Source organism: Adiantum capillus-veneris, chromosome 18 (assembly GCF_014529385.1).
Source record: "Adiantum capillus-veneris isolate H3 chromosome 18, ASM1452938v2, whole genome shotgun sequence".
Taxonomy (NCBI): Eukaryota; Viridiplantae; Streptophyta; class Polypodiopsida; order Polypodiales; family Pteridaceae; genus Adiantum; species Adiantum capillus-veneris.
Window position 1 is genome coordinate 49,543,426 of NC_140948.1, and position 72,089 is coordinate 49,615,514.

Here is a 72,089-nt window from a genome sequence, read left to right on the forward strand (position 1 = left end):
ACCTTTTGCCAATAATATATGCAACAAAATTTTAATGCTGAAGATAACTGTCACAAGCCTTACTTTTGCTTGGAGTGCCTAAAGTGCGCTCATCTTCGTTGCAAGATAAAACTATGCAGCACATTTGCCAAATAAACTGAAGATTTATACGTACCTTGAATGTTTTCGGATGCACCTTGAAGCCTCTCTAATAGGCTAAACAATCCCCAACATCAGCAAAGTTGAAGGTTTCTGCTTTGAGTCAGCCATGCTGAGCATCTTTGCTACCAGGCCAACCTATGAAAAGATCTTAAAATTCCATGCTTCAAAGTCTGCAAATTTTGAGACTCCCTTTTTGAAAAGCCTTGCCGGTTTGGTTATGGAAGTACTTGCTGACTTGCTGCTGCAGAGGAGAATGTGCTTGCATGTCGCATGCGATAATCATGCCAGCGTATCAATTCTGCTTGTGTGAACTAACCCCTATAAAAATTTGGGGAGAGGGGGCCCAAAATAGGGCACCCTAAATTTGCAAAAAGAAGAGCTTTCATGGCTGATAGCGCACAGACGTCGCAGGGAAAGGAGAGTTGCTTACACAGGCCGTTGTAGGCCGTATCTGCTCGGCATGCAGTAACAAAAAACGAGCCTTTCCCCATGGTGATTCCAAAGAGTGTCTCTTTGACCGATTCTGCAACGCCCGATAGAAAGCATGGTTCTTATGCAAGGGATTGGTCCTACGACCCCCATGTCCTTTGTCGACTTCCATATGGTTCTCATGCAAGGGCTCGGTCTCGTGATCCCTGTCCTCTGTAGACTTCCATAACATCGGTTGAGAAAAACAAGCTTTAGCATCGATTGAGAGAAGCATGAAAGCTTGCATACAATACCTCTGGCCATCTTCTTTCCTCAAGGCTAGAGAGAGAGAGAGAGAGAGAGAGAGAGAGAGAGAGAGAGAGAGAGAGAGAGAGAGAGAGAGAGAGAGAGAGAGAGAGAGAGAGAGAGAGAGAGAGAGAGAGAGATAAGCAAGCTCCTCCATGCCTCCTTCTTCTAGAGAGAGAGAGAGAGAGAGAGAGATAAGCAAGCTCCTCCATGCCTCCTTCTTCTTCCTCCCCCTTCTCTCCTGAGCTCTGATACCAATGTAAGAACAAAAGGGACTGGATCATGCTCATCACCACCCAGCCATGCCCTATATAGACCCTCGGCCTACTAATATAGGGACCCCCTTGACTGCATGTCCATCCTGGCCCTTGGCACACAATCCATTAACGAATTTGACCAACTCGCACATGCACATATGAACACAAACAAGCGCATGAGGGGAGATTTATTTGCAAGATAATGTTATTGTGATGCACATGTGGTATCCATTGCAACAAGAATCGATCCAATGCTTCCATGGCGGCCTGCATCTTTGCCTGTTTGGAAAGGGAAGTAGGATTGTGTGATGAGCTAGCTAGTAGAAGCTAAGACCAATGCTACGAGGGAAGTTTTACCTCTGCTATGGATAGAGAAGTAGCCATGGCTGTCAATTCTTAAAGCTGTTGATGAAGTTCAAGATGGTTCAAACAAATGCATAGGGCAGGAAGTCTAAGGCACTTCGTGCATTCACACCAGGTGGCCATTCTATCATCTTGTTATTTTTTGGGACCAAAAAAGTATTCCATTTTTGTCACCTTAACCACAAAACAATCATGCTTGGTTGTCCTTTTCATGGTATTGTATAGTAGTATTGAAATTTATGCCATGTAAAATCATAACTAACCGTACTGTGTGCATTGTCTAATCCCAGCTTGCATAAAAAGTTTAACTTTTTATTTGCAACAATAGGTTACTTATATAGTTTATAACCTTCAAAATTTTCATTGACAGGGCAATATTAAAGATTATGCTCCTCCTCTTCCCAGAGAGCCAGAGCCAGAGAGAGAGAGAGAGAGAGAGAGAGAGAGAGAGAGAGAGAGAGAGAGAGAGAGAGAGAGAGAGAGAGAGAACGCATGCTAGTCAAACTCTCAAAACCACCTAGTATGAGCATCTTCAGCCCTCATTTTCTTCGATTAGGAGAAATGTTTTTGGCAAGATAAAACACAATTTTTTGCCTAGTGATGCTTTGTTTTAGATTTGTGACAATGCCTTCAAAAGTATGATTTTGATATGCTTCATGTGCGGGGATACCACCCATATATCATCTCTTCAATTGTTGTTATTGTAGGATACCCAACAAGGACACACGTGCTTCATCAAGTGCTCCAAAATTGTTTTATGAGATTCTTTTCACCTATGAGTAGTTACAATGAAGCCCCCTTGGGATTTAAGGCTAGGAAAACATCAACAATTTCTATGGATACATATCCATAAAAACATAGCCTTGGTTTGACAATTTTTAGGGAATTTTGAAAATTTGGGTTAAAATTTGCCAAATAGGTATTCGGCCAATTTCTAAGATTTGTAGGTTTCTATCTCCCCCTCCCCCCTTCCTCCTCCTCTGAACCCCCACCCCCTCTCTACCTACAATAGATATCAAGAAATAAGTGGGGTTACCCCAAATGTAAACGCTTATGGCATCCCTACTTAAAACCTTTCATCCTTACACTCATGTGATACCATATGAAACTACATAGTGAATCCCTTGGGTCGTCTTCACTCGTGTCTTGAAGTAGTACACCTTCCATCATCAATGCTCACCCAAGTAAGGATACATGCTTCACCTACGTCTCCTTATCTCGCTTTTTGGGAATTTTAGAGAATTTGAAGGGATTTTGGGAATTCATGACAAATTATTGGGGTATTTTGGTAATTATTTTCTACTTTTAACTTTCTCTCTCGAAGTGCATAATTTACACGGTACCGTGTTGGTCGGGTCAAACAATCCAACGATGATTTAACTGTGTTGCTCTCTCGGCCGGCTGTTAAACAAGCTCACAAGACATGGACGATGTGAAGAACCAGTTCAAAGGTCTTGTGAAGAAATTCACATCTCCTTCTTCTTCTTCCAGGTTCAAAGGGGAAGGCCACAAGTTGGGCAGTGGGCAGGAAAGCTCGCAACAGCCAGCAAAAGCGCAGCCCCCTGCGCAGCAGCAAGCAGACTGGCGGAAGCTTCAACAAGAACGTTGGGGGAGAGAGCGCTCACCTCACCCAACACCTCGCCAGGATGGATCTAACGCCTCTACATCTCAACCTCAGACTTCCAATGTGCACAATAGCAGTCCTAGCATACCCAGCTCGGTGGGCTCTTCTAGCAAACATCCTAACGGATCCTCCGTTGATGGTCTCACAGCTGTAAAGGTTGGTCTTCCAGACGGCGCTGAAGATCTACAAACGGGCGATGGATCTGAACAGCCCATTGGGGCCCTTGAAGTGGGGAATCTTGATCAGGTGAGCAATCAAGAGTGCAAGGATGCTGCGAAGTTATCCAAAGTAGCCGCTTTGTGCTCACATGGTGATCATGAGGGAATTGTGAGCTCTTCAGATTTGGTTAGGGTGGCCTCACATGATTCACATGATGCTCAAAGTACAAGCATACCTGGGTTTGATCCATTCTCTTCACAAATTGATTCACTTTCTATTGGCAAAAGCATGAGTGAATTGCAAATGTATCAGTGTCCAGTTTGTGGACGCTGGTGGAAAAGTGAAAAAGAAGTTAATGCTCATATAGATGAGTGCTTGAGCCAGAGTACAAGCACTTCAATAGACAACGTATCAGAAAGTGACACAAAACCAGATGACAATCTAATTAAGGATTTGCTTGGTGTCTTTCTGTCAGGGGGTCCTTGTAGTGAGACCATAGATGTATTTTTGCGAATACTCCGCAACATTGTAAGAAGCCCAGAATTAGAAAAATATAGAAAAATTCGGCTCAGTAATCCCAAAATACATGACACTGTTGGGATGGCCCTTGGCGGAGTGGAGCTTTTGGAGGCTGTGGGGTTTACTTATCAAACTGAAGAAGAAGAGATTTGGGCAGTTATGGATCCTCCATCAATGGATAAAATTAATGCTATGCAAGTGGTTATTACACAGCTAGAGAAATGTGGTAGTGGCTCTTCGAAAGAAAAAATCAGCTCAAATGAAAAGGCACCAGTGCAAAGGAAAGTGGACAGACAAGTAAGTGTTTTGTTCTCTGTGAGCTCCTCAAAGATTCTGGCACTTGGTTTGTATGCACATATGCATTGGCAAGGGTTGCGTGCAAATAATTCACAATCTTACTTATCTGTCTACATTGAGGTGTTGCAGGTACGAGTTTTTTATGCTTCTCCGGAGAACTTAGCTGCCAAGATGGAGCTTCCTGACTCATTTTTTCAACTCTCAGCTTCTGAGTTGAGACAAGAAGCAGCAGCAAGAAAAAAAAAGTTGGAGGACTCTCAACTTCTGATTTCAAAAGTTTCAAGGGATAGGATTGCAACAGCAAACAAGCGGAAGTACAAGGCTGCAATCATACGCATCCAATTTCCTGATGGAGTGGTTCTACAAGGCATGTTCTTGCCATGGGAACCAACTACTGCAATCTACGAGGTTGGTGCATTTATGACTTTAGTAGGCACATGCAGGTTATGGCTTCATATCTTCAGGCCTATCTTACTCGGGAAGTTAATTTATCACTTTTTGTGCTTTCTAGAACAACAAGCTATAAGTTATTTTTGTAGATATCAGGTTTGCTTAGGTGCGTAAACTGCAATCTATGAGGTTGGTACATTTATGACTTTAGTAGGCACATGCAGGTTATGGCTTCATATCTTCAGGCTCATCTTACTCAGGTAGTTAATTTATCAGTTTTGCGCTTTTCTTTTTCCTAGAACTACAAGCCATAGGTTATTTTTGTAGATATCAGTTTTGCTAAAGTGTGGAACATCCTTAAGTCTGTTGTCAAATCCCTTGAGCTTGCACAAGCGTGGTGGTGTAAGCATTTGTTGTAAGGTGCAGCGGAAGTGAATGTTGAACTTTGCTCAAGATGAGTGCTCCGAACTGTGCTCAAGGGTTCCTTTTACTTACAAAAGGGAGAGCCTTCCGTTCCTTTATTGAGAGAGTGCAAATGATCACAAACAAAGTGGAAAAACACTCTGAATGAAGGTGCTGAGACTGAGAGATAGAGAGAGAAGAATACGACATCAGAATGTTGTCAAACCCTCCTCCAAGGGCCCCACGAGAGAGGTCTATGCTATTGATTGCACAAATCTCGTACAATGGTCTAAATGAAATGGACTTGCCGACGATGTCGTCATCGATGACGACGACGACAAGACGGGTTGAAAACTGAAAACGCTAGGGGCCAAAATGTGCAAATCTTGTATTTGCTGAATTTTGACTCTACGTTGGTGACGATGGTGATGACAACGATGCGACGACGATGCACTGAAAATGCAGATGTTGAAATCTGCGAATAGCGGGCTGAATCTGCAAACATTGGCTGATTTGACCGTGCGGCGAGGATCTGCTGCGAGAAGGTGAGATCTGCGAGGATTGGGAGCTGCGGTGCGGAGTTTGACTGCTGAAAATGCAAAACGCTGATGCTATGGGCTGAACTGTCGCCGGGAATCTGCAAAACGCTAGACTAAGCTGCAATCTGCAAAAATGTCAGGTTGTCTTGTGATCTACAAAAACGCTAGTGCTGATCTGTTGTTGTTGAAAATGCCAGGCTGATCTGCAAGGAAAACGTTGGCTGGTCCTTGTGGTCGAAAACGCTAGGTTCCCTTGTCGGTCTGCTGAGAAGGTGCATTGCCAGATGCTATCTGTTGCCTCTTCCGCTAGAAAGTCCTAGCGCTAGCTTTCTTATATATTAACTTAGCCAATTTGCCCTATCCAACTTTTCAACAAAGTCACTTATTAATAATAAGTGAAAAATGGCTAAAATAGGGAAAATGGGTTCTGTGCACTGTAAAATGCTCATGATGGCTACTGATTGTAATGCTGATGATCATGCTGTGTGCAACCAGAGGATATGCAACTACTCTAAATGCTTGGACATGCACGGCCTGTGAACAGACTCACAAAAGTGCCAGAACACTTCTTAGGCTTACTGAACCCTTGTCATGAAGTAGCTTATCCACATGCACATAGGGTTAGATGTGCACGTGACATCCCCTCCTTTTTAAAGTGAGGTACTGGTACCGAACTGCATGGCCTCGAGGGAGATCACCAACAATGTCTAGAATCGTGGGAAGGACTCTTCGCCGGCCCACTCTGATGCATGGCTCGTGCGATACTTGAACTTCATAAAGGTCTACAATGCTTGCTTCTTTGAGCCGCGCCGAAAGCGACAGTGATTTATGGCTGCTTCAATGGTCCAACTGCGTCTATGGACATAGATCCACCTTCTTCAAGAATCTCCGAGGAGGAAAATTCCTGAAACCACTTCCAACACAAAAACATAAACATATCCATTCTATGTAGAGTGACTGGAAAACGACTTTTCTTCTGAAAAGACTATGCATGCAATACAGATGAACAAAGTGACGGAGTGTCAAACCGTTCACCAAAAACACGAAAAAATGGAATCGGAACTTGTCTTTTTGATCTAAATCTGTCAACCGTGGCAAATCACAATGAAAATGCCGATGTTTGATGGAAAAATTTTCTTGTGCTCTTTCTGAGTGTAAGGTGCAGCGGAAGTGAATGTTGAACTTTGCTCAAGATGAGTGCTCCAAACTGTGCTTAAGGTTCCTTTTACTTACGGAAGGGAGAGCCTTCTGGTCCTTTAGTAAGAGAGTGCAAATGATCACAAACAAAGTGGATAAACACTGTGAATGAAGGTGCTGAGAGAGAGAGAGAGAGAGAGAGAGAGAGAGAGAGAGAGAGAGAGAGAGAGAGAGAAGAATACGACACCAGAATGTTGTCAAACCCTCCTCCGAAGGCCCCACTCCCTATGGCGAGAGCGGTCTACTATTAATTTCACAAATCTCTACAATGCTTTGGACTTGCCGACGATGTCCACGATGATGAGGACGACAACGAGACGGGCTGAAATGTGAAAAGACTAAGGGCTGAAATCTGCAAATCTTTATCTGCTGAATCCTGACTCTATGTCGGTGACGATGTCAATGACGGTGATGCAACGACGACGCGCTGAAAACGCAGATGCTGAAATTTGCGTTTTCCGGGTTGAAAGAGTAAACGCTCGTTGATCCGACCGTGCGGCGAGGATCTGCTGCGGGAAGGTGAGATTTGCGAGGTTCGGAATTTCTTCTGCGATGTAATGTGCAGCGGAATGAATGATGAACTTTGCTCAAGATGAGTGCTCCGAACTGTGCTCAAGGTTCCTTTTACTTATGGAAGGGAGAGCCTTCCGTTCTTAATGAGAGAGTGCAAGTGATCACAAACAAAGTGGATGAACACGGTGAATGGAAGTGGATGAGACTGAGAGATAGAGAGAGAAGAGAATACGGCACCAGAGATGTTGTCAAACCCTCCTCCAAGGGCCCCACTCTCTATGGCGAGAGCGGTCTACTTATGATTGCACAATCTGGTACAAGTGCTGATGCAAGTCTAAGTGCTGCGATGTCGATGTCGACGGTGTGGACGACGAGGACGAGGTTAATGCTGAAAACTGGGTGCTTCGAATCGCTGAATTGATGCTGTTGCAAAAACGCTGACTTTGCTGAATTCCTGCTGCTTCAAAAAAGTTGTGCTATTGGTCTCTTAAGCGTTGAATTTCTGCTCTTTGAAGCGCTGTTTTGCTGGATCTGAAAACGCTGATCATAGGCTGCTGAAAACGCTAAGTTGGCTGTTCTTTAACTGCTGCAGAAACGTTGCTATGTTGTCCCTTTGCTGGCTGAAATCTCCTGCTGGAAAACGCTGGAATCCCTGCTGAAAAACGCTGGCAGAAATGCTCATGGAAGTGCCAAGTGCATGCTGAATTCGCTGATGCAAAAGCGTTGGTATGGCTGAAAAACTCCAGGCTGAATGGCTGAATCTGCAAGCTGTAAAAAGGCTGATCTGGTTGATAAAAAACGCTGGTCTTAGGGGGTTCTTGTTCTTGCTGAGAATTGGCTTGTTGAGCAATGCTCCTGCTGCCTCTTCTGCCAGAAAGTGCTAACTCTGGTTCGCTTATATATTATCTTAGCAAAATTGCCTTACCTAGTTCCCGACAAAAGTCACTTAATAAATAAGTGAAAAATATCAAAAATAGGAAAATTAGGTTTAATGTACTGGAAAATTCCTCTGATGGAATTTGATGGATTTGATGGGAATACTAATGATCATGCTGTGTGCAATCGGAGGATATGCATCTACTCTACGTGTCTGGGCATGCACGGTCTGCGAACAGACTCACAAAAGTACTTCTTATTCTAGACCGACTTGATTGAACTGAACCCTGGTCATGCTGTAGCTTGTCCACGGACACATAGGTTTGGATGTGTCACGTGACATCCCCTCCTTTTCAAAGTGAGGTATTGGAACCGAACTGTATGGCGTCGAGGGAGATCGCCAATAGCATCGGGAATCCTGGAAAGGACTCTTCGCCGGCCCACTTTGATGCTTGAACTTCATAAAGGTCTGCAACGCTTGCTTCATTGGGCCGCGCCGAAAGCGACACAAAGTCTCCTGTGGCTCCTTCAATGCTTCAACTTCGTCTAGAGTCATGCTTCTTCCTTCTTCAAGAATCTCCATGGCTAAAAATTCCTGAAACCACTTCCAACACAAAAACATGAACATACCCATTCCTTGTAAAGTGACTGGAAAAAATCTTGTCTTCTCTAAAGACTGTGCATGCAATGTACATGAACAAATAGACAGAGTGCCAACCCGTTCACCACACACAGGCAAACAGTGAGATCAAATCTTGTGTTTCTGATCTAAATCAATCAACTGTGGCAAAACACAATGGAAATGCCTAGGTTTGATGCTCAATCTTTCTTGTGCTCTATCTACGACTGTGTCGTGCCAAGGAAGAGACATTGAATGTGACCTCCTAGAATGCAAACATTTCATCTTTTCGTGAGAAATTGGCGTATATCCGTGCTCATCCATGAGTGGATCGTGCTCAACGTACAATATGTCATGCGTAGGAAAAGGATCACATAAAGACGCTGACTAAAATACAGGAAACGATTATGAATGAAACACTTGTACAATGCGTGCTGACTAACCACTCGAACACATAATACTACTTGTGGGGGTTCTTTGGACCTAGGCTCGAGAGCCAAGATCGGTTCTTCGTGATCGATCGAATCTTTTTGTGGGGGTTCTGTGGACCTTGACTCGAGAGCCAAGGTCGGTTCTTCGTGATTGATCGAATCTGCAATGAGGTTAGCTTCACTAGAAAAAGTATCAACTAAACCATCATCTTTGTGAACAATCCATCATCTTCATGCAAATTTTCATGCTTGTGAGAAATCACATCTTCATGCAAATCATCATGCTTGTCATTGTCATTCAAATCATCATGCAAATCCTGTGTGTCATGCTTTAAAGAAGAAGAGACTAAGAGAGTCTCCTTTTTCCGAATCTCTTCAATCTTCGCCTGCACATTAGAAATGAGAGAGGAAGAATGAACAACGTTCTTGCGATCCAATTTTGTTTTTCTTTTTGCGTACTTGCGATCAAATTCTTTGGCCTCCAAGCGTAATTGCTCGCGCTCATGCTCCATGGTTGCCATTCTTGCTTCGTGCCACGTTGTCATCATGTCCATCATCGTCTTGCACCAAGCCTCCATAGGATCTGGTGCAATCCTTGGCGTAGATGGGGAAGGGTGAGGGTCAGAAAAACCTCCAGGTGGTGACAATTCTTCTTCACTACTCCCATGCTCACCACCTCCAAGCGAAGTATCCATTCCGCTTCCAGTGATGACCATCCACTGAAGTCGTGGGTTCTTGTGGTCTTGGGTTCTTAAGTTCACGAGGAACTTGAGTTCTTGGGGGTCTTGGTTCTTGGGTTCTTGAGGGTCTTGAGGTTCTTGAGTTCTTGCGGTTCTTGAGGTTCTTGCGGTTCTTCTTTCGCTTGCAATCTGCGTTAGAGAAGGATCTTCTCTTCACCCGAGTACTCTTCTTTTCCGTGGGCGCACCCCTTGGCAGCCTTGTGCTCACACCAAGGTTGCTTTTTCCCACCTCACGTCGATTGGCCGGCCGCTAAGTGCACTGTGCGCTCTCAATGAGTGAAAAGAGGCACAAGGGGAGGCTGGACAAGCCCTTCTTTCTTGGGTTTCCTATCACTCTTCAAGAACATGATTAGGAATCGACACGCCCAAGAGGACTTGGGTTACGTGCGACCGCAAGAAGCAAAAAAAATTCTTTGATTCTTTCCTTGAGTGATACAGAACACTGCCAAAGCTCTGATACCAATGTAAGGTGCAACGGAATGAATGATGAACTTTGCTCAAGATGAGTGCTCCGAAGTGTGCTCAAGGTTCCTTTTACTTATGGAAGGGAGAGCCTTTCGTTCTTAATGAGAGTGCAAGTGATCACAAACAAAGTGGATGAACACTGTGAATGGAAGTGCATGAGACTGAGAGATAGAGAGAGAAGAGAATACGACACCTGAAATGTTGTCAAACCCTCAAGGGTCCCACTCTCTATGGCGAGAGCGGTCTACTTATGATTGCACAATCTGGTACAAGTGCTGATGCAAGTCTAAGTGCTGCGATGTCGATGTCGACGGTGTGGACGACGAGGACGAGGCTAATGCTGAAAACTGAGTGCTTCGAATTGCTGAATTGATGCTGTTGCAAAAACGCTGACTTTGCTGAATTCCTGCTGCTTCAAAAACGTTGTGTTGTTGGTCTCTTAAGCGTTGAATTTCTGCTCTTTGAAGCGCTGGTTTGCTGGATCTGAAAACGCTGATCATAGGCTGCTGAAAACGCTAAGTTGGCTGTTCTTTAACTGCTGCAGAAACGTTGCTATGTTGTCCCTTTGCTGGCTGAAATCTCTTGCTGGAAAAGGCTGGAATCCCTGCTGAAAAACGTTGGCAGAAATGCTCATGGAAGCGCCAAGTGCAGGCTGAATTCCATGATGCAAAACGCTGGTATGGCTGAAAAACGCCAGGCTGAATGGCTGAATCTGCAAGCTGTAAAAAGGCTGATCTGGTTGATCAAAAACGCTGGTCTTAGGGGGTTCTTGTTCTTGTTGAGAATTGGCTTGTTGAGCAATGCTCCTGCTGCCTCTTCTGCCAGAAAGTGCTAACTCTGGTTTGCTTATATATTATCTTAGCAAAATTGCCTTACCTAGTTCCCAACAAAAGTCACTTAATAAATAAGTGAAAAATATCAAAAATAGGAAAAAAAGGTTTAATGCATTGGAAAATTCTCCCGATGGAATTTGATGGATTCTGATGGGAATACTGATAATCATGCTGTGTGCAACCAGAGGATATGCATCTACTCAACGTGTCTGGGCATGCATGGTCTGCGAACAGACTCACAAAAGTGCCAGATCACTTCTTATTCTAGACCGACTTGATTGAATTGAACCCTGGTCATGCTATAGCTTGTCCATGGACACATAGGGTTGGATGTGTCACGTGACATCCGGTGTCTAGGTGCTGAAAACTGAAAACGTCGGTGCTTTGATGGGTTCTGTCGTGATGAAACTGCAAAACGCTAGTCTGCTATGCTGCTCCAAAAACGCCAAGGTTGAATTGGGGGTCTGCTGCAAAAACGCTAGGCTTCTGTTGGTCCTGTTGTCGCCGGGCTGATCTGCAATGCAAAAACGCCAGGACTTGGTGATGGCTGAAAACGCTGGTCTTTTGCTGATGAAAAACGCCCGGCTTGCTGCCGGGAGGGTCTTGCTGAGAAGGTGCCTGTTGAAGAAGGTGTTCCTGCTGCCTCTTCTGCCGGAAAGTGCTAGAGCTAGTTTGCTTATATAGTAACTTACTTAATTTTCCCTACCCAGTTCCCAACAAAGTTAAAAAATAATAAGTGAAAAATGGCTAAAATAAGGAAAATAGGTTTTCTGCACTGTAAAATGCTCCTGATGGAATCTGATGGTAATGTTGATGATCATGCTGTGTGCAACCAGAGGATATTCATCTACTCTAAGTGTTTGGACATGCACGGTTTGCGAACAGACTCAGAAAAGTGCGAGAACACTTCGTAAGCTAGGTTCGCTGAACCCCTGTCATGAAGTAGCTTGTCCACGTACACATAGGGTTAGATGTGCACGTGACATCGCCTCCTTTTGAAAGTGAGGTACTGGTACCGAAATGGCGTCGAGGGAGATCGCCAACAGTGTCTGGAATCCTGGGAAGGACTCTTCGCCAGCCCACTCTGATGTGTGGTTCGTGCGATACTTGAATTTCATAAAGGTGTGCAATGCTTGCTTCTTTGGGCCGCGCCGAAAGCGACACGCTCCTTTAATGCTTCAACTTCGTCTATAGTCATGCGTCTACTTTCTTCAAGAATCTATGAGGATGAAAATTCCTGAAACCACTTCCAACACAAAAACATGAACATACCCATTCCATGTAAAGTGACTGGAAAAATTCTAGTCTTCCTAAAAGACTGTGCATGCAATGTAGATGAACATATAGACGGAGTGTCAAACCGTTCATCAAACACACGCAAACAATGGAATTGAAACTTGTCTTTTTGATTTAAATCTATCAATTGTGGCAAATCATAATGGAAATGCCGATGCTTGATGCTCAATCCTTCTTGTGCTCTTTCGGATATTGTGTCATGCCAAGGAAGAGACATGGAATGTGAATTTCTTGGGTGCAAACATTTCATCTTTTCATGAGTAATCCGCATACATCCGTGCTCATTCATGAGTGAATCGTGTTCATCGTGCAATATGGCATGCCTGTGGAGGATCACATAAGGACGGTGACTAAAATACAGGAAAGCATCACGAATGAAACACTCGAACATGCATACTGACAAATCATTCAAACACTTCTTTGGACCTCGACTCGAGAGCCAAGATCGGTTCGTCGTGATTGATCGAATCTGCAATGAAGTTAGCTTCACTAGATAAAGTATCAACTAAACCATCATCCTTATGAACAATCACATCCTTATCATGCAAATCATCATGCTCGTGAATAATCACATCTTGATCATGCAAATCATCATGCTCGTGAATAATCACATCTTGATCATGCAATTCATCATGCTTATCATTATCATGCAAATCATGCGTGTCGTGCTTTGGAGAAGACAAGACTGAGAGAGTCTCCTTCTCCCGATTCTTTTCAATCTGCTCCTGCACATTAGAAAATAGTAGGAACAACTCTTGCATGTGTTGGGCTCTTTGTTCGGCCGCCAAGCGCGCTTGCTCACACTCACCCTCAAAGGCTAACCGGCTTTCTTCGCGCTGGCGAGCCAACTCTGTTTTTCTTTCTTGGTGCTCTCGATCCATTTCTGCTTTTCTCGCTTCGCGTTCACGATCAAATTCTACCTTTCTTTCTACTTTTCTTGCTTCGCGTTCTAACTTCCTGTCCATCATCATCTTGTCGAAAGCCTCCATAGGAGTTGGTGCAATCCTTGGTGTAGATTGGGAAGGGGGAGGGTCGGAAAAACCTCTTGGTGGGGAAAATTCTTCTTCGCCACTGCCATGCTCATCACCTCCATGCGAAGTATCCATTCCGCTTCGGGTGATGACCATACACTGAAGTCTTGGGTTCTTAAGTTCACTAGGAACTTGGGTTCTTGTGGTTCTTGGGTTCTTGAGGTTCTTGAGTCCTTGAGGTTCTTGAGTTTTGGAGTCTTGAGGTTCTTGCGGTTCTTGAGGTTCTTCTTTAGCTTGCAATCTATGTTAGAGAAGGATCTTCTCTTACCCAAGCTCTTCTCTTTCCCGCGAGCGCACCCCTTGGCAGCCTTGCGCTCACACCAAGGTTGCTTTTTCCCACCTCACGTCGATTGGCCGGCCGCTAAGTGCACGGTCCGCTCTCAATGAGTGACAAGGTTGTCCACGTTTGACGTACGGGACGTCCCGTACGTTCCGTACCGTACCGTACGACTCGTACGTTCCGTACATGAGTCGTCCGGGTTTTTTTTTTGTTTTGTTTTGTTTTTGGGTGGGGCGATTTTTGGTGTGGGAATGTTTTGCATCTCGAGTGCATTTGAACAAGAGCCCAATGGCTGCATTGGCTCAAACCACCATGACCTATGTGCGACGAGGCTTGGGTAGCGGATCTACTATGGCCGCCACCACTTTGGAGATCATGATTCTTCTTTCTTCGGACATTGCCGTTTCCAATGTCCATGGACAGATCTTTCATGTTCTAACTTGTAAGACTTAAGTTACAAGTATTTAGTACTAAGCAGTGTTAGAAAAAAGCCGGGGTCTAGTGTATTTTAACCGGTTGAAATTATAAAATCCCGGTTAGATTTTGAGCTTGCCTAAGAAAACCGGCAAATTTACACAAGTTTTAGTGTAATTACCGGCAAAAGCTTCAAATTTTGACCTGAAAACTCAAGTTTTCCCTTATTTTGATCGGTTAGGAAAAATGTTTGTTTCTAGCCCTGGTACTAAGTACTAAGGTCGATGTCATGACTCATATGATCTATCATGTGTAAGACGCATGATTTTTTTTTTGCATCGTACGTTACGTCACCGTACGTCTAATTTTTTTTAGTTCGATTAGTACCGCACGTCTTCGTACGTGTACCCGTCGTACGTGACCGTACGTGTCAACTATGATGAGTGAAAAGAGAAAGGGAGTTTGAACAAGCCCTTCTTTCTTGGGTTTCCTGTCACTCTTCAAAAACACGATTAGGAATCGACACGCCCAAGAAGACTTGGGTTACGTGCGACCGCAACAAGCAAAAAATAATTCTTGTGGTTCTTTCTTTGAGTGATACAGAACACTGCCAAAGCTCTGATACCAATGTTAGGTGCAACGGAAGTGAATGTTGAACTTTGCTCAAGATGAGTGCTCCGAACTGTGCTCAAGGTTCTGTTTACTTACGGAAGGGAGAGCCTTCCGTTCCTTTAGTGAGAAAGTGCAAATGATCACAAACAAAGTGGATAAACACTGGGAATGAAGGTGTTGAGATTGAGAGATAGAGAGAGAAGAATACGACACGAGAATGTTGTCAAACCCTCCTCCGAAGGCCCCACTCCCTATGGCGAGAGTGGTCTACTATTGATTGCACAAATCTCTACAGTGCTTTGGACTTGCTGACGATGTCGACGACGATGAGGATGACGACGAGATGGGCTGAAATCTGAAAACGCTAAGGGCTGAAATCTGCAAATCTTTATCTGCTGAATTCTGACTCTATGTCGGTGACGACGGCGATGACGATGCGCTGAAAATGCAGATGCTGAAATTTGCGTTTTCCGGGCTGAAATTGTAAATGCTCGTTGATCCGACCGTGCGGCGAGAATCTGCTGCGGGAAGGTGAGATCTGCGAGGTTCGGGACTTCTTCTGTGGTCTAGGTACTGAAAATTGAAAACGCCGGTGCTCTTCTGGGTTCTGTCACGATGGAACTGCAAAACACTGGTCTGCTATGCTGCTCCAAAAACGCTAGGGCTGAATTGGAGGTCTGCTGCAAAAACGCTAGGCTTCTGCTGGTCCTGTTGTCGCTGGGCTGATCTGCAATGCAAAAACACCGGGCTTGGTGATGCTGAAAACATTGGGCTTTTGCTGATGAAAAACGCCAAGCTTGCTGTCGGGAGGATCTTGTTGAGAAGGTGCCGCTTCTGCCAGAAAGTGCTAGCGCTAGTTTGCTTATATAGTGACTTACTCAATTTGCCCTACCCAGTTCCCAACAAAACTCATTTAAAAATAATAAGTGAAAAATGGCTAAAATAGGGAAAATAGGTTTTCTGCACTGTAAAATGCTCCTAATGGAATCTGATGGTAATGCTGATGATCATGCTGTATGCAACCAGAGGATATGCATCTACTCTAGTCTCTAAGTGTCTGGACATGCACGGTCTGCGAATAGACTCAGAAAAGTGCGAGAACACTTCCTAAGCTAGGCTGACTGAACCCTTGTCATGAAGTAGCTTGTCCACATACACATAGGGTTAGATGTGCACGTGGCACTGAGACACTGTCATGCAAACTTTTGTTCTTTTCGATAGAAATCCGCATACATCCGTGCTCATTCATAAGTAAATCGAGTTCATCGTACAATATGGCATGCCTATGAAAAGGGAACACATAAAGACGGTGACGAAAATACAAGAAACCGTCACGAATGAAACACTTGAACAATGCGTGCTGACTAATCATGCGAACACATATACTTCCTGAGTGATTTCCTTGGACCTCGGCTCGAGAGCCAAGATCGGTTTTTCATGACTGATTGTATCTGTAACGAGGTTAGCTTCATTAGAAAAAGCATCAACTAAACCATCATCCTGATGAACAATCACGTCTCTATCATGCAAATCATCATCATTGTGAATAATCACATCTTTATCATGCAAATCATGTGTGTCATGCTGTGGAAAAGAAGAGATCAAGAGAGTCTCCTTCTCCTGTTTCTTTTCAATCTTCGCCTGCACATTAGAAATGAGAGATGCACATTAGAAATGAGAGATGCAGAATGAACAACTTTCTCCCCACGAATGACAATGGGAGAGTCACTTTTGGCATTGAAAGCGGCTGCACATTAGAAATGAGTGGTGAAGAATGAACAACCTCCTCACGACGAATGATGATGGGAGAGTCACTTTTGGCATTTAGAGTGAGAGTATTCTCCGCCCAATCAATGAGAGGGTTATGCTCACGAAACCATCTAATGTCCAAAATCATATCACATCCTGAAAGAGGAGACACTACAAATTTTTGGTAGAAGGATGCTTGTTGAATAGTGAATAACACATCAAGGCACTCTCGTGTAATGAGAGAGTCCATACCGGGAGCGAAGCCCGACACCTCCAGAGGAGATGTCTTGCTAACCTCCAAGGGGGCTCTTTCGATAAGAGAGTCACCAATCACATCATGCATACTACCAGAATCAAACAAGACCACCATGTGTTGACTATTCACATGACCATAACACTTCATGAGAGACTCATCAACGAGAGGATCATGAGAAACTTGGGACTGTCACGTGACACATCCAACCCTATGTGTCCGTGGACAAGCTACATCATGATCAGGGTTCATTCAGTCCAGTCAAGTCTAGATTAGAAGTGATCTGGCACTTTTGTGAGTCTATTCGTAGACCGTGCATACCAGTCACTTAGTGTAGATGCATATCCTCTAGTTGCACATAGCATGATCATCAGAATTCCCATCAGAATCCATTAGAATCAGTTAGGGGAATTTTCCAGTGCATTTAGCCTATTTTCCCTATTTTTGGTATTTTTCACTTATTATTTTTAAGCGACTTTTTAACAAAAGTAGGTAGGGCAATTTTGCTAAGTTTGTATATAAGCAAACCCAAGTTAGCACTCAATGGTAGAAGAGGCAGCAGGAGCACCGCTCAACAGGCACCTTCTCAGCAGGACCCCAAAGGCTTCTAGCGTTTTTGCTCCACAGCAACTTGGCTAGCGTTTTTGGACAAGACACAGCAGATCAGCCAGCGTTTTGCCCTTGCAGATCCCTGGCGACAAGACCACAGCAGATCAGCCTAGCGTTTTTGCATTTGCAGAACCTTGGCGACAGAAACACCATTTTCAGCCCGAGCGTTTTTGCATCTGCTAGCAACCTCAGCGTTTTGCAGATCTATCGCGACAGAATCAGCCCTAGGACCAGCGTTTTCAGTTTTCAGCAGTTAGACTTTGCAGATTAAGTCCCGAACCTCGCAAATCTCACCTTCCCGCAACAGTTCCTCGCCGCACGGTCAGTTTCCGCAAGGTTTACAGTTTCAGCCCGGAAAACGCAGTCGTCATCGACATCGTCACCGACATAGAGTCAGAATTCAGCAGATAAAAGATTAGCAAATTTCAACCCATAGCGTTTTTGGACAGCAATAGAAAGATTGCAGATTTCAGCCCTTAGGTCGACTTCGTCATCATCGACATAGCCTAGACTTGCATCAGTCACTTGCATTCATTTGTACCAGATTGTGCAATCAATAGTAGACCACTCTCGCCGACGAGAGTGGTGCCTTCGGAGGAGGGTTTTACAATGTCTCTGGTGTCGTATCTCTCTTCTCTCTCTATCTCTCAGTCTCATTCACTTACACGCACAGTGTCCATTCACTTTGTTTGTGATCATAGCATTCTCTCATTAAGAACGGAAGGCTCTACCTTCCATAAGAACCAAAAGGAACCTTGAGCACAGTTCGGAGCACTCATCAAAGCGCAAACAATCATTCCGTTGCACCTAATAGGGACACACGAGTGTTCTCATTTATGGCATTAACAGAGGATGTGGGTTCTTTAGGTTCGTTGGATGGGTTCAGTACCAGTATCTCACTTTGAAAAGGAGGGGATGTCACGTGACACATCCAACCCTATGTGTCCGTGGACAAGCTACAGCATGATCAGGGTTCAGTCAGTCCAGTCAAGTCTAGATTAGAAGTACTTTTGTGAGTCTATTCGTAGACCGTGTATCCCCAGTCACTTAGCGTAGATGCATATCCTGTGGTTGCACACAACATGATCATCAGAGTTCCCATTAGAATCAGTTAGGGAAATTTTCTAGTGCATTTAGCCTATTTTCCCTATTTTTTGGTATTTTTCACTTATTATTTTTAAGTGACTTTCAAACAAAAGTAGGTAGGTCAATTTTGCTAAGTTTGTATATAAGCAAACCCAAGTTAGCACTCAATGGCAAAAGAGGAAGCAGGAGCACCGCTCAACAGACACCTTCTCAGCACGACCCCAAAGGCTTCTAGCGTTTTTGCTCCACAGCAGCTTGGCTAGCGTTTTTGGACAAGACACAGCAGATCAGCCAGCGTTTTGCCCTTGCAGATCCCTGGCGACAAGACCACAACAGATCAGCCTAGCGTTTTTGCATTTGCAGAACCTCGGCGACAAAAACACCATTTTCAGCCCTAGCGTTTTTGCATCTGCCAGCAACCTCAGCGTTTTGCAGATCTATCGCGACAGAATCAGCCCTAGGACCAGCGTTTTCAGTTTTCAGCAATTAGACTTCGCAGATCAAGTCCCGAACCTTGCAGATCTCACCTTCCCGCAGCAGTTCCTCGCCGCACGGTCAGTTTCCGCAAGGTTTACAGTTTCAGCCTTGAAAACGCAGTCGTCATTGACATCGTCACCGACATAGAGTCAGAATTCAGCAGATAGAAGATTAGCAGCAGCCCATAGCGTTTTTGGACAGTAGTAGAAAGATTGCAGATTTCAGCCCTTAGGTCGACTTCGTCATCACCGTCGTCATCATCGACATAGCCTAGACTTGCATCAGTCACTTGCATTCATTTGTACCAGATTGCGCAATCAATAGTAGACCACTCTCGCCAACGAGAGTGGGGCCTTCGGAGGAGGGTTTTACAATGTCTCTAGTGTCGTATCTCTCTTCTCTCTCTATCTCTCAGTCTCATTCACTTGCACGCACAATGTCCATTCACTTTGTTTGTGATCATAGCATTCTCTCATTAAGAACGGAAGGCTCTACCTTCCATAAGAACCAAAAGGAATCTTGAGCACAGTTCGGAGCACTCATCTTGAGCAAAGCGCAAACAATCATTCGGCTGCACCTAACAGGGACACACGAGTGTTCTCATTTATGGCATTAACAGAGGATGTGGGTTCTGTGGGTTCTTTAGGTTCGTTGGATGGGTTCTTAGGACATGTGCTCTTTATATGACCCTTGACGTGACATTGATAACAACGACCTTCCTTAGAATAAACGACTAGTTCTTCTGCCGTTATGTATCCTCCTATGATTCCTTGTGCAAACACAATCCAAAAAAACTTCGTACATCATGTACCATAGTGGGAATTGACCAATCTTGCACGACTTGGATCTTTGCGGGATCGATTTTCACTTGGTTGTGTGAGACTATATGGCCGAGATAGTGTATCTCAGTGAGGAAGAACTCACTCTTCTTTGCATTCATATGCAACTCATGCTTTCGCAATTCCTGAAACACTATGTCCAAGTGCTTCCGATGTTCCTCCTCAGTCTTTGAAAAGACGAGTATGTCATCAAAGAACACTCTTATGAAAGCTCGTTGTGGGCTGAAAATTCGATCCATCATTCGATTAGATGTGGCAGGAGCATTGGTCAAGCCAAATGGCATTACCAAAAATTCATAAAGTCCAAAAGTTGTGCGAAAGGCAGTCTTATGAACATCCTCAGGGGCTATGCGTATCTGATGATACCAGCCTTTTAAGTCAATGCGACTAAAGATGCTTGCTCACTGCAACTTATCAAGAATATTATCAATCCGGGGTATCGGAAAGCGATTCTTGATAGTGATCTTGTTTAGAGACCGATAATCTATGCACATTCGAAATGTGCCGTCTTTCTTTTGCACCAGTAGAACCGGAGAGCAGTAAGGCGAAGTACTTGGTCGTACTAGACCTTTTTCCAGAAGCTCGTTGACTTGCTTCAAAATTTCCTCTTGCTGAGCAAGACTAATCCAATAAGGGGGTAGGTTTGGGGGAGAGCTACCGGGTACGAGATCAATGCGATGATCTTTTGGACGTTCCGGAGGTAGCTTGTCTGGTAGAGTATCCGTGAAACAATCTTTATACTTTTCAAGAAATTGAAAACGTTTCCAAAACCAGAGAGTGAACCCTCATTAGTTTTATCCTCTTTCACGTGTGAAAATCAAGTAAGCAGAAACGCACTTCTTTATTTCCTTCTTAATTGAGATATGGCTTACAATAGGGAATAGCCAATCCCCTGCATCAACAAAAATTTAATGCTCTTGCCCTCATGCTCAAAAGCGAGGGTCTTTTCTACATAATTTGGGACCGGTTGCATATGGTAATGCCATGGCATACCCAAGATGATATCACATCCCTCGATAGGTGCCATCAAAAAGCATTCGCGGTCCTTGTATTCACCAATCCGAAGATCGAGTTGTCCTTGTTGCATTGGTGATCAACCCCTTGAATGTCGATCTGAAAGTGACCGGAGTTCCAAGCTGAGCCGGTGTAAGGCCCAAGCGTTCTGCAGTTTCCAGTGAGATGAAGTTGTCCGTCAATCCAGGGTCGTAGAGGATCAACACCCTTTGGTTGTTCACAGATCCCTAGCCTTTAAGGAGCTGACGCTTCCCTTTCTCATTTTCTGTATTCCCGTGCACATTAGGAATGGAATTCAAGCTCATGTCGTTCCTATCGAACAGGGCAGTCGGGCTTCATATGTCCTTTTTCACCACAGTAGAAGCACCTTCCTTGTTCTTTGAAGGTCTGTACTTGGTTCGGCGTGAGATACTTAAGCGTTTTCCGATACCCTCTAGTTGGTCCTCTGGGGAACGCTTTTTGCCTTGGTTGCCATGGTCATCATAAACCGCTCTTTGTCTTGCACGGTATGTGCTATGTTCGATCCGTCTGGGGGTACTAGTGGAATGTAAATCCTCGGCAATGATGCCGACTCCATCATCCGTTGAAGGGTGTCGTATGGGTACACCTTCAAGCTCTTCCGAAGCGGTGGTTGAAGACCTGCTTCAAACTTTCGCATCTTTTCCTTCGGAAATCTTCATAAAAGGCGTAACTTTCAAAAGAACCGACCGAAACTTGTCAATATAAGCCGTGACTTTCTCTTGTTCCTTCTGGGCGAGCCAGTCTCATTCCTTCCGAATGTCCTTCTCGAAATCAGGTGGAAGAAATTGTTCATAGAATTCAGCTTTGAATTGAGCGTAGGTTCTAGCTTGAGTACCTTCCAGAATTTTGGCTAGCTACCAGTTGCTCTCAGTCTCCTTGAGATGCATCCCAACATGACGCAACTCGGATTTTTCAGTGAAGTTTCCGTTGGCAAAAGCAACTTCAAACTGCTTGATGAAAGATAGTGCCTTGGAGATATCCTCCGTCCTGTGTAGTTATCAAACTTCACATCCTTGTCACCGGATTTGAAAATCTGCATCTTGCGGTGACGTCTGCGGTTATCCTGTCACAAGATAGGCACCACGTGCCAATAGAAAAGAACAGATTGAATAGACTTTTAGCATTTCAATAACAAATGAATTGAGAGAGAGACGACACTTGACACGGAGTGGCAGAATTCCACCCCAGAGAGTATTTCCCCCAAACCTTGGCTCCCCTTTCTGTATTTCTTTATATTGCATCAACACAGTATAAGCTGGTACTCCAGACTCTACACCTTCTCCAGGAAGCATGCCAGAGAATGAGCCCTTAGCACATATTTAAAGGCCCTTGGCCTATGAAAAGCAGTTGTAACAGACTTGGACACTCCAAGTCAAGAATCAACCGCGATAGTACCAAATAACCACTTCAAAACAATTCACAGATCACAATAGATTTGCACTGGCCCGGCGGAGTTCCGTGCCTAGAGATATTGGCCCCAAAGACTGGCGCCCCTTTCGGTATTTCTTTTTATATTAATCAGATCAAAGTACAAGAGAGCGGCTAGGGTTTCACTCTCATACTCTGCGTCCAGATGCTCTGAGAAGTGAAGCCCTCACCACTTATTTAAAGGTTACAAGGGATGCCCAAAAGCAGAGCCCCAAAAGCTTCAAAATCAAAAGCCTTGAAAGCAAAAGCTCTTTTCCCTCTCTGACAGAGAGTTTCTGAAAGCAAAAGCAAATTCTCTCTCTCTCTCTCTCTCTCTCTCTCTCTCTCTCTCTCTCTCTCTCTCTCTCTCTCTCAATGAGAGCAATAAAAAAACAATTATGCTTTTCTGGCCAAAAGCTGAGATTTGCGTTGCTCAAAAATATCCCAAAAAAAATAATTTTTTTTTCAGCCTCCACAATTTTCGAAAATTAGGGTTTTTGGCAAAAATTAGGGTTTGCAGGAATTTTAGGGTTTCTGGCAAAAATTAGGGTTTCTGCTGTCCGCCACGTCATCACTTTGTGACATACCCCCCTCTTGAAAGCATTGTAATCGACCGTCATTACGCTTGCAAAACTGACAAAAGCCATAAACCGTCTTAGCAGACACTGACTGTTAGTACCTACGTACTAGGAACACACATCTAGCACATGTACAAAATCGAGTCACCTCACACGACATCACAGGACATCACCGGACATCACAGGACATCACATGACATTCAACATTCATTTGGATTTAGAGAATAATTTATCGGCAATGTAGTTAGCAATCACATCTAGGTCCAATCGGGACCTCATCGATGTCCGATTGACTAACCCCTATTGCAACCATGTCTATTCGAGATCAAGTAGACCAAAATGCTGCAGTCATTTCGTCTATCAGTTCCTGCACTCAAAAGAAGTCAAGAACAAATCAGTATCATTATTAGGAATTCCATTTCATAAAGTCATCCAGCAGAATACTGTCAGCTATCAGTATCCTTGAAGCTCAAAGAGACATTAGTGACTTTAGTATCAAAATCGAGGCATCTGTTGACAAGGGAGCGGAGTGACTCCCCTCTTGTGCATCCCACTGCACCAGATCTTCGGCCAAGCTGAATTCTGGGTTCCGTTTGCAGTAGACTATGCTAAACCAAAACATCGAGGTAAAGTTTCACAATTCGAGGAGTATCTGCTAGGTCCTCCTCCTCCATCCACTTCGCATCAAATGCAGGAAAGTTCTTGAACTTAACCAAGAACCGCCTTCGGACTTTACCTTTCTTCGTATCGTTATGTGCCAAAATCTGTTCAGGAACAAGGATCTCCTCGTTTTCTTCCACTTCGGGTTGCTCATCAGGCTCCCCATCATCAAGCACATCACCCTTAATAGGTTTCAAAAGACTCACATGCAATGCATTGTGAATCCTCCAAGTATCTGGCAGTTTCAATCGGAAGGAGACATCATTTATCTTGTCAGTGATCTGGAAAGGTCCGTAGTATCGCATACTAAGCTCCTCTCCTTTCCCTTTTTCTTTCGTAGGCGTGCCTTCTCAAAACGTAAGAGCACCCAATCATCCTCCTTCAATTTCAAGTCGCGATGATGGCGATCCGCTGCCTTTTTCTGTCGTTCTTGAGACTCTTGCAAAGTCTCGCGAACCTTGGCAAAAGCCGTATCCAAATCTCGCGAATATTCATCCGCTTCAAATATCTAATCTTTCGTGCTCAGGAAGGATGGAACCTTCGCAGCACTTTCAACAATCTCACATGGCGTCTTCCCCGTCGAAGAGTGTATCGTGTTATTATAGGAAAATTCTACCAAAGATAAGTTCTTTTCCCATTGAGTCTTCTAATCCGAGATACAAGACTTCAATAAATCTAAAATCACTGAATTGGCAATCTCAAATTGCCTGTCAGTTTGCAAGTGAAACGATGACGAGAACTGCAACTGCGTGCCAATGTTCTCCCAAATTGCCTTCCAAAACAAACTCATAAATCTGGGGTCTCTGTCGGAGACAATCGTCTCAGATGTGCCATGTAACCGGAAAATCATTGTGATCATTCCGTGTTCTCGGGAGATAAAAAATGAAATCCATTTCAATACTTTTCCAGGGGCGGGTGGGTATGGGTAAAGGCTTTAACAATCCCTGTGCCTTATGCCTGTCAAAATTGACCTTCTGGCATACTAAGCAACTGCGCACAAACTCTTCCACATCCTTTTTGAGTCTTGGCCCAAAGAAGTATCTCTCTACCCCCTTCATGGTGGTAGCAATGCCGTGGTGACCCGTAAAAGGTGGACAGTGGCATTCAGTCATAACCTTTGCCCTCAATGGTTGTGTAACGCACAACATAGTCTTTTTTTCATCAAGTAGCCTTCCCGAAGGGAGTATCCAGCTACTGTCTCCCCATCCCATATCCGTGTGAAAATATCTGCAAAATCTGTATCTATGGCATACTTATCGACCATATCCTCGAAGCTCCTATGATGTATCGCGGAAATAACGAGAACCAACGGCTTCCGAGACACATCTGTCACCACATTCTTCTGTCCCTGCACATGAACAATCTGGAAGTGAAACTATGACAAGATGTTCGCCCACCGCATGTGCTTTTCCGAAAGCTGCTTCTGTGGCAAGAAGTAGCGCAAACTTTGATGGTCTGTAAAGACTGTAAAATCCGCTCCGAGTAGGTAATGCCGCCACTGAGTAAGAGCATGGATAACCACCAAAAGCTCTTTCTCATAAATCTGTGCTGTCATCTCCGGCCTAGAGAACAATCGGCTCTCATAAGCTATGACATGGCCTTCTTGCATCAAGACCGCACCCAGACTACGACCACAAGGATCACAATATACTTCAAATGACTTCTGCAAGTCCAACAAAGTCAAAACTGGTCCAGTAGTCAATTTCTCTTTCAATGTCTGAAAGGCAGTCACTTCTGTGGATCCCCACGAGAAAGGGACTCCTTTCTGTGTTAAGATATGCAAAGGGGAAGCAATCTCTGCAAACTTTCGTATGAACCGCCTGTAGTACGAACACTGTCCCAAGAAGCTTCCAAATTCATGGACATTCTTCCAATCGGGCCAATCACGTATAGTCTCTATCTTGGCTGAATCCACTTGCACTCTTGCTGCTGAGACAAAGTGTCCCAAAAAGTGTATCTTTGAAGCAGATGATCTCTGTGTTCTGCCTCATTCTTGGAGAAAACAATGATATCATCAAAGAAAGTGCCAACAAATAGCCTGTGCTCTTGAAAAATCCTGTCCATCATCGGGTTAAATGTCGCAGGAGCATTGGTTAAACCAAAAGGCATCACCAAAAAACTAGAATAACCCAAAAGTCGTCGGAAAAGCTGTCTTGTAGACGTCTTCCGGCGCGATTCGGATCTGATGATATCCACTCTTCAAGTCAATCCTGCTAAAGCACGAGAATCCCTGTAACCTGTCGAGTATATCATCGATCCTAGGAATCGGAAATCTGTTCTTGCTGGTGATTTTGTTGAGAGCTCTATAATCAATGCACATTCTCCAAGATCCGCCTTTCTTCAAATCCAACAACAGTGGAGAGCAGTACGGTGAAGTACCAGGCTGGACAAGACCCTTTTCCAAAAGGTCTTTCACTTGGTTCATAATCTTTTCAATCTGTACTCGGCTCACACGGTAAGGTGGCTGGTTCGGTGACGTGCTTCCAGGTATCAGGTCAATGGTCTGATCTTCAGGCCCTCTAAAAAGAAATCGGCATGAGTGTAGAGAAAAATCTTGGCGTTCTTTTGTTCAGGTCAAAACATATTCAATCTTTATCCATCGTTCAGTTCTCTCCCAAAAGAATGAGTAAAGAAACTGAAGTTCATCAAGTACAATCTCTGAGCCCTTCCTTTGTCAAAGTCGCTTTCTCGGCCCGGTAGTCAACCACGGCGTAGTTCTGGTGGTACCAAGGGATTCCGAGTAGAACGTCATTCGCGTGCCCTGAACACCCCTGTCATTGCAAACGAAGTTTGCCAATGCTCGGTGTAATGGCAACATCCCATCCGGGTGCCAGTCGAACTACCTCCGCCTGTGGCGTTAGTCTGTCGAGCGTAATTCCAAATCGAGCCGCCAATTCCAAGTGAAAAGAAGTTGGCCTTGGCTCCTTCAAAAGAGCTTCTTGATCCTTCACTTTGCCCCAAAAAGCGACAAAGTTTGTACTTTCATTCATTTGATTCGGTGCAAGTCCCACGCCATGTGGTACCAGTTCTGCTTTTCTATCTGCCTTTTCTGCCACGTTCCTCAGCTGCGCTCGAACTCTCAGGCTTGTCGTCGTTCTTATCATTCTGTTCTTTCTGTGCCTTTTTAGGGCACTTCGCGGAGATATATCCATGTTCCCCGTATCCAAAGCACTTCCCCTCTCTAATGAAGCGAGCTCTCTTCTCAGGAGTAAGCTTGGGTCGTGCATCCTTTTTCTCTTGGTTGCTCTTTTTCTTTCTACTTTCATTCCCAGAAGTCTGTTCGGCTCGTTGTGTCATGGCCTCATCTGTGGGGTAGGTCAGACTGGCCAGAGTGAATGGCAAAGCCCCGCTTCGCATGACTCATCAACTCCTGAATAGAAGCAGACTTCTGTTCCAAGCAGTGATCTCGGATCTCTGTAGGTAGACCCAAGGTAAACCGCTCAATCTGTTCTCTGAACGAGATCTTCTTGAACGAAGAGGCGGGTAGAAAAGAGCTCCAGAATCTTTCACAATAAGCATTGATTGTATCTTTCTTGGTCATCCGAAGATGGTTCCAAGCAGCTCGTGTATCTCGTTCATATTCTTGCGTCAACCAAGAAGAAATAAAAAGCTTCTTAAATTTCAGCCATTTAACTGGCGCAATCTTGTTTAAAAGAAGTGTGGACCACCAAGTACGAGCATTCCCGTTAAAGTAAGAGGCAGCTCTCCAAATCTTGGAGTGCTCTGAATAGCGTCCTCCCGTGAAAGCGATGTCAAACTGTTGTATAAAAGACAAAGCCTTCGAAGCATCCGAGTATCCTGAAAAAGTATCAAACTTGATCGAGTGGCCACCTTCCTTAAACTCTCGGACTTTCTTGCTTTTATCTTCGAGAAAGTCATACTGGTTAGCTTTGTAAAAATTCTTCTTGTTCTCATAAAAGTTTCCGTCATCGGAATCTGAGCTGTCTGTAGACGAGTCCTCAATAGAACTGTCAAGTCTCTGGGCGAGATGTAGCCTTCTTTGCCTTTTTCTTGCCCTTTCCGAAGCTTTGTTTCTTGCTTCGCTTTTTACCTTTTCTGTCTTCGCTCGAATCTAAAGAGCTAGAAGAACTGTCAGAAGAAGAAGAAGAAGAACTGGGTAAGCCTTCAAACTTGACATGCTTCTTCTGTTTCTTTGCCTTGTCGAATGTCGACTGACGACCCAAATATCCCGGGAAGTCAGTGCCTTTCTTCTGCTTTTTGCCGTGCTTTTTGGCTTTCTTTTGCGCGTCAAAAAGTTGAGCAATCCGTGCATCAACCACCTCTTGTAATTTCTTCTCTGAATACTGTTTGGGATCAGAAGGTTTCTTGAAAGCAGATTTCGAGGGTGGTGTAGTGGTTTTTTGCCACTGTGCATGCACTTCCTGAAAAGAAGTCTTGCTCATATATTTTTCCAATTTCGGATCCTTCGCAAAACTGAGCATCATCTTTGTTGCATCGCCGATCAATTTACGACGCTTCATCTCTCTTTGCTCCGCCTGAGTAGGCTGAGGCGGGCCATTCTCTCTGTCTGAATCTTCATTGTGATCCCAGCCTGCATCTCAAGATACAGAGGGAGTCGATTGATCCTTGGGTGAAGCCATAGGTGCTGCGGAAAAAAAATTGGGGATCGGATTTCCCGTAGAAGAGAAATCGGCCGTGCTCTGATACCACTGTAATAGACTTGAACACTTAAGTCAAGAATCAACCGCGACAGCACCAAATAACCACTTCAAAACAATTCACATATCACAATAGATTTGCACTGGCCCGACGGAGTTCCGTGCCTAGAGATATTGGCCCCAAAGACTGGCGCCCCTTTCGGTATTTCTTTTTATATTAATCAGATCAAAGTACAAGAGAGTGGCTAGGGTTTCACTCTCAGACTCTGCGTCCAGATGCTCTGAGAAGTGAGGCCCTCACCACTTATTTAAAGGTTACAAGGGATGCCCAAAAGCAGAGCCCCAAAAGCTTCAAAATCAAAAGCCCTGAAAGCAAAAGCTCTTTTCCCTCTCTGACAGAGAGTTTCTGAAAGCAAAAGCAAATTCTCTCTCTCTCTCTCTCTCTCTCTCTCTCTCTCTCTCTCTCTCTCTCTCTCTCTCAATGAGCAATAAAAAAACAATTATGCTTTTCTGGCCAAAAGCTGAGATTTGCGTCGCTAAAAAATATCCCAAAAAAAAGTTTTCTTTTTTCAGCCTCCGCGATTTTCGGAAATTAGGGTCTTTGGCAAAAATTAGGGTTTGCAGGAATTTTAGGGTTTCTGATAGAAATTAGGGTTTTTGCTGTCCGCCACGTCATCACTTTGTGACAGCAGTTTAGATGAAAAACCTTCAAACTCAAAAGCTTCTGGTCCAAAAGCAATGCCAAAAAGCTGCCAGCGTAATTTACGAAAATCCGTACAGTTGCCACATCATCAATCAACGCAAAACGCGGAGCGTCCGTACAGCTGCCATGTCATCAGTTTTGCGTGTGTGTGTGAGTCTTGCTTTGTTTTAATCCCTTTGTCACTGGACCCCCATCGGACGAGGTCCCCGTAAGTTGGTAGGACTTCTAGCTCTTTTGCTACTTGTTCTTCTTAGGGTTTAGGCCCCTCTGTCGACATCTGTAAGTTTGCTCCATTCTTCACGGCTTTGACACGTCAGCAGTTTGTGTCATATCCCTCTTGAACTGGGGCTTCTCTTTAGTAGTATGTAGGGTAATAGTAGGAGTTTTCTTCTTGGGAGAAGATTTAGGTACCGTATGAGAAGTAGATGTAGTAGTATAGTCAGGAGAGTAGGATGGAGAAGAGATAGAGACATCCTTGCTTTCGTTAAGGAGAGAAAGTTCTTTCTCCTGGCCCTTGCTCTTGGAAGGCTGTTTGTCATGATCCGGAGATCCCTTGTGCGTTTCGGCACCTCTTTCTGCACCACCCCCCTACGGGTTACTTCCATTAGCAAGATTTTCCTGACGCCCATCGGCATCCGTTCCTTGCGGCTTCTTGATTCCGTCCAAAGCCTTTTGGATAGCTGACAACGAAATGAGTTGTTGGAATTCTGCGAGTTAGGCTCGCACTTGCTGAAGTTCGTCTTCAGCGGTTCTCCCGTGGCTTGTCATGGTTCTTCTCGTTCCTTCCCGGAATCGTCCTCTTTGCAGAGAAAGAGAGGAATCCGAGCTTTGATACCTGTAAGGATTCTAGTCGCTAATCCTTAATTAAGTACTTAAACTCATGATTAAGACTTAAGAAACTGAAACTGAACTTAGAACAAGACTTAGAAGACTCTGTGTTTGATTGATCGAAAGTGTGATACAAGGGTTCCTTTTATAGGAATTGAATAGTCATCGGTGAAGAGGCATGTCTCTTTGTGAAGAGACATGACTTTGGGCGAAAAGACACATCCTTTTGGCGAAGAGCTGCAACCATTGGGTGAAGAGTCGTATCCGTACGGTGAAGGGGTGTGACCAGTCGTCGAAGGAGTGTGGCTTTTGGCGAAGGGGTATGTCTTTTGGGCGAAGGGGTGTGACCATTCGAGAACAGGAGTCCTCCTTGGTTAGTCACACTTCGCATCTGCATCTGTAATGAATCAAGAAGAGTGTAACAAGTCACAATCGTGACATTCCCTCCCATTTACATTAAAACCCCGTGTTCAGATGAAAGTCTTCCGCTTTTCAAAGAATTCTTGAAGGAGGTTTGGGTATTGCTGCATATCTTCATCCGTCCGCCAAGTTGAGTCTGATTCATCAAGATCCATCTACTTGACAAGAAATTCTGTTGTGATCTTTCGTCTTGTTTCTTTTTGTCTTACATCAAGAATCTTTTCTGGAACAAGAATTATGTGTTCATCTTCAATTTCTGGCACATAAGAAGATAAGTCTGGAATTGGCGAATCTCCTTGTATGTATTGTTTGAGCCAAGAAATGTGGAAAGTTGGATGAAGTTTTCCCCATGAGAGTGGAAGTTCCAACTTGTAACTGACAACTGAGTACTTCTTGATTATTTTGAAAGGTCCATAGAAGCGAGGGCGCAACTTTGGAAAGACCGATTTCACAGTTTTGTAGCGATGAGGTGCTACATATAATAAAACCAAATCTCCCTCTTGGAAATCTGCATGTCGTCGATGCTTATTGGCTTGTTTCTGGTACTTTTGTTGGACATGAACCAACTTGTCACGTACTTGAATAAGTACATCTTGCATTTCTTGAACCAATTGATCTGCTAGAGCTACTTTGTGTTGAAGAACAAAGTTTGTCGGTATAAGAGGAGTATGCCCATAAGCTGCTTGGAATGGAGTCATGCCAGTTACTGAATGGATAGAGTTATTGTATGCGAACTCTACAAGTGGCAAATACTCTTCCCATGATCCCAATCGAATTTGTATGTAATGTCGAAGCATTTCTTCCAAAATTTGATTCACTCTTTCTGTCTGCCCATCAGTTTGAGGATGGTATGCTGAGCTGAATAACAAATTTGTACCAAGGGATTTGAAAAGGGATGTCCAAAAATGCCCTGTGAAGTTTGGATCTCTGTCTGAAACAATAGACTTTGGTAATCCATGTAATCTGAAAATGTGTTGCACAAACAATTGCGCAACGTCTGGTGCCGAGGCAGCTTTCTTGCAAGGAATAAAGTGTGCCATCTTTGAAAACTGATCCACCACTACGAGAATCTGTGCATTGCCTTTTTGAGAACGAGGCAATGTAGTGATAAAATCCATGTTGACACTTTCCCATCTTTCTTGAGGTACGGGCAAAGGATGAAGTAACCCTTGAGGAAGTTGTCGAGAAGCCTTCATTGTTTGACAGGAATGACAAGCTTTGACAAACTTGATAACACCTTGCTGCATTTGTGGCCAAAAATATGTTGCAGATAATAATATGTATGTCTTGTTGATGCCTGGATGAGCAGCAAAAGGGACTTCATGATGTTCTTGGATCAAAATTTTCCGCAATGGTGTATTGTGTGGAACACAAATGCGATCAATGTAATACAGCAAGTCATTGACAATGGTGTAAGCTGCAAACATATTCATCTTTGCAGGAGTCGGAGTAGAGGATTTAAGAGCTTGAAATGCATCCCTAAAATCTCGATCTGTCAAATACTCATGCTTGAAACAAGGAGGTATTTCCATTTGCACACCGGAAATGGCAAAGTTGATGGCTCGAGGAAGACTGCTTAAGGCGTCTGCAACTGCATTTGCAAGGCCTGACACGTATTGAATAATCATATGAAAATTTGCAAGAACTCAACCCATCGTCCTTGACGAGGATTCATCACAGGTTGAGTAAAAATGTATGTCAATGACTGATGATCTGTCTGCACCACGGAATCTGCGCCAAGAAGATAGTGTTTCCAAGTGCGGTAAGCATGAACAATGGCTAAAAATTCCTTGTCATAAACTGGGTATCTCATTTGTATGGCTGAGAATTTGCGGCTGTCAAAAGCAATGACACGTTCATTCTGCATAAGAACACCTCCAGAAGCACGATCTGACGCATCGGTCATGACCTGAAAAGGTTGAGTAGGATCTGCAATAGCTAAAACTGGAGTTGTCGTCAAGGCATGTTTAAGGGCTTTGAACGACTGTTCTGCTTCTTCAGTCCATTGAAGTTTATCCTGCTTGGTAAGCTCAGTCAAAGGAGCTGCAATGTCGGAGAATTTGTGGACCTTGGTATGATAAAAGTTTGCAAGTCCCAAAAAAGAGCGCACATCTGAGATGGTGAGCGGTAAAGGCTAATCCACTATGACCTGTATTTTCTTGGGATCGACTGCAACGCCACTTGCAGAAATAATGTGACCAAGGTATTCCACGTGATTCTTGAAGAAATCACTTTTCTTCTTATTGATGTATAGCACATTGGTTCGCAAAACTTGGAAGACCAGCTTCAAATGTTCCTTGTGATCAGCCATCGTTCGACTGAAAACTAAAATGTCATCCAAATACATGATCACGAACTTGTCCAAGTATGGTCCGAATATTTCGTTCATCAGTGTCATGAAAGAGGCCGGGGCATTGGTTAACCCGAATGGTAATACCAGAAATTCATAGTGACCATACTTTGTGCGAAAAGCTGTCTTATACTCATCACCAATGTGAATGCGAATTTGGTGATACCCTGATTTTAGATCAATTTTGGAGTAGATCTTTGCTCCCAGTAATTGATTAAATAACTCGTCAATGGGAGACAAGGGAAACTTGTTTTTGATCGTCAACTTATTCAAAGCACGATAGTCGATGCAAAGACGCATAGATCCATCTTTCTTTTTGACCAACATAACAAGAGCTCCAAAGGGACTTTTGCTTGGGCAAATATGACCTTTATCCAACAAATCTTCTAGCTGCCGCTGTATCTCTTGAGACTCTGAGTATGAAACTCGATAAGGGGCTCGAATTGGTGGAGGTTGGCCGGGGATTAAATCAGTGGGATGATCCACGGGACGCCGAGGAGGCAAAGTTGTTGGTAGCTCGTCGGGAAGTCCAAATGTGGTTGAAAGAAGGGTTGCTGCAAATAGGCAATATTTGAGGAGGATTTAACTTCTGCTTCTTCTGCACCGGGTTTAACATCTCTTAACATGATTAAGGCAGTAGCACAATCACGTTTTCGAACCAGCCGTTTGACTTGTAAAGCAGAAACCAATATAATGGGTTTGGCACTGAAAAGACCTCGAAGCTCTATTTCCTGTTGCTTGTGAAAGAGCCGAATTGAGTGATCTCTGAAACTGATTATTGGATCATACTGAAATAACCAAGATTGGCCAAGGATCAAGTCATAATGTGACAAGGGCATAACTGAAAAACCAAGCTGATCTTGGTAATCCTGTATCTGAAAATCCAGCTTTTCAATCCTTTTGTTGCACTCGAGGAAGGAACCATCAGCCAGTTCTACTTGGTAAGCCGCCTCACTAGGTTGAGTTTGAAGGCGCAGTTTAGTAATCAAAGATGTGCTGACGAAATTAGTAGAACACCCACTGTCCACAAGAACGTTGATTGGCTGGTTGCCAACAAAGCCAAGGAGGCTGAGAACCTGATTCGAAAGATCCACTGGAGCAGTAACGTGATTCCGAGCATTCATCATTAAGGCACTTACAACCTTGGAAACTCGAACACAACGTGCTGCCTGTTGCCTTTGTCTGGGACAGGAGGTTGGCTGTGGATAGGTTCTGCAATTGTGGTCTTGATGTGAGGATTCTGGCGAGGATTTGAAGGATTTGGCTTCTTGGGGCATTCATACCACCTGTGGTCTCCATGACAAATTGTACATAATCCTGTACGGTTGGAGTTGGAGGTTGAAGGAGCTGATGAAGAGGATTGCTGTCCAGAGGACGTATTCGACCGAAAATCACGACGACCATTCCTTCTATGATTGGGACGATTGTTTCGTCGGTTCTGATTATTTGCCGAAGAGGAGGCTTTGGAAGTGGTTGCTTGTCCAGAAGATTGGGGTTGGAAAGAAGTTTGTCCAGCAGAGTATTGTCTCGAAGAGTGAGCTTCTGAGAAAGAACGCTGATTCTGACCACCTTGTCCTTGGTAATTACGTTGTGAAGGGCTTGCAGAATTGGAAACTCGATCACCAGGAAGGAAACTTCTGAGTGGGCGCCGATTGTCACCAAGATGCTCAACAGGAGCGATTGCAGCATCCAGTGTGGCAGGGTTAAATTTATGGACATCATCTCGCAGGGAAGGCTCAAATCCGTCAACAAAACTGTGGAGTTTGTCGGAAGGACTGAGAGTCTCTATCTCAAGAGTTAATTTTTGAAACTCTGAGATGTACGCGGCCAAGGAACCAGTTTGGCTCAGGCGGCGAAGAGAAGACCGGGCGTGGAAATCGGCATTTGCAGGCTCAAAAGCCTTGCAAAGAACGTGCCGGAATTTGTCCCAAGTAGCGGTGATTTTTCCATCTTTGATGCGGCGACGCCACCAAAGGAATGCAGTATCCTTTAGTAGAGAGCTAGCCAAAGCAACTTTCTTGCTTTCAATGAGATCAGTATTTGAAAAGTAAACCTCCATTTTGAAAAGCCAATGGTCCAGCACGCGCTTATCGCGGCAACCGTTGTATGTCTCGGGCAACTTTGCATCTATCTTCTTTTTTTGTGTTGTGTTTATTATCTTAAAAAGATATTTCAATTCAGGATTGTCTACCTTTGGTTCCGGAGCGTCGACTTGCTCAGGAACTGACTCTGCTACCGAAGAAACTGAATGGGTAGCTGGCTGCGTCCTCAAAGAAGAAAAGGCCTGCAGGACATCCAAACGTGCGGTCATCGATGCAAGACCGGTGGAGAGGGCCTCCTGGAGGACGGACATCTATTCTTTGAGGATGGCTATCGGATCGTCTGGTGCAGCATTGCTTGTCTCTGAGATTCTGACGGCTCAGAGGGAATATCTTGGAGAAGTTGGAGAGGTGTGGTTGCCGTAAAAGGGTGAAGCTGCTGCTGATGCTGCGTCCCACTCCTCTAAGAAATCTGGTCCAAGATCCGAATCCTCAATATCTTCCACCTCGTCGATAGGTGTGTTGTCTGGCATCAAAGGCGTGTAGTCCGGAAGCTGTAACTCGCTGTGAACCCAAACTAAAGGCTGCTGGGAAATGATGTCGTTTACTGAATCCATGCGACACTCCGTCAGAGAATAGGCCAAGTGGGGGTACCGGCTCAGTATGTGCTCGTAGTGTGGCAAATGAAGAGGCTCGCATGTAACGATGATATGCCACACCACCCAGCCCTGTGAGCGCGAGGCATGCCGATGAGTGACATAAACTAGGTAATTTTGGGGCAACACTGCTGGCTGTAATGCAGGTACAGGAGCAGGCTCGGGTGCCGGAATGAAGTCAGGAACCTGTCTTTCCTCTGGAACTGGAACTGGAGATGGGGATTCCGAAATGAGAATGACTTCCGGTTCGAATGAGGGTTCCGGTTCGGGTACGGGTTCTGCTTCGGGGGTATCTGGTATAATTATCACTTCGGGAGCCGGAGGAGGATTTTCTGGCAATATTTCTTCGGGCACCTCGTCTATGTACGAGAGAAAATTGACAGGAACGTCGAGGGCATCGTCTTCCATGACTCTGAACAAGCCCGCGTGCGCGTCTGGCGATGGCTAGAATTGGTGGCGCTGGGAATTAGCAGAAGAGGGGGCGATGAATTTCTCTCACGCTGGCGTTGATTAGTCATTGCGCTGGCTGCAGTTGGCCTTCTGGTTTTTTTTATAAAAATAATTCCCCAAAGGGGTGCCCACTTAAGAGTTGGGTTGGGCGGCCGGCCAAAAACCCTTTTAGGTAAAAGGGTGGCTTTTTATTTAAAATCCAGCGCTGGCCTTTTAATTTAATCCCAAACGCAGTGCAGCTGCCTTTTAATTCGAACGCTGCTGCCTCTTGGAAAAACAGCCAGCGCTGCCAACGTGGGGCTGCCGTGAGTGAGGTGCCGGGTGAAGGGGCGGCCTGGATGCACTGGCTCGTGTCACTTGCGCAAGAAGGAAAGAGTGCAACTCATCCTGTCCTCGCGAAGAGTCTGGAATTGCAACCGGTACGCCGCAACACCTACTCTGTCTGCCATCTTCTGCTTATCTTTATGTATGTGTTTGAGAAAAGATTACCTCATGCTGACATGGGTCCTGGCCATCTTTCTTCTGCTTCCATACAACTCCGGGAAGGGGGAGAGTAGTGGCGAGGGTGAGAGGCTCACAACCTTCAGGTCCCGGGAAAAAATTGCTTTGATACCACTGTAAGGATTCTAGTCGCTAATCCTTAATTAAGTACTTAAACTCATGATTAAGACTTAAGAAACTGAAACTGAACTTAGAACAAGACTTAGAAGGCTCTGTGTTTGATTGATCGAAAGTGTGATACAAGGGTTCCTTTTATAGGAATTGAATAGTCATCAGTGAAGAGGCATATCTCTTTGTGAAGAGACATGACTTTAGGCGAAAAGACACATCCTTTCGGCGAAGAGCTGCAACCATTGGGTGAAGAGTCGCATCCGTACGGTGAAGGGGTGTAACGAGTCGTCGAAGGAGTGTGGCTTTTGGCGAAGAGGTATGTCTTTTGGGCGAAGGGGTGTGACCATTCGAGAACAGGAGTCCTCCTTGGTTAGTCACACTTCGCATCTGCATTTGTAATGAATCAAGAAGAGTGTAACAAGTCACAATCGTGACAATACCACTGTCAAAACGGGAGCGCACGCGAATAATCAACAAGATGAAAATAAATAATCTTTCAACTAAACAGAGTTGAGGGAGAAGTTCGACACAGTATTTGGGACAAGAAGATGGGCTCGTCCCCCCTCCCCCCCCTTAAAGAGAATCCTTTATTAGGGAGAATCTTTTCACAAGCACAAGAACCGGAGAAAACCCCTCCGTTCTAATTCTCAGACTCGATGGTCGTTTCTTCTCGTGAGGGAAATCCGAAAGACGAGCTCTCAATCCTTTTTCGTCTGTACTCAGAGTCGAGACTTCGCAGATAATTTCCGAATTTCGTTCCAAGAATTCCCAAGCGTAGGCCAAAGCCTTCTTGCTTCTCCTTTGAGATGAAATACCTGCAAACACACAGACAAACACGGGACAACAATTTGTATGGCGAATCCACAATAGATACCTGTTGCTCTTGCACGAGAAAAGCGACTTCCGTGCTTCGTAGTCTCACGATCTCTTGCGTCTTCTGGCGGCAGAGTCTTCTCTTGTTGGTGTTGGCAACTTTCTCCTTTGAGTGAGGGCATGTGATGCTTTTATAGCTCCCTGGCCACGGCAAGAATAGCTGAGCGGAGGCTGCCTGCGTAGAGATCGCGGCGGTTTTTTTTTGTTGTTGTTTTGCTGTTCTACCAGAAATAGAGAGAGAGAAATCGTTGGTTGGTTTTGCTGCTTTAACTTCCAGGTGGTTGCCCACTTATTAAGTCGGTGGGCATCATATTTTAAAATTAGTTTGAATTTGCTCAAAATCTCAATAAAACCTTATAAGTTAAAAACAATGCTTTTCACAGCACTTCCCAGGCGTCCCTAGATGCAACCACATGCACAAATGCAATGTAGAATAGATTCCTCGCGGAAAAGCGTTTGCTCGAAAACTTGTTAAAATATTCCGCTTTTTAAGAAAAGCTTCTCAAAACCCATCTTTATTCTTGTGCTTGCGTCTTTACACGTATTCCTCTTTCCAGTTCGGATTTCCTGCCAGACCAACGAGATATTCCCTTTCGGATGCTCACGTCACCCCATCATGTGACGCATCAGGATTATTCGTTTCACGGTCTCTCCTACCGAACTAACGGTAAATCCCCTTGGCATGCTTAATGCCACCCATCATATGACGCATCAGAGTTTTCCGTTCCTGATGGCTTTTAATAATTCCAGTAGATCTAGAGCTCCTAACCTTACGGTTCAAGTGCACATATTTAAATATCCTAATTTCAACTCGAGAAAATAAGAAAATAAGAAAATAGTCCATTCAGCAACAGGTACTGCGACGATGCTAAGGGATACTTGCTGTGGAAACTTGATACTGCGAGGCTACGGGCTGAATGCTCAAAAAACGCTAGAGGTTTTGGAGATTGAGATCTGCTACTTGATGCGACAAAGGCTGAAATCTGATGATGCTGAAAACTGATGCTAAAAACGCTGGTCTACTGCTGCACGCTGAAAACGCTGACCTGAAGTGCTGGCCGAAAAGGCTGAAATTGCTGAGGTGAAGATGAGGAAAACATTGGATTGCTGAGGTGGTAACGTTGGCGATTGGGCTTTTCAGCCAGGTTTTTCTGGTGCTCGTGCTGCGATACTAAGTGCTCCTTCCCTTTAGGAAGTGAGACCCCCAGGTCCTTTTGTTAGACTTACACCACTTTGCTGCTTCCGTCACAAACTGTTGACATGTCAAAGCCCTAAAGAAGGGAGCTAACTTGTAGATGCCAACAGAGGGGCCTAAACCCTAAGAAGAACACGTAATAGAAGAAGAAGTCCTACCAACTTATGGGGACCCCGTCCAATGGGGCCCCAAGTGACATAAAGGATTAAAATAAAGCAGGACCCACACACACAAGAAAAGCTGGCAGATCTCCGAAATTACGCTGGTTGATGACATGGCATGCTATACGGATTTTCGTGTTTTGCGTTGGTTGATGTCGTGGCAGGGTGTACGGATTTCCGTGATTTATGTTGGTAGCTTTTGGCATTGCTTTTGGGACGATAAGCTTTTGAGTTTGAGAAGGTGCAGAGTCTGGAGTACTGGCTTGTACTGTGTTGATACAATATAAAAAAATACCGAAAGGGGCGCCAAGGTTTGGGACCAATACTCTCTGGGGTGGAATTCCGCCACTCCGTGTCGCGCGTCGTCTCTCTCTTTCAGTTCAGTTGCTATTGAAGTGCTAAAAGTCTGTTCAGTTTGTTCTTTTCTATTGGCACGTGCTGCCCGTCTTGTGACAGTGGTATCAAAGCATCAGGCCTGTGCTTTTTTGAAACCATACCGGTCCTACATAAGAGCAGACAGAGCTATTGAATTTTTTTTGAGGTATCTTCGGCCTCTGACCCCGGACTTATTAGCCACTCCCACCCTTACTTCATCGTGCGCTCCTGTCTTCATCGCTGTGCCTTACATGGCATAAGCCATAAAGAACCCAAGACTTGGAATTCATGGATTCAGCAGAATATTTGCAGTTTTTGCTCAACGAGCTTCACGACATTCTTTCGCGGCATCCTCAACAGAATCTTCTGATGCTGTAAAGTTTTCAACAATTTTTGAACTACATGTTACCCCCTTTGATGCCCCTGGTGGTACCTCCTCCTCCGGCACCAGAAACTACAAGAGCTTCCAACCGGCAACCTTCTCAGCCGTCTGTTCCGATCGGGGGAGTCTTTAGGAATATGGTGCAGTCATCTGACTTTGATCCAGTGCAACCGCCTTTGCCACCGCCATTGCCCCCACCTCCACCACCACCGCCACCAGGCTACAATGGTTGGAGCTATATGGATACCCTTATTATCCATACCCGGGATATGCGCCTAACCAACCCAAAGATTTCAAAGATGGCGGCACGACAGTCAATTTTTTCACTTTTTTCGGGGTGAAAGATCGCAAGAAAGCATTGTAGTTCCTACAACAATTCGACAACATCTATGCTTTGGGAACTATACAAAAGAATCCAGGATTTCTCAAGGAGCGGGATTTCTTAAAGATAATGCTATGCAATGGTGAAGTTCAATCGCGACACAACCGCATGCTTCAAGGACCTGACAAGCTTTCAAGACAGTTTTTGCACGTAGTTACATGACTTCTATGTTTGAAGTCCGGATTTTGGCAGAGTAGGGCAACTTGAAAATGCTTGCCACCGAAACCATGGACAAATATAACCAAAGGTTTCTCGACGTGTACCTTTTGGTGTCCTTCTTTACATCTGTTCACTTGGAGGCCCAATGCGAGCGATACACCATTGGACTACCATGACCATTGCAGGAATATTGTCTTTCCAAGCAAGTCTCTACCATGCAAGAACTTATGGACTATGCCGTGGTCGGCTACAAACTGATGATGGGAAAGCTAGAGTTTACCACAGAAGAATCTCCGGCTACGAACCACAACTCTCGCTTACAAAGAACAAATTCTCGAGTCTCGTGAAAGTCAACCACAAAGGCGTCGTTTGACGCCTCAACAACGAGACACCTTACTACAAGAAGGCCGATGCTTTGGATGCTTTCAAACAGGGCATAATCATTCTAATTGCCCAGACGCACTGATAGACCAGAGGAGCCGACGCCCGCACCAACGGTCGACAGAACCCCAACGCCACCTCCTGCTAAGAGAGTCTGGAGTACCGGCTTGTACTGTGTTGATGCAATATAAAGAAATACCGAAAGGGGCGCCAAGGTTTGGGGCCAATACTCTCTGGGGTGGAATTCTGCCACTCTTTGCCGCGTGTCGTGTCTCTCTTACAGTTCAGTTGTTGTTGAAGTGCTAAAAGTCTGTTGAGTCTGTTCTTTTCTATTGGCACGTGGTGCCCGTCTTGTGACAGTGGTATCAGAGCATCAGGCGTGTGCTTTTCTTGTCACGTTTGTGACTTAACTACATTACAATACTTACTCATTGATGCAGATATGCGAAGTGCCATGCCAAGGAGGACCCCTGCGCTTGGATGGTCACGACCCTTTGCTCAAGGACGCGCCTCTTCGCCAAAAGCCACACTCCTTTGACGACTGGTCACACCCCTTCGCTCTATGGGTGCGACTCTTCGCCCAATGGTTGCAGCTCTTCGCCGAAAGGATGTGTCTTTACGTATAAAGTCATGTCTCTTCACCAGGAGACATGTCTTTTCATTTGTGTCTCTTCGTCTCCTATATAAGGAGCCTATTGTACTCAGTTTTAAACAAGTCAATCAATCAATCAAACACAGAGTCTTCTGAGTCTTTCTTTGAGTTCAGTTCAATTTCTTAAGTCTTAATCATGAGTTTAAGTACTTAATAAAGGATTAGTACCTAGAATCCTCACAGTGGTATCAAAGCAAAATTTTTTCTTGGACCCAAAGGTTGTGAGTCTCTCACCCTCGTCGCTACCCTCTCCACCCTCTCCCTCTCCGGAGTGTAATGGAAGAAGAAGAGAGGAGAAGTTCCTACATGTGTACAGAGGTAACATGATTCAAAATTCAGCAATAACACACACATATGTTTTGTACCTGCTCCCAAAAGGTGGCTTTTCAGAATCAGCCGTGCCTCTTCGTGAACGGCCATGCCTCTTCATTAACAGTCATGCCCCTTCACCCGGAGTCTCCTATCGGCAACCCTTCGATCGGAGACACCTTCGTGAAACGGTTGTCGTGAAAAGACACACCTTGCACCTCTTCGGCGGCTGCCCCTTCATCGGAACCATTGTAGAAACAGAAATTACAGCAAGAGCATAACGGGAGTGTGTACGGACAGAAAGTGGAGAAGCACGAAGAGAAGAAGCGAGAGAAACATAATGGACTGCTGAAATTTCAGCCCTCTTAGCCAAGCCTTCGTGCTCAAGGAGTGTGCAAAGAGGCAGAAACAGCCCCCTCTCCCTTGCGCAAAACAGCGCCCCCCCTCTACTTGCGCAATTCAGCCCCCCCTCTTCTTTTGCGCCCAGCAAAACAGTCCCCCCTCGTAATTGTTTTTACAAGGCTGCCCCGCCTTACGATTTTTTTGAAGGGGCACCCACCCTTTCACTTAACCCTTTGAAGATTAAGAAAAAAAACTTATACCCCCCTCTTGAAAAAAAAATTAAATACCCCCTAGGATACATTAAAAATCTCTCCAAATTTCAAAGAAATTTTACCCGGAAAGTGAATTCTCTCAAAGATGCAACAGTGTGCAACAGAATTCCGGTAGATTTTCCCACAGTAAAAAATATTTTGCCCCCGCTCATGCACGCACATGAAATTTCCGCACTTACAGTAAAATACAAAAAAAATAAACCGAGTGGACATTTTCAATTCACACTCGCTTGGAGCAGATGTAGACGCAAACCTCTTCCCGGGGTCATATTACTACTTCTCGGATTACAAATGCTGCTTCTCTACCATCTTCTTCCGATGCTTCAGTGGTTGATCAGGAAGAACCACTCAAACTGAAGGCTTCGGAACTCAAATTCTCTCACCCAAAGCATGGTTTCTCAGAGACAACTAGACACAAAGTACCTTCGTGCGAGCAGCAAAAGTCCGAGCATGAATATTCTTGGAAATGGTACAATTCTAAGCAAACTTCTTATCGGAATAATCGGCAACAGAAGCAGCAACATGAAGCTTCCAAAGAATCTCATCTTAAAAAGAAATCAGCCATATCAAGATGGACGGACTTAGTGGCACATATATCCGACCCTAGTCGAGTACTCGGTCGTGAACGCCGCGAAGCTAGACAAGTTCCCCCTAGCGAGCCATGCTCTACATTTAAGTCTTTCTTGTCTGATGGTGGTAAAGTTGAAGATTTATTGATCCTTTCCTTGTGCAAGAGGATCCTTCAGAGGTCTAAGAGGCAACAACTTCCTCAACCTCCCCCTTCTTAATTGGAAGCCTTAATACCCGTTGAGAAAGCTGAAGATTCAGAAGATTCCAGTTCTTATGTGACAACCAACAAGCACACAACCCCTTCTTTGGCCGTGATCTAGGCAGGAAAATTTGCCTCGTCACCACCCTTGCAAAATACAATCTTTGTCTCTAAACAGATACCAAGCATACCAGTCCTACATAAGAGCAGACAGAGCTATTGGAATTTTATTTGAGGTATCTTCGGCCTCCGAACTCGGACTTAATAGCCACTCCCACCCTTACTTCATCGCGCATCGGGCGCGCTCCCGTCTTCATCGCTGTCTTACAGGGCATAAGCCATAAAGAACCCAAGACTTGGAATTCATGGATTCAGTAGAATATTTGTAGTTTCTGCTCGATGAGCTTCACGACATTCTTTCGCAGCATCCTCAGAGCATAATCTTTTGATGCTGCAAAGTTTTCAACAATTTTTGAACTACAGTTACCCCCTCTGATGCCCCAGGTGGTACCTCCTCCTCCGACACCAGAAAGTACGAGAGCTTTTAACCGGCAACCTTCTCAGCCGTCTGTTCCGGTCGGGGGAGTCTTCAAGAATAGGGTGCAGCCATCTGACTCTGATCCAGTGCAACCGCCTTTGCGACCGCCATTGCCCCCACCTCCACCACCACCGCCACCAGGCTACAATGGTTGGAGCTATATGGATACCCTTATTATCCATACCTGGGATATGCGCCTAACCAACCCAAAGATTTCAAAGATGGCGGCACGACAGTCAAATTTTTCACTTTTTCCGGGGTGAAAGATCGCAAGAAAGCATTGTAGTTCCTACAGCAATTCGACAACATCTATGCTTTGGGGAACTATACAAAAGAATCCAAGATTTCTCGAGCAGCGGGATTTCTTAAAGATAATGCTATGCAATGGTGGAGTTCAATCGCGACACAACTGCATGCTCTGAGGACCTGGCAAGCTTTAATGACAGTTTTTGCACGTAGTTACATGACTTCTATGTTTGAAGTCCGGATTTTGGCAGAGTAGGGCAACTTGAAAATGCTTGCCACGGAAACCATGGACGAATATAACCAAAGGTTTCTTGACGTGTACCTTCCGGTGTCCTTTACATCTGTTTCCTTGGAGGCCCAATGCGAGCGATACACCATTGGACTACCATCACCATTGCAAGAATATTGTCTATCCAAGTAAGTCTCTACCATGCAAGAACTTATGGACCATGCCGCGGTCGGCTACAAACTAATGAAGGGAAAGCTAGAGTTTATTACAGAAGAATCTCCGGTCACGAACCACAACTCTCGCCAACAAATAACAAATTCTCTTGAGTCTCGTGAAAGTCAACCACAAAGACCTCGTTTGACGTCTCAACAACGAAACACCTTACCACAAGAAGGCCGATGCTTTGGATGCTTTTAAACAAGGCATAATCATTCTAATTGTTCCAAACGCATTGATAGACCAGAGGAGCCGACGCCCGCACCAACGGTCGACAGAACCCCAGCGCCACCTCCTGCTAAGAGAGCTAGACCCGCTATTGGACTAGTTCCTGATATTTATGGCATACGCCTTGAAAGTACAAATGAATTGTGTCGAGCATATGGCAAAGTCAATGGTTTCAAAACCCTTATTTTCTTTGACCCTGGAGCTACGGAGAACTTCATTCATGCAGAATTCTTAAAGCAGATGCACTTTGATTATGATGCACAGGGTGGAGAAATTGAAGCTGAGCTAGCCACAGGGCAAACTCAGAAAGTGGTACCGCTCATTGGTGCTCTTCCAGTGACTATTCAAAATTATAATGGAAAAGCTGATTTCCACATCATGAAGTTGGGCAATTGCGACGTTCTCTTGGGGATGCCTTGGCACGACAAGAATGATGCGACTCTCCAGGTTCGGAACCGAACCATCACCGTGATGCAAAAGGACAAGCCAGTCGTCCTCAAAGTTCGGTTGTCCGAACAAAACCTCGAATGAACTCTCTACTTGTTTTTTTTTTTTTTCCGAGAAAAAGATCCTTCTATTAGTTAATGAAAACTGCCCATAGGGCTACAACCACCTCTGCAAGAGAGGGCTACAACAAACATGATGGGGAGACTCTCCCAATGAAAAAACAACATATATACAATGAGGCTAAATCAAGAGATGGGAGGAGGGAAGAGCCACACAGGTGGACGGTAGTGCCATCTGAGCACACCCCGGACTATGGTGTAGAAAGGCCCAGGGCGCCAGAGTCGAAGGAAAGTCTCGCGGCGCTCCCGCATGCGGTCGGAGCTGCCCTGTAGTCCCCCAAGCTGTCCTCTGAGAGTATGGATCAGCTCTAGCCAAAAGTCACAAACAGTCTATGCTGGTGGCACAGGGCGAGCCTCAAAGATGCGAAAACAGCGGGCCCGCCAGATGAACCAAAGTGTCAGGCCACTGATGAGCTCCCAACAGTCCTCTCTCTCACTGCACCACTCCTATGGAGTAAGCTCTGTAGCAGATTGGAGTGTAGGTCACCCCCCTTGTATCACTATCATCCTGCTGGTGGAAGATAGCTCAAACTGAAGTGCCGGGCCCGTGAGGGTGGACCAAGCCGCTGCCCCCCAAGTGTACTGTCGAGCCGTGGAGAGAGCAGGCATCAACCGAAGAACTCGTAGCCACACCTGCTGGGCCGAGGGACAGTCCCCAAGACAGTGACGCTGACTCTCCACCAAATGGTCACAAGCTGCACATGCGGCCAAGGGACCACTATGCACTAGCGAGCTCCCTATTGCTGTAGCTCTGTGTGCGACCAGCCACTGAAACAAGGTGACTCGCCTTGGCTGTCTGGAGTCCCACATCCTCTCCCAAAAGGTTGCCAAAAACTCGCCTGTGAGACCCTCCTCCTGCCAATGACGTGCTGCAGCGGGGCGGGCCTCTCTCTGTGCTGCTAGTATATGACGTCCCAGTCAAACAGTGCACTGAAAGAACGGGACTCTTGGGTGGTCTGTAGAAGAGAAGGGGTCCCTCCATAGCCACTCACCAGGATCCCACTGTACTCGTGCCAATGGACAACACTCCCAAGCCCATAGCCTCCAGTGTCTAGTCTGAAGAGCTGCTAGGTCAGGGTCTATGACTCAAGTCCTCCCACAGATGCCCACGACTTGGATCCTCTGAAAACAACACTCTGCTACCTGCGGGGCCTCTATTGCAACTCGCTGTAGTCGTCTCCCACCCTGGAGCTTGAAGAATAGGGCTGGGAGTTTGGGACAGTCTCTGAGCAGGCCTTGACTGAGATGAGAACCTCCAGTCGTGTGAAGGCTCCCATCCACCGGGGTGCTACTGGCTCGAGAGGCGTGAGCCACTCAGTTGGAACTGACTCTGAGATGTCCTGACCCATGCTCTGCACCCCTCTCATGCCCTGTAGCTGGAACCCCTGCACCTCCTCTGACAAACCTGTGAACTCTAGCCAGTCACCTAGAGAGCGCGCTGGACCTGCTGCCATGGGACCCCAGGAAACATGAGGCCGACTACCAACCAAGTGGCCTCTCTGAGTGCTAACCATGGGGTTCCAGACGAGGGGCTGCCGTAGGCGCTCCTCCGTGCACGTCGGCTGTCTCTGCTCCAGGCCACGCCATAAGAGCTCCCAAGATCGAAGCAAACTCACAGCGAAGCGGTCCTCCAGTCTCCTGCTCAAACTAACTCTGCGCATCTCTGTAAAGGTTCATCTGGTCGAAGGTTGCCAAGGGCCTCCTGACTGAGGCACCCTGGCACGAAGCCGCTGTAGCAAGAACTCCTTCCAGGGCTCCTCACCTGGAAGAAGTCCTCTGATGATGAACTTCCCAAGAAGGGCTCTGCTCTGCTGTGCTGGATCAATGATCCCAAGCCCTCCCTGAGAACAAGGAAGCGTGATGACCTGCCAAGCCACCTTGGCTTGGGCTATCTAAGTGTCACGTCCTGACCAAAGGAAATTCCTGATCAGCCTCTCTACCTGGCTGATACAAGAACTCGAGAAGATCCAACAGGAAGTGATGTACCACATAGTCGCCAACAACACCTGGTTGGCAACTACTACTCTGCCAGCCAGAGAAAGTCGTGCTGAGCTCCAATGTAACAACTTTCTCTTGATAGACAGGAGAAGGGGAGCAATCTGCTGCTCGGGAGACAAGTCCAAACCAACCTGACAACTCAAGTACTGAACTGCAATCCTGGGGCAATCCACCTGAAACCCTCTCCTGGCATCCAATCTGGCACAGGAGCACTACCAACCGAGGAAGCCACTGTCTTTCTCCAGTTGATCAGTGCGCCCGATGCACAACAGAAGGTCTCCAAAGCCTGCTCACATGTGTGAAGATTGGCCTCCTGGCCATCGAAGTACAAGGCTGAGTCATCGGCAAACTCAACGTCCAGTAGCTCATCTCCCCGAATAGGGAGTGCTAAGCCCCGTAGACCAACCTGCTGTGACACCAAAAATCTGCTCATCGCCTCTGTATAGAACAGAAAGAGAAAGGGGGCAAGAGGACAGCCCTGTCCGACCGAGCGTGTAAGCATGAAGCGATCACCTCTACCTCCTGCCAAAAGTACCTGACTGTGAGCCTGTCTGTACAAGGCTGACACCCCTCTGATCCAAGCATCTGAGAAGCCCATCCTGCGTAGAGTGCCCTCTAGAAAGTCCCAGTCAACTTTGTCGTATGTCTTCTCAAAATCGAGAAGAAGAATCACGAGGTCCTCACCATGGAGCAGTGCCAAGGCAGAAGCCTTCCAAAAAGTAAAGATGTTGTCAAGGATACCGCGTTCCTTGACAAAACCTGTCTGAGTCCCATGTATAAGGCTCTTTAAAAGTGGCTGAATCCTCAAACTCAGAGCCTTGGCAAGAATTTTGTAGGCTGAGTTGAGGATGGTGATGGGGCGCCACTGTCGAATCTCATCCAAGGAGCCACCCTCCTTGGGAATGAGGTAAATCAAGCCCTCACTCATGCTGTTAGGCATCACTCCTGTGTGCAAAATGTACTGAATAGCACTACAGAGATCTGGGCCAAGCAGGTCCCAGTACTCCAAGAAAAAGCTGGGAGTCAACCCATCCTCATCTGGACAGCTACCACCGGGGAGGGCCCTAAGAGCCGTGTGCAGCTTCTCAAGATGAAGTGGCATCTCTAGCCTCTGACGCATCTCCTCAGTCACAAGACAAGGCATCTGTGTCCAAACCTACTCCCTACATGCATCCTGCCGCTTTGACTGGGGCTCTGCAGACAGTAACTCACGGTAGAAGTCAGTAGCAACTGCACGCATATCCTCGGGCTCACAAGCAACTGACCCGTCGGGCCTCCTCAATTGACTGACCTTGGCATGCGAGTGCCGAGGTCCCATTGTCTCAAAGAAAGCACCAGTCACTTTGTCACCCACCTGAGTCCACTGAGATGCCTGTCGGTGGAAAGCAAACTCACGTCGCCTCTCCTCTGTGCTAGCAAGCTCTTGTCAAGCCTGTTGTAACTGCTCCTCCAACCAAGGATTGTCTGGATGCTGCTCCTGCATCCTCTGTAATGAAGCAATGCCCCATCTGAGACGCTGCTCCGCCTCTCTCGCTGTAGCCCGGTGAGCCAGAGACTCCTGAAGAAAAAAATGGCTAATCTGAGCTAGGCCTGAGGCCACTCTATCAGCAGGAGAATCCTGTCTGTCCATGCCCTCTGTCCAGAGAGCCTCTACCCTCTCTCTGAGTGCTGAGTCCAACAAGACCCTCTCTGGGATGCGAAGCATCGTGCTCCCACTCCTCTGCCTGTCTGCCACAGTGAGGATCACTGGTGCATGGTCCGAGAAGGAGGTCCCTGCCAGGATGCCCACCGATCCTCCCAAGTCACTGAAGTGGTCACTAGTGTAGAAGCGATCTATCCATGATAGATTCACTCCTCCCACTCTGCGGTCCGAGCGAGAGAAGGCAAGGCTGTCTAGGGGCCTCACAAAACCAGAGTGCTGCCATGTATCCGAGACCCTCAGAGTCATACAAAACCTCTCCCAAGCTGCAACTCGACTCCATGCACAGTAGCATGGCTGCCACCAATCCTGTCAGAAGGGTCCTCCAACATGTTGAAGTCCCCTCCTATGCACCAATGATCTGCCTGCGACAGAGACTCAACAATCTGTGACCAAAACTCTGCACGAGCACTCGCCACATTGGGCGCATAGATGTTCAGGAAACCCACAAGGCCACCCTGAACTTGCATAGTAATCCACTGAGCCCTCCCTAGCACAATAATCCCTCTGCCCACAATGGCATGCTGCAATGAGTCCGCAATAGTCATACATACCCCACCCTGGATGCCTCCAGGTCCAAAAGCAGCTGACCAAAACGTATCATATTATCCACGCAAAAGCTGACCACATCGCCGAATGCGGCTCTCACACAGATGGTGCTCCTGAAGCATAAGGAAATCAATCTCTCCTCCCACAAGGCAACGCTGAAGCTCCTGATGCAATCGGCCCCGTTGACGCTGAAACTGGGGCCCACCTAGTCCCTGCACGTTCCATGAGATGATCCTCATGGGGAGCGAGAGAGAACAGATGCTGCCGCAGCAGCTAGACGGGCTATCTTCGAGGCTGGCTTGGATGGGGAGTAATCCGCATCCGAGCGTCCTCTAGATAGGCGTGACTGCAGTGAGTGCCTAGCCCAAGCCCAAGCAGAGCGAGCCGTGCGTAAAGCAACCTCCTCTGTCCAGGAGTCCTCATGAATGTATACATAGCATGGCAAACACTGCGTATCAGCAAAAGAAGTAAACCACAATGTGCCTATATCCTGCTGAGTCTGGGGGTGTCACCGCAAACTTGGCCAATGGCCACAAAGTCTGTAGCATGTTTGTAACTCCTAGTTCTCCCATGTGGTGAGAGAACTCTAGGACCTGTGTATGCAACCATCCCAACACTGAGTCGAGAGTCCACTTTGTCTCGGCCCTGCCGCAAAGGGGGAAGGAGAAACCAACTGCTGAGTCCAAGGCCTTTGTCCCCCTAGCGGCAAGGAACAGAGCATGGACCCTGAAGCAGGCTGCCTCATGGTCTGCAGAGGGATCGTCGAGAAAACGAGTGAAGCCGTAGTCGAAGAAGTCCCAGCGGCGCCGGATGTCAATGCTCGTCAGACCACGAGGGATAGCTGCAAGGGAAGATGTCTGTACCTGCAGAGGGGGCCGTAAGAAAGGCTGACCCTCTCTTGCTATGCGACTCGTGGCAAAGGCGCTGCCAAGAGATCTCCTACCCGCCGGAGAAGGCCCTGCCCCTTGGGTCGATTGTGGAACTGGAGTAGGAGGGGGGGGAGAAGGAGCTGGGGGGAGCGGTGGAGAAGAGGGGCGGGAGGGGGCGACAGAGGTAGAGGGGCAAGGTGAAGAGGCGACTGGAGCAGAAGGCGGGGGGGAGGATGAAGAAGAGGGGGGGAACTCTGGGGGGGGGGGGGGGGGGGAGGCTGTCGAGGGTGAATCTGGGGTGGGGGCTGGAGCAGGGACCTCCTCTTGCTCAAGAGGACCAAAGCGGTTCCCGGTGGGAACCCACTGCTGTTGAGTAGGCGCCTGAGGGCCACTCTGAGTGCCAGGCTGACGCTGTGGCCCCTGTCGTCGTCTACCACGGGCCTGTTGCCATCCCTCCTCCGCTGGAGCCCTAGGCTCGGAGGGTGGCTCTGCATGTGTGCGTTGTGTCTCTGTCTGTGCTGCGGGCCAACCCTGGCAAGCTGGGGCTGAGGCTGTGGTGCAGGTCGAGGCCTCCTCCGTGGACGGGCCTTCTCTAGATGGCCCATTTGTCGACAAATGAAGCACTGATTCGGGAGGCCCGAATACTCCACACTCTGTCTAAACTAACCCCCACTCACCCGAGGCAAAAAAATAACCTTCGGGAGCGTGTGGGTGTCTTTGACCAAAACTCGAACTGAGGGAATGCCAGCCGCCTTGGCAGCTACTGATGCTGCCGTACGAGGTGTCTCCAGGACAGGCCCAATGGCTGAGCCGAGCCTGGATAGAAGTGGTAAGTACTCCCTTCGTAAACCCGGAAAGCAAACCGAGATGGGATGTCTGCCTCCTCTACCAGAACATCCGAAGCCGGGTCAAAACCATGTCTCCACTGTCGAAAGTGGGCACGTGCTGCTTGGACGAGGCTGCGGTCTGGGGGGTGTTTGGTTGTAAAAGGCCTCTATATCTCCCGGCCCGGACCTTTTTAGGTTATGCTGGAGGAGTGATAAGAGAGTCATTGAATATCTCTCGGCCCGGACGTTGTTAGGTTATGCGGGAGGAGTGTTCATCAGCGGCTTTATGTTTCTATGTCTTGTAACATGCATATGTGAGCATTTGTATTGCATTGTGATGTGCCAACCACTGAATATTTCTAATTGGATGAGATTGCCTGGGTATGTAATTTTAGTGCATCAAGACACCCATGGAAGATCAGTACAGTCTGGGTGTGATGACTAATTTTACTACGCCGGAATATCGAGAGTTACGATCTGGACGAAAGGAGAAGCTAACTCCTTGATCAAAAGAGCTGAAAGGAGAAACTAACTCCTTGATCAAAAGAGCCGAAAGGAGAAGCTAAGTCCTTAACAAAAAGAGCAAACTGATTGTCCCTCGGAAATTTTTGAGCTAACTTGAGTTGTTTTGCAAATATGCTGTAATCGCGGACGATTACTCTCTTTCAAGAAGGGAAGATGTCACAAACTGCTGACGTGTCAAAGCCGTAAAGAAGGGAGCCAACTTGTAGATGCCGGCCGAGGGGCCTAAACCCTAAGAAAAAGAAGTAACAGAAGAAGAAGTCCTACCAACTTATGGGGACCTCGTCCAATGGGGCCCCAAGTGACATAAAGGATTAAAAGAAAGCAGGACCAACACACACAGGAAAAGTTGCCAGATTTTCAAAAATTACGTTGGCCGATGACGTGGTAGGCTGTACGGATTTCCGTGATTTACGTTGGTAACTTTTGGCATTGCTTTTGGGGCCAGAAGCTTTTGAGTTTGAAGGCTTTTCACGTAAACTGCTTTTCATAGGCCAAGGGCTTTTAAATATGTGCTAAGGGCTCCTTCTCTGGCATGCTTCCTGGAGAAGGTGCAGAGTTTGGAGTATCCGCTTGTACTGTGTTGATGCATGACACGTGACTCATCCAACCCTATGTGTCCGTGGACAAGCTACAGCATGACCAGGGTTCAGTTCAGTCAAGTCAGTCTAGAATAGGAAGTGATTTGGCACTTTTGTGAGTCTGTTCACAGAACGTGCATGACCAGTCATTTAGATTAGATGCATATCCTCCGGTTGCACACAGCATGATCATCAGCATTCCCATCAGAATCCATCAAAGGGAATTTTGTAGAGCATTAAGCCTATTTTCCCTATTTTTGACATTTTTCACTTATTTATTAAGTGACTTTTGTTGGGAACTAGGTAGGGCAATTTTGCTAAGATAATATATAAGCAAACCGAAGTTAGCACTTTCTGGTAGATGAGGCAACAGGAGCATTGCCAGGCCGACTCTCAGCAAGAACAAGAACACTTCAACCTGGCGTTTTCCCTCAGCCATACCAACGTTTTGAAGCCTTATACCTTGGCGATTTCAGCAGGTATTGCAGCCAGCAAAAGTGACAGCATTTCAGCGTTTTCTAAGCCTTCCAGCCAGTGTTTACAGCAGCCAGCCATTAGCGTTTTTAAACCACAGCAACTGGCGTTTTTCAAGCAGCCCAGACAACGCTTTTGAATCCAGCCAATCAGCGTTTTTGCACTGCTAAACCTGCGTTTTCAGCAAGGCAAATTCAGCAGTACAACAGAGTTTGAAGGTGGCAGAATCCAGCTATAGTCAGCATCGAAGCACCCAGTTTTCAGCCATAGTCTCGTCCTTGTCGTCCACACCGTCGACATCGACATAGCCATTAGACTTGCATCAGCCATTGTACCAGATTGTGCAATCAATAGTAGACCACTCTCGCCATTGAGAGTGGGGCCCTTGGAGGAGGGGTTTACAACTCCCTGGTGTCGTATTCTCTTCTCTATCTCTCAGTCTCATGCACCTTCACGCACAATGTCCATTCACTTTGTTTGTGTCCAATGCACTCTCTCATTAAAGAACGGAAGGCTCTCCCTTCCATAAGTAAAAGGAACCTTGAGCACACTTCAGAGCACTCATCTTGAGCAAAGTTCATTATTCATTCTGCTGCACCTTACATTGGTATCAAAGCTTTGGCAGTGTTCTGTATCACTCAAGGAAAGAACCACAAGAATTTTTTTTACTTGTTGCGGTCGCACGTAACCCAAGTCCTCTTGGGCATGTCGATTCCTAATCGTGTTTTTGAAGAGTGACAGGAAACCCAAGAAAGAAGGGCTTGTCCAGCCTCCCCTTGTGCCTCTTTTCACTCATTGAGAGCGGACCGTGCCCTTGGCGGCCGGCCAATCGACGTGAGGTGGGAAAAAGCAACCTTGGTGTAAGCGCAAGGCCGCCAAGGGGTGCGCCCGCGGAAAAGAGTAGAACTCGGGTGAAGAGAAGATCCTTCTTTAACACAGATTGCAAGCGAAAGAAGAACCTCAAGAACCTCAAGACTCCAGAACCCCAAGAACCTCAAGACCCTCAAGAACCCAAGACCCCAAGACCCACAAGAACCCAAGTTCCTCGTGAACTTAAGAACCCAAGACTTCAGTGGATGGCCATCACCCGAAGTAGAATGTATACTTTGCATGAAGGTGGTGAGCATGGGAGTGGCGAAGAAGAGTTTTCCCCACCAGGAGGTTTTTCTGACCCTCCCCCTTCCCCATCTACGCCAAGGATTGCACTAACTCCTATGGAAGCTTTCGACAAGATGATGATGGACAAGAAGTAAGAACGCGAAGCACGAAAAGCAAAAAGAAAGGCCGACTTTGAGCGTGAACGCGAGCAAGCGCGCTTGGAGGCCGCAACAAAAGCTTCTGGTCCAAAAGCAATGCCAAAAAGCTGTCAGCATAAATCACGAAATTCCGTACAACTGCCACGTCAACACTGTCAGCGTGAAACGCGGAAATCCGTACGGTTTTCCCACGTCATCATGTCAGTACAATATCCGGAAAAGGGTGTGTGTGGGTCCTGCTTTATTTTAATCCTTTATGTCGCTTGGGGCCCCATCGGACGGGGTCCCCATAAGTTGGTAGGACTTCTTCTTCTGTTACTTGTTCTTCTTACTCGGCCGGTATCTGCAAGTTGGCTCCATTCTTCAGGGCTTTGACACGTCAGCAGTTTGTGACAGTAGCCAGGCAAAGTTCGGTCGAGTACTCATCTATCAACCTCCACAATCATAATAATAATGGCTAAAAAGTCACTTATTAATAAAATGACCTAAGGGGCTGTTCACATGCCTACATGCCTAATGACTGTCTTGTGCAAGAGAGGGTTATGCAACTACGACTATGACCTGCTTGGACATGCACGTCCTGCTAGAGGCTCACAAAGTGCCAGGCTAGGTCCTAACCAAATTAAGACTGACGCTAGGCGGTAGCAGAAGCTTATCCATGTGGCGCAAGTGCATTGTGCACGTGACAGATATCGTGGAAGACCTAGGAAGACAACATTGCACCTAACAATGATATATCCTTATTGAACGTTCCGCTCTGGGGGTCACAAAGAGGCCAACCTTTGGAAAGTGCCCGACAAATATCATCTTGTGGGAATCAGAATACTTCCGCCTCTTTGGAACATAGATATATCCATCACTTCAAAATTTCCAAAATCTGTCTTTCTACCAAAGTACACTGCAAAAAAGGAGTTTGTTGAGGAAGCGAAGCCGTAGGAAATTTTTCTATGTATAATTTACAACTTTTCCGCTGCCACCCTCCCCCCACCCACCAGCACACACACACTTCCCCCCCCCCCCCCAAAAAAAAAAAAAAAGTAATGTTTTATTAAGGCAAACAATGCCATGGGTTTGCACATGACATGAAGCATCATCATCCTAGGTTGACTATGCATATGACTTTCACGTGAATACAAATGGGTCTTCACAAACACAAATGATGGCTTACACCAACAATCCTCGGCTTAAGCCTAAGCTTTTTGCAAATGGGCTAATATTGAAATTTCTCCGAGGAGAAAATAAAAAAGACTCACCTTTTGGTGCCGTTTTGGTGCCACATCATCTTCCCCGTGTGCGTGTGTGTGTGGGCTTCCTTTATTTTAATGTCTTTATGTCACTTGGGCCCCATCGGACAGGGTCCCATAAGTTGGTAGGACTCGTTCTTCTTCAGCTGCTTCTTCTTAGGGTTTAGGCCCTCGGCCGAGATCTGCAAGTTGGCTCCGTTCTTCAGGATTTTGACACATCAGCAATTTGTGACAAACGAAGTCGTAGGAAATTTTTCTATGCATGATTTACAACTCCCCCCCCCCCCCCCCCCCCCCCCAAAAAAAAAAAGAAAAAAAGAAAAAAGTACTGTTTTATTAAGGCAAACGATGCCATGAAGCATCATCATCCTAGGTTGACTATGCATATGACTTACAAATGGGTCTTCACAAACACAAATGATGGCTTACACCAACAATTCTTGGCTTAAGCCTAAGCTTTTCGCAAATGGGCAAATGTTGAAATTTCTCTGAGGAGAAAATAAAATAGAACCCCTTCTCTCACCTTTTGGTACTGTTTTCCTATCTTTGTCTTGTTGTTCGAGTGGGTAAGTAATCTTTCTGTATTTTGTAATGTTCTTTGTCCCGCTCTTTGCAAAGCATGTTATCAGACTAAGAGGTTTGTTTACTATCTACAGTTTGTATCGAATTCTCTGCGAGATCCAAGCATACAATTTACACTTGTAGCTCCTGGGCTATCGAGAAAACAAGCTATACCAGCTTTTGCAGAGGGTCCGGCAAAGATTCCAACATTGGAGGAAGCCGACTTGGTTCCAGCTGTGTTGGTCAAGTTTCAGTGTGAAGAATCCGATTCCTTGACATTTACAGGGCTTCACCCTGACATTCTTGTAGGGATCGAGCCGTTGTCGTCAACGACATTACCTTGTTAGATTCCTCGTGTATTCAAATTTTCTCAGAAAATAATGATACTTGTACTTGACATTTTGCTTGAAGGGATGCTTATGAGGTATTGGCATGTGATAAAAGATATTTGGCCATTTTGGCCCATTGTTATACGATTGTCCTAGTGATAGGAGCACGATTTCTCTTTGACGGAAGTGCTTGAAATGGGTGTTCAACTTGAATGCATGACCATTAACCGGGCTGTTATCTGTGGCCAGGGCTTGAACTCAAAACTGTGGGGCTTAGATCCAGGAGCAAATTGCCATAATGTCGTTATTTGAGAGCTTTTTGATTTCTGTGAGAATGATCCAAAAAGACCACAATTGAACAAATGAAAGAGACGAAATTGATGTTTCCAAACCATTGTACTATGGAAGAAATGGTTCAATAAATCTATATTCTCTCTTTGATACCATGAATTTTCTCTGTCAGTCATGTTATTTATGTTTCAGTGAGAATGAGATCTTATGATTACGGATTTTGAGAGAGAGAGAGAGAGAGAGAGAGAGAGAGAGAGAGAGAGAGAGAGAGAGAGAGAGAGAGAGGAGTAATTATAATGTCGCAAGAGCAATCCCAAGAGGCCTCAAAGATCTATTGGATTCTTGAACCTAAGACTTGATACTCAAGAGGGAATTGGGATAGCCAATCGACCACATGAGAGAGAGAGAGAGATTTTAACGTCATAGGAACAATTTGGGATTCCTCAAATATCAAATATCTATTTGATGAGTCTTGAACCCAAGACTTGATACTCCAGAGGCAATTGGGATAGTCAATTTACCACATTTGAGAGAGAGGAGAGAAGAGATGAGAAGCTCTAATGTTGTGGGAACAATCCCTCGAGACCTCAAAGATCCATCCCACGAGTCTTGAATCCAAGAACTAATACTCTAGAGGGAAGTGGGATAGCAGGTAGAGAGAGAGAGAGAGAGAGAGAGAGAGAGAGAGAGAGAGAGAGAGAGAGAGAGAGAGAGAAGAAGAAGAAGATAATTTTAACGTCGAAGGAAGCTATTACAAGAGACCTCAAAGATCTATTTGATGAGAGTTGAATTGAGAGAGAGAGAGAGAGAGAGAGAGAGAGAGAGAGAGAGAGAGAGAATATCACTTAATCTTGAAAAAGTTGAGTACATTCCTTGAGTCAAGTAATATAGCTTGATTAGGTGTGGGAATGAGAGTGCAATGTGTGCTAGAATGGTACATAGAGAAGAAGAAGACTCGAAGGCCAATGTGAGGAGGAGGCTCTAAAGAGAGGAAAGAGGAAAGTGCAATGTGTGCTAGATGAAGACATTGAAGGCCAATGTGAGGAGGAGATTCTAAAGAGAGGAAAGAGGAATCTTGTCCTCGCTAAGATCAAGGAATAGGACTAGTGGAAGCTAAAATAGTGCATGTGTTGAAAGCTAGCATATTTTCAAGAGTCTATGGGTAAAACCCCGTAGAGTTAAAACCCTCGTCTTTCTTTTTAATCAGGATAGGGTGCACACCTAAGATGGATAAAGGCTGAAGCTTTTGGGCCAAGGTCTCCAAATTACCTACAACTAGTCTTTATGAGCTTCTCTTCCCTCCTTCAAGCTTATTGAATCTAACTTAGAGTGAGGCTATCGTAGAATCTTATCTACAACTAGCGAAGATCACCTTTGAAAATAGTAATTTGAACCTCATGACTGGCTACGTGTCCACCTACTTTTTTGATTGTTAGTTTTTTTATTGCAAGTGGTTGATTTGATGGACCTTAAGAGAGATCAATTAGAAAGTGTTGTGATTTACTTTAATAGCATGTTCTCTTCATCCAAAAGGATTTTAATGAAGACTAGCTCACGTGACCCACCTTCGACAGGTCTCGCTTGCTTTTACCATGACACACATGGCATTTATAAGGTGTGAAACAAACTTTCTTAATAAGCCCCCCCCCCCCCCCCCCCCCCTCCCCCCCCCGCCCCCCTTCTCTCTATCTCTCTCTCTCTCACACACACACACACACCCACCATGCCCTTCTAGAATAAGTTTAGATGCGCATGCACACAATACTTCCAACCTGGTGTGAGTATCCACTCCCTTTGTGTCCCCCTTTTCCACCGTGACAACCTTTCTCCCTTAACTACATTCTTCCAAGCTCCAATAATAATCCATTCAACTCCTCAAGGTGTTGAAACAACTACATACATAGAGAAAACCTCACTTGAGGGTCGAGATTCTATGCCAAGAGCCTAGTGCTTCCTAGCCTTGCCTTGATTGATGAACCTAACCTATGCTTTTCTTCTAACAACAAAGGGAGATAGTGCAAATCTTTGCCATGACCCACACCTGGGGATGACACCTCTCTCTCTCTCTCTTTCTCTCTCTCTCTCTCTCTCTCTCTCTCTCACACACACACACACACACACACACACACACACACACACACACACACACACACACACACACACACACACACACAACGACCAAATCAGGTTCTTGAACAGGCTATCATGTGTGTGTGTGTGTGTGTGTGTTTGGGGGGGGGGGGGGGGAGATGGGTACGTGTTGCAAGCAAGAACATTGACATCTCTCTCTCTCTCTCTCTCTCTCTCTCTCTCTCTCTCTCTCTCTCTCTCTCTCTCGTCGATTTGAATTCCAGGCTCCAGCTTGCCTCACGCATGCGGCTTGCTTACATGCTACAACTCCTCCATTCAACAACTTGGGACACTGGACTCTGAGAAGGGGTCACTTCAACTAAGCATCATGTTGCATCTCTCCTATTGGCGGATTGAGGGGAGATAGGCACATTGGCTGGAGGCTGCTGGAAATGTAGTTCGGTTCTTGTAGAGTATAGATAGGAAGACACAGAGAGATGGACAACCTATGTCTCTCTTCAAAAAATAATATCATTTTATAATACATTACTCTAAACTCTCTATCCCTCTCTCTCTCTCTCTCTCTCTCTCTCTCCATGTAATGGAAATGGCCTATGAACATTGAGAATAACAAAATTAAGAGACTATAATGAGCATTTTTAAGAGACTACTTTGAGAACATAGAGGGTGAACTTAATTAGTTGTAGAAACATAACAATTATACTTAATTAACTTGGCATGAACAATACTTTTGCAAGAGAGAGAGTTAGAGAACACTTGAGGACCAGATTTATGTGGACCGGGTTCCCTCTCCAATAGGCTTTTGTGTTATAGATTCTTCCATAAAGAGAGACTTGATACAATACAATCTTTGGGTTCCTTGAGACTTAGGTGAAACTTCATGCATCACAAGCATAACATAACCATTGTAAAAGCATTAACCATCCCCGGCCTCAATCCCAAGGCCTCAAACACCTTTGAAGGTGGAGAAAGCTAGCAAGGAATTAGGGTAGGGAAGAGGAAGAAGAAGTAACATACAAGAAAGAGATAGTTCCTCACTTATCATCACTCTTCTTGCATAGCATAGCATAATAATGATGATGAAGAAGACGACAAGCTTAAGCATTGAAGCATGGCTCTTGGTTGGATTTGCATTCCATAGCCAAGAGTGTTGGTGTAGGCTCTCAACTTCTCAACAAGCTTGGAGAAAGAGATGGAGTTCTTGTACTTTCACCGAGTGAGATTGAGCATGTGAGTGTGTGTGAGAGAGAGTATACCCCTCCAAGCACACCCCCAACTTGCTTTGGTCAACCCCTCCTTGTAGCTTATGCTTGCATTTGATTGGACCCCAACAAGCCTAGCCAATCACATGCATAGTGCATATCAAGCAACCATGCTAGCATTAGGAGAACTGTCCTTCTTTCCCCTTCGAGAGAGAGGACTTGATAAATGCATAAACAATTAATTTAATTAGATAAATTATCATTGGACCCCTCTAGGGATCAACCAATAGGCTTTAGGCACACTATGAGGGCAACCTAGCTAGAGGCTTGACATGCGTCTAACTTTCCTCTTTGAGCAAGGGGTGTCCTTTGGGTGAAGAAGGAGCCATTAAACACCCCCCCCCTCCACTCTTGGGGCTCGCCCCCTCCTTTGTAGGCACATGCTTGAATCTTTGGAACACCTTCATCCCCTCTAGCACCTTAACTATGAAGCACCTTAGTCATTAAGGACCTCAAGCACCTTAGTCAGTAGGCACCTCAAGCTTGGGCCAGGTTCTCACCTCAAGCACATCTCTAGCTTGCCTAAGGTTCTAGGTCTAAGGACTTTTAACAATAACCTTTGGAGGTCTTTAATGAAGCTAACCCTAAGGTCTTTAAGCTCCATTAGCTAGCATTGCTCTTTGACATACCATCTTTCATTTGGACCCATTGACTTTGGCCCCGTGTTGAGATAGATCCATAAGCACATATCTATATTCTAACTCTTGTTCCCGTTTATTCTTACACAATAAATGATCGGTTTAATATGAGAAAATCATTTGGGTTAGTTAGATATAAGATTTTATGACACTACCTCACTCTTGAAATCATAGTCGTCATGGTCATCCTCGACTATGAGGTAGAGGAGATAACGTCTTAGTCATTAGTCTATGTTTCTTTGTGCGTAGAGGATCCCTCTTTATCCTACGACATCATTCCAAGATGGACGACTAATCCATTTGGGACTTGGGAGACTTAGCTGCTGCAAGCATGTCTGCTCTTGAGTCCATTTTATTCTCCCAAAGTAGAGTGACAAATTCTACTTAGTGTTTGAGAGACGTCGTCATCACAAACATGGTTCTAAGCATGCATACTACTTAAATTTGTGCACAAGAAGAAGAGAATTAGTCTTATAAGATAAAAACATCGATCATTTAAAAGAAACATGTATATTTGATTACTCTAATATAGCATTATAAGCATTGAAAAGGTTCATACTATTCTTAAGCTATACTCCTTGCATCCATCTAGCATCTTCAAAAGGATAATTTTTTAACTTAATAAGATATCGTCAAATAATCTTACCATGCCATAGCACCTTGTCTTCATGTCGAAGGATAGCTTCAGGTTGTAGAACCTCTTCTTGGTCTTCGATTTCTGGGGGGTATTCAATAATTGGTTCTCTTGGTGGCTCTCCTTTGTAAGGCTTAAGTAGGCTCACATGAAAATCATTGTGTATGAGCCAATGGTTTGGGAAAATTGAGTTGATAAGCCATGTCATTGATTGTCTTCAAGATTTGAAAGGGACCATAGTATCTTTTTGCTAGTTTAGCATATACTTTTGGTGGCCGTAGGATTTTTGCCCGTCGTTTGCCTCAATCGAGCCTTGGGAAACTTGAGAAGACCCAATCATTTTCTTTGAACGTTAAGGCCCTTCTGTGCTTATCAACAACAGTCAGTGTGCTTGCTTGCTAAACCTGTCGACTATTGTCCATATTCTCGTATTCCCATGGATAGACTTAGGTAATCCAAAGATAAAATCCATGCATATACTCTCCCATGGTGAATTAGGGATTGGAAATGGCTGGACTAACCTAGATTGCTTCCCTCTATCATGCTTGGTCTTTTGGCACACCACACATTTTGAAACATATTCTTGTATGTTTACTTTCATGGTAGGCCAATAGAAGTACGTCTCTGCTCCTCGAAGAGTAGGTTGAATGCCTCTATGCCTTGCATAGGGAGGAGCATGGGATTCATACATGACTTTCTCACGAAGGGAGTGGGTAACACATAGCCTATTGCCATGGAGAAGATAACCATCTTGCAAGGTGAATGGTTCTTCTTTCTTCCCCAATGCAAGGGCTGACAATATGTCTTTAAAGTCACGGTTAGTAGCATACTCATCCATCATAGAAGATAGATTATTGTGAGTTGCTATAGACACCGCATTTACTCTTGGTCGTCGTGAAAGTGCATCGACCACTTGATTGTGCTTACTAGCAATGTGAGCAATATGAAAATAAAATTGCGAAATAAAATTTTCCCACCTCATTTGTTTGTCGGAAAGCTTGGTTTGCGTCATGAAGTACTTGAGACTTTGGTAGCCCGTTCCCAAAATAAATGTAGTCCCCAATAGATAGTACTTCCATGTGTCTAGGGTATGTAGAATAACTAAAATCTCTTTTTCATATATGCCCAAGACCTGATCATCCGTATTGATCCTTCGCCTCTCATGCTATGCAATGCCCTCCTTGAAGCAAGACTGCTCCAAGGCAATCACCACAAGCATCACATTGGACCTCAAATGGCTTTGAGAGATCCGGAAGCATAAGCAATGGTTGGGAGGTAAGATGTCATGCCAAGGGTAGGACTATAGGAGGGCACGGCCCTGGCCAAGGGCCGATGGATACACATGCAGTACAGGGGCTATATATAGGAGGGCCAAGGGCCTATATATAGGTATGGTTGGGTGGCTAATGGCATGTCTATCTCCCTATGCTCTTTCACTGGTATCAGAGCTTAGGGGAGAAGGGGGAGGGAGAAGAAGGAGGCATGGAGGAGCTTGCAAGGCGATCACTTCTTGCCATGGATCTTCGATCTCTCTCTCTCTCTCTCTCTCTCTCTCTCTCTCTCTCTCTCTTTAGCCTTAAGGAAGAAGATGGCCAAAGGGATTGTATGCAAGTTTTCACGCTTCTCTCAATTGATGCTAAAGCTTGTTTTTCTCAACCAAGGCTATGGAAGTCGACAGAGGGCAGGGGTCGTGGCACCGAGCCCTTGCATGAGAACATGGGAGGCACAGGTTGCAGGAAACGCCTCTCTACTGGCGGAATCCGAAATATGGGAACGCACTCTTGAGGTGCGAGCCTTGCTCAACCGACCTGCACGAGGGAAGACAAGGCTGCCTGTTATGTGATCGCCTGGCATGCGGCGAGTTTCACGCTTCTGCAGCAACCTGCCTTGCGGCCTATCACGCCGGGTAGGGCATGTTGTTCATGGTGCAGCAGTCGACCATCGTTGTTGCAGCCAAAAACGAAAGTAATTTTTTTTAAAAAAATTAATTTGATTTACTTGCCCTACCCAACTAGGGGCTTTGGCCCACTGTGCGTAGTGGCCGGATGTTAGTAGCGGCTAATAGCTGCACCAAGCATGCACCAAGTAGGGGATATGCTATGGAAGTACACAATATTTACTTTTCATTGTATAGGGCTTGGGATCATTTAGGAGTTCCAAAGTTGTATGAGTTTAGGCTAGAGAGCTCACTTTATCCCATAGTTGAAGGGTTTGAGGCCCAAAGCTATAAAAGAGCCCTATGCTTAATGAGAGGTCATTCTAGAGTGGTCCTTTTGAGAACTCTCTCCCTAGAGTAGCTGTTGATGGCCTAGCCTTTGAGCTTAATGTCCATGCTTAGAAGGCTAGTGCTAATCACATGTAATTAGTGTAATCCTCTCTTAATTAATCTAGTCTTCATTATGTTGTCAATCATGTTTCTCTACTTTCCTTCATTGTTTTGAAGTGTTGATCTTTTCTAATCTAACTCTTACTTATGCTAAGCTACTCCAATTAGTGGAGTCCTTATCTAACTCTCTCGATTAAGTGGAGTGGACGTACTCGTGATTGAGGGATTAGAGTTGTCCTGTAATGGTGTGCTTGTGTGTGTGTGTATAGGTTTAAGAAGCCTTGAGCTTAATTTGATTATGTGTGACTTGATTTGGACACCATGATTGGCATGGTTGGGGAGGCCGACTTGAATGCGATCTTGTGTGCTTAATCGTCAATGTATGTAATTAGAGTTGTGCTTGAGAGACTCCAAGATTAGTGTGTTTCACTTCGTTGCTTGATGTGTGTAGTGTTGATGCTTGATGTGCGATTAGCATTAGTTGATTTGGGATGATTTCTATTTGCATTGGAGGATGCACGCTCTTGAATCCTCTCAATCTTTGCATCCGATGACGCTCTCACACATTCTTTGTGTGATGCCTCCAAGCCCTAGCCGGGTCATGCTCTCTCTCTCTCTCTCTCTCTCTCTCTCTCTCTCTCTCTCTCTCTCTCTCTCCCCGGATTGATAGATTTTGTGGGAGATTGCCTGTGCTATGGCGAGCCTCCAACATTGGCGCCGCTGTCGGGGAACGGGTTGCCTACGCTAGTGGAGTTGAGGTTGCAAAAGATAAGAGTAATTTGATTACCGATTTCTTGTAATTAGGTAGGATTTGATTTGTGTGTAGTGTAATTGGTTTAATTAGATGTGGATAGTGTCATTTCACCCCAAAAACCCCTAAATTCTCTTTTGATTTTGCTAATTTTTCACTAACCTTCACTGATTTTGTATCCCATTCATGCTAATTTCGTGCTAATTGTACTAATTCCATGCTAATTGTGCTAACCAAACCACTAATTTTGATTTGGAATGTATGCTAAATCCCCTTAATTGAGGAGGATCATCACTCTTAATTGCTCTAATCTATGCCTAATCATGTGATTGAGTGTTGATTTTGGTCAATTTTTTGATCAATTTTGGACCGAATCGGAGTGTGTGTGCAATGGAGTGTCTACACGAGGAGCAAGGATTAAGTGAGCAAGCAATCAATTGGGTGATTGGAAGAGCAAGATCGAGGATCCATTTGCCTAATAAGAGGCACAAAATTGAATTGTAAATGCAAATTTTTCTTCATATGTGCTATGAATTGTGTGAGCACTTCCATGCATAAATGATCTCACTGCACCTAATTTTTGGCGCTTATGGACAAGAGTGTGCCTAAAAAATTGAGCGTGGAATTGATTGAGCAGATTTTTAGTGCTTACTTTGAATGACAAATGATTAAAAGCACTAATGCTTTGAGTTTTTTTTGAAGGAATGTGGACGAAGTGTGTGTTCAAATGATCCAAGAAGGGGTCATCATTGAAAAATATTGCAAAATGTGGCTAATTAGAGCCATTCCAATTGTTTGGATTAAAGTTGTAATGCTAGCTCATAGCTTGGTCTAAAAATGCAATTTTTTTCATTTGAGCTAGTGTTTACGTTTAGCCAACTTTTGGAGCTTTTAAAGTACAAATTTGGCTATTACGAGCCATTCATTTTCATTTCATCAAGTTGCAGTCATCTCTAGCTCATAGATTGCTCTTAAATTGTAAAATTTCATGTGAGGTAGTTGTTAGCCAACTTTGTGAAAAGCTTTAAATTGTAAAATTTGGCTATCGAGAGCCACTTCATTTCATTCAAAAGTTGTATTATTTTCAGCTCTTAGCTTGTTTTAAATTCCATATTTCAAGTGAGCTAGAAACTAATCTACTTTGAACCTTGCATGAGAGATTGTAAAAATTGTAAAATTTGCTTATGTAGAAGCATACCTCTCTCATTATTGATATGTATGCATAAATTTTCTATCAAAGAGCATCATGTGCATAACCAAAGGCACTTTTTTCCCTTAGGTTCCCTTTGGCAAATTCGGGTATGCAAGACCCTAGCATTAGGTTTTCAGTAATGGTTCTTGTGTGCTTTTGGCTTTCAATAATTGGCTTTTGTAGCTTGTGTTTACACTTAGCTTCAAATCGGCTTCTTCTTTTGCAAATAAAAAGATCAAGAGGCTTCTCTACAAAGGGGATGCTTGCTCAAGGATGCACAAAGAGCATGAATAGGTGTAATCCTTCCATGATTTTGCTCTTTTATCTCTTGCTTGGCTTAAGTGAATCTGCTTCTAAGCTATGGTTTTTTCATGTTCGAAAGCTGGTCATTTCAAAGTTTCAACGCTTTGCTTTGTGAAAATTAACTCATCAAAAAATTAGGTTTTATGTGTGCTAATCATAGGTAACTGGCCTTGACCTTAGGTTCATGTAGGATTATTTCTTGTTAGTCCTAGATTCTTAGTGATAGTTTTAATACTCCACTCATTTTTGTCATGACTTAGGGCTATGAGTAGGCTTTAGTCTTTTTTAGTCCAATTGCCACTAGTATCTCATAAAGGAAGCAATAAAAATGTGCTAAAAAATGAACCATGAAGTAAAGAAGTGTCCAAAAAAGGTAGCAAAAATGCTACTAAGGCACATGAAAAGAAAAATTCTATGTTATGTTGTGTCTATGTGAGGCCTAGCGTCTTATTGGCACTTGGTAGGTGAGGGGAATCACCTTCGCTCGCTTGGTCAAGGCCCTAAACCGATGCCCTGGGTTGATAGGGGTTAGCCGTCGCCTTGGTAAGCTAGTAGGCTTTTGGAACACCTTCTTGAGGGTTCAAGGAGCTGAGAGTCGCACCTAGACTTGCCTTGGGGTGGTAGCCTTGTGATTGTGCTTTTATTTTTCAATGAATGACTAAATCAAAACTTCCATGAGCTTCAAAAAGCTTTGACAATGTACTAATAGATTAGGTACTTTTTTATAGCCCGTAGACATGATAGACTCGAATGATTTATTAAAATTGGTCACATAGTTTTTAGGCTAGTAGATTTATGAACTTGCATTAGCCTAGGGCCATAATTGATTGCTTGTGTTTCATGCATAAAACTGAAATTTCAAGTGGTTTAATCTTCACAATAGTTTGAGTATTTTTTTGCTTTATGTTGTCTAGTTTTTGACTATGATTGACCCATCTTTTAGAAGAAAAAAACCACTTTGCATGATTGTTCATTTATGCTTCATGTTTTATTCATTCTTGGTGGCCTTTGATGCTCATTCCTTGTTCTTATGTTTTGCAGCTCAACATTTCTTCCATGGACTTGCTTTCTAACATGTCACCGTGTCTTGCTTCACCGGCACACGAGGACGTGAGTCAAATTAGGAAGGGGGGAGTGTTAGTAGCGGCTAACAGCTGCACCAAGAATGCACCAAGCAGGGGATATGCTATGGAAGTACACAATATTTACTTTTCATTGTATAGGGCTTGGGCTCATTTAGGAGTTCCAAAGTTGTATGAGTTTAGGCTAGAGAGCTCACTTTATCCCATAGTTGAAGGGTTTGAGGCCCAAAGCTATAAAAGAGCCCTATGCTTAATGAGAGGTCATTCTAGAGTGGTCCTTTTGAGAACTCTCTCCCTAGAGTAGCTCTTGATGGCCTAGCCTTTGAGCTTAATGCCATGCTTAGAAGGCTAGTGCTAATCACATGTAATTAGTGTAATCCTCTCTTAATTAATCTAGTCTTCATTATGTTGTCAATCATGTTTCTCTACTTTCCTTCATTGTTTTGAAGTGTTGATCTTTTCTAATCTAACTCTTACTTATGCTAAGCTACTGGAGTCCTTATCTAACTCTCTCGATTAAGTGGAGTGGGCGTACTCGTGATTGAGGGATTAGACTTGTCCTCTAAAGGTGTGCTTGTGTGTGTGTAGGTTTAATAAGCCTTGAGCTTAATTTGATTATGTGTGACTTGATTTGGACACCATGATTGGCATGGTTGGGGTGGCCGACTTGAATGTGATCTTGTGTGATCGTCAATGCATGTAATTAGAGTTGTGCTTGAGAGACTCCAAGATTAGTGTGTTTCACTTCGTTGCTTGATGTGTGTAGATGATTGCTTGTATTGATGCTTGATGTGCGAATAGCATTAGTTGATTTGGGATGATTTCTATTTGCATTGGAGGATGCATGCTCTTGAATCCTCTCAATCTTTGCATCCGATGACGCTCTCGCACATTCTGTGATGTCTCCAAGCCCTAGTCGGGTCATGCTCTCTCTCTCTCTCTCTCTCTCTCTCTCTCTCTCTCTCTCTCTCTCTCTCTCTCTCTCTCTCCCTCCGAATTGATAGATTTTGTGGGAGATTGCCTATGCTATGCCGAGCCTCCAACACCGGACAACCTTCGACCCTGTAACGCTTCAAGAACATGCCACATGCACCTCGCATGCATGGCATACAACGAACAACGTATCCCTTAGATGTTCACAGCCAGCACGGGCTTGCAACCCATACCCACAAGCGATGACACTTATTTTGAAGGCGAGGGCATTGCATGCAAGATATGCATGGTTGCACAAAGCATCAAAGGAGGATATGCAAGGCATGCTTTACGACCAGCATGGCTAATAGCAAGGACCATGTGGAGTATCCACAATCATGCATGACATGCAAAGCAGAGCCTGCAATGCATGTAAGGCTGCACACCAGCTCGAGGATGTCCGACAAACTGTCGATGCTAAAGCCATATCTTTTGGTATGGAGCACTTTCGGTATGAAGGTATTGGCAAGGCAATGATATGATCTTCAATATTTGAGCAAGGCTTTGACTCAAGATTGGACATGGTTCGAGGTTCAAGGATGCTCGAAAACGCAGGCACTGTGGCCGCTACGACAAATTTCTTGAAGGCATTTAGCAGGTAAACAATATGAGGTAAATAAAAGATTTCAATATCGCTTTGTTTTCCTCAAGAACTTGTTGCATCAAGACACGAGAAAGGTTTGTGCGAACCGTGTTGTTATCAAATTTGCTTGCACGCATGGCTTATCCAAGGCATGAAAACCCCGCATGGTTGGATCATGCCGAGGGTTGTGTTTAGCAAACTTTGGTTGTCCGAAGACCAATGACTGATTTGATGACCAAAATCAAGCAAGGCTTGAGTAAGAAATGATCTCGTTTCATAGCAAGGCTTCTATCCATGACTGGCAAAGGTTAGGGCACGATAGTGCTGGAGAATCTCATGGAGATCGGCACAGTCTGTTGCTAATCTTGATGAAGGAGGCACCACATGCTCGACAGGACCAACCATTAACGACCATTTCAAGAAGCTGTCATGAAAATTGTTAGGTCTTGTTTTCTCGACATCACTGGAGTAAGGCTTCGTCTCCGTTATCAAGCCCAGCAAGTACGAGGTACATACTTTGCAAGAAATTTTTATTTTTAATTTTGCTTTTCAATACATAGTACAATTCGACAAGGTCTATTATTTGTGCCTGCTCGACAAGGTCGACTTTCTTTACTAGGACATTTGTCTATGAGCAAGAGTATCTGTAGCTCTGAGGCATGGTAGCATCCAAAGTGGGTCTAGTGAAAAGTATCATGCAAAGACACGACTTCCATGTTCGGCCTATGCTATGAGCATACAAACTTGGGACGGACTTGACAATATGCCAACATGTTATTTCATGAGAAACAGACGTGTGTATATGATACAAGGGACGTATCTGTACATACGACAGCCCCTACTCGTGCAGCAGATATGGCTATGCACCATTTTTAAGCGAGTTTTCTTCCACGGAATATCGAGCCAACTGGTTACAGCAACGACCAGGTTAGCCAATTTTACAATCTTCTTATTTTTCTATGTTTACATCTTTGATTGGAAACTATTGATTTTGTGCAAAGCAAGATGCTTTGACAATTTTATATGAAGCAAGGCTTCTTCCTTGTGCCAAGGTACTGCCCAATGACTTGGCATCAAGGGCATTGGCACACAAGTTCGGGAAACTGGAAAAATAGGGAGTCTCAGCTCACAGAATTCCTACCAGTTTAAAATATGCAAGGCACTTATGGTTTTTTCTCTCACGTTTGAGGCCATCACTTTTGCCAAGGGCTTAAGTATATGTATGCATGGCATGCTAGCTAGGTGGATTCAATTCTACCGCCTCCTGAAACACGCTTCCGCTACAACACCAGACACTTTGTCAAGGACACTAAAAAGCACCTAAATTAAGGACTTAATTCAAAGGCGAAGTGCTATCATTAGGTCACACTAGTGTCGTCACAACCACATACATGGTAAGTGGGTCGGTCTATGACTTGTTTGTGTTTTTCTGTTACCTCTCTCGATGAGAGAGTCATAGAAAATGACTGTGGCTTGCTTATATGATAAGCTGCACGCTACGCATAAGATGCACACGAGCATGGACACAACATGGACACAACATATACAAAGTCGTCACTTAAGGAAATTTCCTCAGCCCAGCATTCTCTCTCTCTTTCTTATTTCTCTCAAAGAATAAAGAATTTTTTTAAAGAATCTTTTGATACATGTTTTGCTCACGAGTCAGCAGGAGCCAAGGTGATGAAAATCTGAGGTAGAAATTGGACAAGACGCCCTCTACATTAGTCTTCATCGTTTCGTCGATTGAACACTAATTGCCATAAGGGCTATGAGCCACACACACTGCCTAAGAGTCATTGTCTGATCTCGGGTACGACCCAACTGTTGGCATTCCTTTGGTGATTGTTCTTAAGATCAAACATATCTACCCAATGGAGTACACAACGACGTTAATGGACAAGCAAGAGTCTTGTCATTACGGATGTTTAGGGTGTCATTTTTGCACGATATGTTTTCAGTACGACACTCAAGTTGAGATTTTGATAACCATAAACTCAACTCAGTTGATCTCTACCACGACTTTTAGATGCAAGAAACCATTGGAATAGCATGGCTTTCCATCAGAGCTACGCTTTACACTTGTGTGGATCTCGTGCTCTCTCTATAGCACTATGAGCAGCTATGGACGCATTGTTTTGGGGTAAGGCCCCACGTGTGCTTACTAAATCACCCCATAGGCATTGGGGATCACAATTTGATCTATTCCCGTTATACTTTCAACGAAAGAATTTCGCAATCTACCACGGGGCGGTAGAGGAAAAATTCAACTTTTCAAGTTGATTCTCATCATTCTGTACACGGTTAACTATGTTGGTTACCATTACTTGCTAGTTGAGCAGTTTCTACAAAGAGTCTAACCAAGGGATTTGACTACGTAGATTCTACCCAACGCCCTTAAAAATCATCAACGGGGGAATTTTAGTTGATAACATCCCCCTGATGAGTGTAAATATTGTATATACGATTAGAAATTATATAAAAAAATTGCCTTTTCAATTTCATCAAATTTTCTTGATATTGGAGCTTAAAAATGGAGAAATCCACCAAAAAGTAAAAAAATATTCTTTTCAATGGATTTTCTTAATTGTTGATCTTTCAATTTTCTTTTTTAGTGCATTTTATTATTTTCTTTGATTTTTTTAATAAATAGGTTAAAAATTAATATTAAATAGCAAATGAGCTCAGATGGAAGAACTGAAAGATACACTAATGATCACGAAGACAAGACGGACAGACACATTTTTTTAAATCAAAACGACAAACAGAAACGGGAGGCCTAAATTAGGCCACTAGGGCCTGTTTTTGCGAACTCTTGAAGAATGAGCTAACGGAGTTCGATTGAGGAAACTTTTTAGTCTAGCGTAGATTTCACAGCCTATTAGGACTAACAGGGGAATATAGGAAAAAGTAGTTTGGGAAGTCCGAGTATAGATATCTTAGGTAGCCCAAAATCACCTCATTTTCACTAGTCACTCTTGGAGAAGAGAGCTCTCTACCTTCTTCGCGCGTGAATTTCGGAGTCTACAGTCACCCATTCGAAGCACCGTTTCACACGAGACTGCATGAGGGATAAGTTCTAAACTCATCAAAGAATATTACTATGCAGTTGGGTAGCAGGTCTAGGCCCATGAAAAAACCCTAGAATCCCAGCTGTATACAAATTCCTAGAACACAAAAACAACCATAGCGGCCTGTCAGCTCAACCGAATTGGACAAGACTTGAACTGTAGCATGCCCCTAGATAGAAAAACAATTATATATCATTAGATGATCATTTGACAGGGGTCGAGGGGGTCCCCAAGTACATAATCTAGGTTTTTTCCACTTGCCAGAATTGAATTCTGACTCCACGGGCAACTTATAGACGAGGTCTTTACACATTGTACCTAGATGGTTTCAAGAAAATAGTCAAGGCAAGCTTTCTAATAGCAAGAAATAGTTCAAAGACTACAAAGCATCAATTTTGAAATGAAGTCAAAATGACTCCAAATGAGCCCAAATTGGATGAGCAGCATCGAGACTATGTACCGGACAAGGCCATGGCTTCAACAGGTACCAAACAACTCTACACACCAAGTGATAACAAAAACCTGTGATTTCAGAGTCAACAAGAGCACGAAGTGATGTCGACATGATCAAATCTTACCAAACTCATTTAAGGACTTGTTTTAGATGTAATGAAGATGTGTAAGTCATAAAATTGTATTTTCAAGCAAAAAATTCAATTGCTATAAATAATTGCAATTATTTACTTTTTTGCAATATTGGCTTGAAAACCATCATTTTGCTTCACCTATCACTTGTACACATCTATCTCATGCCACATGTCAAATATGAGCCCAAAATGTCCAGTAAATCTTAGATTTTGTAAAAAAAAGCACTAAAATCTCTTCAATCCAAATTTTGAGTTATTTGTAACATGTTTTAATCCAAAACCTCCCGTATTTCACACAAAGGGTCTATAGCATGTCTAGAACCAATTTGCAAGAAAAAAATGTTCGATTTTGATGAAAATGTTAATAATCGCGATTATTTACATTTTTGTCAAAATGAGCCCAAATTTCATCTTTGACCTCATGGGACCAAACTACATGATGTGACAAGCCCACCAATCAATTTTGATCACATTTGGATCTCAAAAACCCAAAATCCCTTTATATCTACTGGTTCACAGTCTAAAGATTAAATTTGGCACCATTTCCACCCTGTAGTCTCAAATGAGCTCACACTTCACTTAGAGTATCTAAATCACATGTTCTTCAAGCCTATGAAGTCAAAAGTGCAAAATATGGGAAAAAAATTCTGATGTAAATAATCGTGATTATTTACTTTGCTTGTAATTTTTGCCTGGATTGAATGGTTTTGATCTTTACATGTTTTTATGCATCTATGCATGCTCCAAAATTGGTTTGAATCAAAACGGACATCATTTGCCAGCAATTCAGTCATAGGGCATGTCAGAGCGGAATTTTCAAACTTTGAAACTGTATTCTCTTAATAGGTGCAGTGCAAACTTTGAAACTGTATTCTCTTAATAGGTGCAATCCAAAGTAACCTACCTATCAAAAGAACAGCTTGAGGAGCACAACACCACAGTCTTCACCGAAAGATTCAAAAGTGAAGATGAAAATTAGGTAGAGTTGCAAATGCTACCTAAAGAAGTCTATGATGTAGCAGCTAAGCTAGCAACAAAAGAAG

General features: G+C 44.7%; 1 protein-coding gene across 1 annotated transcript; it reads left to right on the forward strand.

Annotated features, from left to right (window-relative positions):
• The first annotated feature begins 2,833 nt into the window (after window positions 1-2,833).
• PUX2 (plant UBX domain-containing protein 2) lies at window positions 2,834-55,445 on the forward strand. Its single transcript, XM_086488638.1, has 3 exons — window positions 2,834-4,074; window positions 4,204-4,482; window positions 55,033-55,445. Exons 1-3 carry the CDS (start codon window positions 2,899-2,901, stop codon window positions 55,282-55,284), a joined length of 1,707 nt encoding a protein of 568 aa, XP_086344764.1. The 5' UTR covers window positions 2,834-2,898; the 3' UTR covers window positions 55,285-55,445.
• The last annotated feature ends 16,644 nt before the right edge of the window (window positions 55,446-72,089 follow it).

Excerpts from the sequence above, each read along its gene's own strand:
- PUX2 (XM_086488638.1), top strand. The coding sequence starts at position 2,899 with ATGGACGATGTGAAGAACCAGTTCAAAGGTCTTGTGAAGAAATTCACA. Across the intron at positions 4,075-4,203 it reads AAAGGAAAGTGGACAGACAA|GTACGAGTTTTTTATGCTTC; the intron begins GTAAGTGTTTTG and ends GAGGTGTTGCAG. Across the intron at positions 4,483-55,032 it reads CAACTACTGCAATCTACGAG|TTTGTATCGAATTCTCTGCG; the intron begins GTTGGTGCATTT and ends TACTATCTACAG.